Genomic DNA, 72,089 nt, shown 5'->3' with positions numbered 1-72,089 from the left:
GGGAATAGAAGTTCCCCTAACTACATCTTGCAAAGCAGAGCCCATAAAAAAGGGGATTGGGGGCCTACACAGACCCAGCAGTCCTGTGCCAGCTTATGATTTGTTCTATTCACCAGCCGATGGGTAGATTCTAGGAGACGAAAAAGATTTAAGTTTCGTGCGGGCAAGGGAATGGACGGCCCGTGTGGGACTGGGACGAGTGCTCCTGAGGTTATTGGCACCTCTGGGGGCTTCAGGGCATCAGAGACACTTGGGGACTCCGGGGCATCAGGGAACACCTGGGGGCCCCCTGGGGCATCAGGGACACCTGGGGGCTTAAGTACATCAGGGGCACCTGGGAGCCGTGGGTGTAGATCCTAGAGGACTGATTCCAGAGGCCTTACAGGTGATAATGGTATAAAAAGGAGATGGTTCCCAATTCCATAGCTCACAGTGAGAGTCATGCTGTCTCCCAGTTCAGATTTCCCACCCCTGCCCTTGTTCCAATTGAATTGGAAAAGGGCCAAGGTTTGGGAAACTCGCGTTCCCCAGATAGGGTCCAAGGGGTTTTGGATAATGATATTGAGGTCAATCCCAGTTGTCTGGATACAGAACAATGGATCTGGGCCCCCCTTACTCCGTGCCTGTTCACAGAGGGATCTCCTGGGATTTGTTGAGACACAGGAGCTAGTACACAGGGCTGGGCACCCTGAATCGGTGCAGAGTAAAAAACCTTCAACTGCTGGGGCACCTTTTGGTCTGGGAAATAGAGTTTTGAGGGGAAGCAGGATGCAGCTGGGATCCTTAAAAGTCCAGGATTGTCCTTTTTGTACAGTGACCACCCAGTCAGAGTTAAGTTTTGGGGTGTGGGGCTTTCGGGAGAAAACATAAGGGAAGAGCAGGGAAATCAGGATGTGGAGAGAGACAGTCTTATCTTTAATGGGTCTCCAAGGGGTTCCGCTTTCCATTTCTCAGGCGGGGCTGCTTTAACTAGGCTGTGATGAATCCAGGCAGAGACGTTATCGACCTTGACAGCGGTGGGTGTGGGTGTAGCGAGGATCACAGTATGCCACCTCGGGGTGAGATCTGTAGCGGTATGCTTCTTGATGAGAACAGTATCACCTGGTTGAAACTTATGCACAAAATCTGAGGTCGGGATAGGTAGTACGTCTTGTACCCGCTTGTGGAGCGAGTTCTGGGTTTCTTGGAAACCCTGAAGGAACTTAACAATAGAGGAGTTAGTTGCTTCCGCTATCAGGTCTTCTCTTACAACAGGTAAAATAGGGGGCGGCCTCCCGTAAAGGATTTCAAAGCGGGATAAACCCAGTTTATTTGGGGTGCATCTTACCCGGAGAAGAGCAAGAGGAAGCAATGTTACCCAATTTTCACCTGTTTCCAGACAAAGTTTTGTAAGGCATTCTTTCAAAGTACAATTTATTCTTTCTACCTGACCTGAAATCTGAGGTCTATATGCACAGTGTAACTTCCAGTCTATTCCCAATGCTTTAGATATACTTTGGGAAATTTTAGCGGTGAACGAGGGGCCGTTATCAGAACCAATCTTAAGGGGCAGTCCGAATCGAGGTAAAATTTCATTTAGGATCTTCTTCATTACAGTCTGGGCAGTCTCATTCCAAGTGGTGAAGGCTTCTGCCCAGCCTGTGAAGGTGTCCATAAAAACTAAGAGGTATTTATACCCTGCTGCAGACGGCTTGATTTCCGTGTAGTCTACTTCCCAGGCTTCCCCTGGTGCACAGCTCCTAATTCGTACCCCTAGTGGGGCTTTTTTGCCTTGTTTTGCATTTACTTGGACACATACTGTGCACCGATCTTCAGAAAAAAACAGTTCTAAAAGGTTAAAGAGGTTAATTCCCTAGAAACTCACCAGTCTACTCTGCAAGGTCTGACACTAACTGTCTTGGAACCCCTAGAGCAGTAAACTGAGTAAAGGCTTATCAGCCCTCTATGACAACAAATGGGTTGCCTAACGATAAAGAAGGTAAAGAATCAAACCTAAAAGAAACCGAAGACAAAGAGCCAATGCTTATCTCATATCTAAATCAGAAAGATGCCACATGAATCCTATTTAAAAAAAACACTCAGATAAACACCTTATGGAAGTTGGGAAGCATGAGGTAAAAATATTCAAATTAGCAAAGGTGAAGACAAAACCTTCAAAGGTTTTGCTTACCTTCAGTAAGATATCTTTAGCTATGTATTTTAAGGGGAAAATATGTGTTGTTTGTCTTTTATAAAATTTATTTAGGATTTGTTTTTTCTCCAATTATATGTAAAATCAATTTTTTACATTCATTTTTTAAAATTTTGAATTCCAAAATTCTCTCCCTTCCTCCTTGCCCACACTCCCTCCCACTGAGAAAGCAAGCAATTCAATATAGGTTGTAGTCATCCAAAAACTTTCCATAATAGCCATGTTGTAAAAGAAAACATACCAAAAAATAACCTCAAGAAAAAGAAAAGGAAGCTTTAAAAAGTATGCTTCAATCTGTATTCAGACACCATCAGTTCTTTATCTTGGGATGGAAAGCATTTTATCACCATAAATCCTTCATAGTTGTCTTGGATTGCGACACTTGAGAAAACCAGTTATTACTGACAGAAGACCCTTACCCCACAGCCCCTGATAAAACCCTCAGTTTAAGAAAGAATGAATTCAGACCTTTTGGCATTTAGCAAATGTCCCTGGGGCTCCGTGACTCCTCCAATGAATGTCAATAGATAAGATTATCCCACCATACAACAACCTGTCAGGGTCTTTGATCTATCAGGGTCTTTGATCCTGTTCCCCCGGACCACCTTGTGACCTGGCCCATAAATTTCAAGAGATAATTAACCACTGCACCTTGTTTTTTTCTGTATAAATATGTCTCCTTCAGCTCTATTCAGGGCCATTCTGATTTGGGCTGCTTATGCCCCGACGGATGCCAGCTAATAAATTCTCCATTTAAAACTTATACTCTGTGACGTGTCTTGCTCGCTGTCGGTACAACATAAGAGAAACATGAAAAGGTAAACAGGAAAGAGAAGCCATAAGGGAATTATTAAAGTTGAACTGTTTACATTCATACATGGAGAGATGATATTTATAACTCAAGAGACCTTCCTCAGTATCAGGGTAGTTAGAGGGAATATATATATGTATATATATATATATATATACATATAAAATATACACATACATACACACATATGTATACACATATGTATGTACAAATACACACAGATATATACATATATATGATACTTATAAATAATATGTGTGTGTGTACCTGTATGTATTTATATATATGTAGACATGTAGACAGAGGGCACAGGGTGAGCTGAATATGAAGGGATGATACCTACAAAATGAAATTAAGTGTTGAGAGGAATATACTGGCAGAAAGAGAAAGGGCAGGTACAATGTAGTAAATCATTTTACATAAAAGATGCAAGAAAGATCTTTTACAATGGAGGGGAGGAGGGGAAAGCAGAGAGGGAATAAATGAGCCTTATTCTCATTGGATTTATCTTAAGGAAGCAATAACATACACACAAAACTGGGTATGGAAATCTATCTTACCCAGCAGGAAAGCAGGGGAGAACAGGATAAGAAACGGGAGATAATAGAATGGAGGGCAGATTGGGGGAAGGAACAATCAGAAGCAAACTCTTCTGTGGATTGACAGGTCAAAGGTGAGAATAGAATAAATGGAGGGCAGAACAGAATAGATGGTAATATGGTTAGTATTTCACCACATGACTGTTAAGGAAGCATTTTGCATGACTACACATGTATAACCTGTATTGAATGCTTGCTTTCTCAATGAAGGTGGTGGGGAGAAGGAAGGGAGAGAATGTAGAACTGAAGGCTTTAAAAATGAATGTTAAAATTGTTTTTTACATGCAATTGGGAAATAAGATACACAGGCAATGCGGTATAGAAATCTATCTTGCCCTACAGGAAAGCAGAAGGGAAGGGGATAAGATAAGGGCATGGGTGACAATAGAAGGGAGGGCAGGTTGGAGGAAGGGGTAATCAAACTGCAATCTGTCCTGGGGTGAGGGGATGGGAGAGATGGGGAGAAAAGTTGTAATTCAGAATCTTGTGGAAGTGAATGTTGAAAACTGAAAATAAATAAATTTATTAAAAAGAAAGAAAAACATAGCCAACCTGTGCTGAATATTTGAAGAATATTAGCACCCACAACCCTTTAGAACTCATCTGAACTGACTTATCTTTGGAAGAAGGCACTAAGCACATAAATGACCTATCAGAGGTAATTCACCATTCTATAAACCCAACCCATGCATAGCCAACCAGCAACCTCAAACCTCCACAGTTACTAAAATATTGTGAAGGGAAACTTGGGAGGGTGAATAGAACTAATCTTAACCATACTCTGCCCCTTCCTGAGAAACTTGGAGAGACAGGAGTGGGGGGAAAAGAAAGAAAAAATTTCTTGACTTCTTCCTAGACTGGCTCTTGAACTTTTGTGCCTCAGTTTACCTTTATTTCTCAAGGAACATGATCAAGACAAGTGCTCCGAGTTTTCTCTAACAAGATTCACTTTTAGAGAGACCAAGCTTGAGGCAACTTGAATGTTATCAAATACTGTGTACAAGTGTCTTTCCTTCTCAGTGTCCTGAGACTAGATGAGTTTCCACAGAGAGCAAGGATGTAGTAACAGGAATGTTCTGAGAGAGACTGACTCCTGTCAAAAATATCTTGTCCTCTTACCTTTTGAGAGTTCATGGGCCAGAGATCCCATTCCCCAGTCTGGAGAGGGTATGGTAGGCAGTTCAAGGTCTGCCTGTCCCTTACCCACTTCTCCACCCCACCTTGCCCTTTCCTCCTTTCCTTTATCACATCCCCTCTCCTGATCAATCTTGAGGATCCAATTAGGGGTGTGTGAGGGAGGGGAAAAGAAGTAAGACCAACTGATAATGCATTCAGAAAATGTGTGCAATGTGGAACACTGAGGTACCTCATCTTCAGTAAGAAGATAGGAATAAAATGTCAGCACAACCATATAATGCTCAGAGAATAAGATATTTGTTGTTGGAGATGCAAGTTCTGTGAACATTCTGATTAATACAGGCTTGCTCTCTGTGGAAGCATGTCTTGTCTCAGAACACTCCAAGGACAAGATATTTGTGGCTGGAGACACCATCTCTAATAACATTGTTGTTACTATAGGCTTGCTGTCTGTGGAAATGCATCAACATAAGGGAGGCCCCAGCAAGATGGAGGCGGTATTCCGTGTTATCGCCCCGGAGACACACACAGAATTTCGGACCTCAACAGGGAGCACCTGCCCTCGATTCACCTTCTCTCACTTCGGAGGGCAAGCGCCTGGGATTTCCTTTCCTAGGACTCTGATGTTGGGGTGAGGGTCTCGGAGGACGGACTCCCTGCTGAATTGTCCCTTTTCGGCCTACGGAGAATCCTGGTTTCAGACCTCTAGAGGTAAGATTTATGTTCTGGGCTAGTCATCTGGTCTCTGTTAACATGCTAGCCTGGATGGAGGCTCGTGTTCAAAGGGGTGAGTGAGGACAGGATGCTGTCTTCTCACCGTGGGTCATGTGAGAAAGATTGAAGGCCTCTGTTTATCCCTCAGGAGGAAACCTGTTTCTTCTTTCCTCTGAGGGGACTTGGTTTTAGCTTTCAATTCGACTCACACATTTGATTCTGTTCTGTGTTCTGTATGTTCTGAACTTGTCTGTGTCCGTGTGTCTGTGTCTGAAAAAAATGTGAAATGTCTATATTTTGGTAAAATCTGAAACGCAGGCAGCCAGAGATTTCAGGGCTGCAACTAGGGAAACAAAGACTCTTTTTCATTGTGGTGCCTTGTCTGGTTAACTTGGAATTACAATGGAAATAGGGCTAAAACTTTTAGCAGATTCTGGGATTTAATCATCAAAATGTTTGGAAACTGGTTAGTTGGACTTTGGGAGAGAGAACTCCTGAAACTGTAAAATCACTCCAGGAGCTCACTCTTGCTGAAACACCTCCTCCCAATGAATGTCTTCTGGCTGAAAACCTCTGTTTATCCATGAACACAGAATCTAGTTAAAGTTTTTAGTCAGACTCTCGCATTTGTCTTTGTCCCTGATCACTTATCATTCACCACTCCCTCCCCAAAGTTAAGAGGGAATCTTTTCCCTTAGATTTAAGTGCAAAAAGTTTTTTTAAGGAGTGAGCAAAAGGTGAAGTTTACTTGAATTACAATCATTGAGATCTTTCACCATTGTTGTCCTGTCTCTGACCGAGCCAGGGTTGCAGTAAAAGTTAGAGAAGCTAAAACAAACTCCTCTCATCTCAGATCAGATTAGAAGAGAATGCAGGAGAACTGTAGGGAAAACTTAAATCACCCTTCCCCATCTGGCAAAAGGAGGAGAAGGACAGAAATTCACAGACTGACAGTCAGTCCTGTGCCCCTGGGTACCTTTGTAGCCCATCCTTTTTGGCAAAGCTTGGAAATGTCACCCAGGTCCTATGCTTTCTGCCCACCCTGTGCCCAGCAGCTGCAAACTGCCCTAGGCTCAGTAACTTCTGCAGTTGTGGGGGAAGGAAAAGATGAATGGATTGGGCCTGTGATTAGCATTTCCTAAGCTCTGCCTCCAAAAATATTGTCTTCACTGCGAAACCAGCCCCTGCTCTCTGCTATAGGTAAACTTCACACTTCTTTGTTCCAATTGCAAAACTGTATTTTAATCTCTGTTTGACCTGTTTCCTGATTTGTAAAGGGAAAATAATAATGATGGTTGTTTATATTTTAGACACAACATTATTATTATCTCTCTCTGATTTAATGCAATTGTTAACTTTTGAAGTGATTTTTGAATACCAAAAGTAATAAGTTGAAAATTTTCTCTATGTGATAATCTGGAAATGCAATTGATGTCATCTGAAATTTATTGTTTCTGTAATTTCTAAAATTGCATTGTATTTCTAAAATTCTTTTAGACTGTGAAATTTGAGAAGACCATCGTGTGGTAAGAAATGATATTATAACAATTTTAATGAGATTTTGATATATGTGAATTGGGTTTTTAAATGGATGTGATAAAATTTGACAATTTGGAGCTATTATATTTGGTTATAACAAGAAATAATTAATAATACTGATATTTAACTATGAGAACAGACTTTCTATGTGAAAAAGTTTTTATTATGAGAATATATCTGGTGGTTTAAAGTTACAGTTTCAAATGATGAGATGAAAGATTCTCTGTGCATGGAGGTTTAGAAATGCATTCATCTAACTTAATAAATGGGCTGTTTCAAGTTTTTAAATGCATAATTATGTTTAGGGCATTGTTACATTTCTAAATTTTGTAATTTGGCAAACAGATGTATCAGCAGTATTGAAAAATGTGGTTTTATAGAAAATAATAATCTTTTACGATGCTAAGAGCATTGGGTCTTAGAAATTAAAATGTTACCACTAGTGATTATGAATTCAGATTTGATTTGCTCATTGAACTAAGTTATAGCTTGTTTCAAGTTTTAAATACGTGATAATTGCTTGTGGTGTACTTATATTTCTAAATTTGTTATATTATGCAACTTGGTTAACATTGCATTACCTATGCTGTTAGAAAAACCATTCCTCTTATAATCTAGATGTTATTAGATTAAGAACTGTGCCTAATTAAGAAATTGAGGTTGTTAACTGAAACAAGGACTTTTGGAACCATCTAGCCATGAATTCTTAACCATCTTGTGTAAAGTTTTCTGTGTAGAGGAATTCCTATGAAGTAAGTTTTTTAAAGTCCTGGTAAACTTTGTTATTGTAATAAGGTTAATTTAATTGGTTATGTAATTTATAGAAACTAAGTGTCCTCTACATTACAACACTTTTTTGACTAAGGAACTTTGTGATATTCAGGAATTCTGTGCAATATTTGAGAATGAGGACATTTGGCACCAATTTAGTTAATGAATTCCAGTATTTAAGGGTTAATTTGCTTTAAGGAGAAAGAAGGAGATGTCTATCATTTTAAAACCTTCTAAATAATTTTTCTTCATGAAAGTTTAGTAACAATCCCTGTTTATATCAGGATCAATTTTAAACTGTTTTAAAGAAGGGAAAATACTTTTGAAAATGCTCTGTAAAATCTTTTTCTGTAATTTTCAGAAGGCCTGCTGAATTTCCACCTGTAAGCTAATTGGTTGCAGTTCAAACCTACTGTGAGTTTTCTGAGTTTCTGGGTGAGAACCTTATATGTGGGAAATTAATTAATTAAATAATTGATTTATTATTATATTAATTAATCAATTAATTTATTAATTAATAGGAGCCTTGGGAGGATGGTTGAAGCATGTGTTTTATGTACTCCAAGAAAGGCCCATTCAATGTCTTATTCTAGGTTTCTGAGTAAGGAGGTCTGAAACGGCAGTCTGCATTCCTTACTCCTCCCTACCCTTAGTTTAGTTAAGAAGAAGGAGTTTTACCTTTGCCCATCTGTCAGAAGGGAAGGAAGGGGGAGGAGCAGCAGTTACTGGGATTTGAGTTTTTACTGAAAGAAAGAGAACAGTGGGGGTCAGAAGCCTCCGTACCTGGCTTCTTAAAGTCAGCAAAAAGTGATGGGTTTTTAGGATAAAATTAGGTTTTGAGGATGTGGGTCTTAAGGATACAGTTTTCATTAGTGAAGCCTGCCATCTGATGGAAAAGAACCCACCCTCAGGGAGATGATATAGCAGATCTCTGTAATCAGAAATAAGCAGGTAGTGACAAAAGGGAAGTTATCTGCCAGAATCTGTTACCGTTGTGAAAGAAGTTGCTTTTATGGGGGAAATGGAAAATTGGATAAATGCAAATATGTGAAATCTTATTGGTTTTAATTAAATGACTAGTTACATTGGTACTCTCATATAGCCAAATGAAAGATAATATGGCTTCTAAAGTATTAATGGGAATAATTTGGGGAAAAGGGAAAAGAAGTTTTGTGAGATAATATTGTTTACAAATGTAAGGTTGAATCATTGTCCCACAGACTAAGGCTGGGATTTAAAGTTATATTGTATCTATGTGAGATAGAGTTCTTAGATGTTTTAAAGTGATAAGAGTAATTAGGTATTAATACAAATAGTGTAATTAATTACCGCGACTAAATCAGAGACATCTTCAGTTTAGAGAAATAATTCTAGAAATGTTTTGAAAAATGTTTTTGTGATTTTAAGTAAGGGTTAGAGCTTATCAGTGTGTATAATACTTAATTCCTGAAGTGTCCCTTTCCTCCAGAATGAGTGAACAGGGGACATAAATCCATCAACCTGTGAGGTCAGTCATTAACCTCTTTTGTTTGTTTAAGAAGCTGGAATCGGATTCCAGTATAGACAGTTATATCAGTAAAAAGTACTAATTTATAAGCTATTTTGTCTTATGGTTGAAATGTAAAGGAAGACTGAATAATGGGGTCTGAAAGATTTGGAAAGGTAAATAAAGGTTTGAGGGGAAATACGAAAGGCAGATAAGAAATTTTGGGGACAAATGGGAGTTAGCTAAGCCTCTCCTGTCCCGAGAGAATACTAGTTTCAGATGGTTTAAGTAACTTGAGAAAGAGTGTGAGAAAGTATTTAGAAGATGGAAAAGTTATGTAGCTTGATTTGATAATTATTAGCTCAATGAAATTTGGACAGTCCTATCTGAAGGATATTTATTTGCTGTTTAAGATTTTATGGGACTACAATTTAATATTGTTTTAAGCTCTGATTACAGGGATAGGTCACATGAAGCCAGTAGTAGATGGCAAGTATTACAGGCTGAGAACTTTAAAGGTGGATGTCTGTGCCTGGGAGAAGGTTTTGAAGACGACCTTGGACATGGCCTAGGTAGGATCTTCCTGACTCTATTTCCCAATTCTGCTATTTCCTTTCTGAAAAGGAAAATCCCCACCTGATTACTCCTAAGCCCTGCCTTCAGCACCTAGTGACTATATGATTGGCTATCAGATATGACTCAAGCCTGGAATCAAACAGAGCTAAGGAAGTTCTTTCCTTCTGTTAAGATATATGACACTGTCCCTCTTTTCTTTCATAGCAAATTTATATTATCAAGAAGTTTTGTAAACACAATGCTAAACCTATTAGGTAATAGATGGATATTGGAATATTTCTGAGTTATTATAATAGGATGCAGGAATGAATAGCTTACAATTTTAACCTATGTTCATGGCCAAATAAAACATTGAAATAATATAGAGATAACATCCTCCAAAAGGAGGGAATGATTAGACAAAGAAATAAGGCAAAGATGTAATGGAATAAAATGTCTAATTAAATAGGATAGCAAATTTTTGAGGAAAAATAACAGGATCAGATTGATTCCTCTAAGAATTATATGCAAATGTGTATGATTGGCTCCAAAATTTATCAATCATGGAAGTGTGTTTTGGTAGTAAGATCTTAAATGTAGATTTTTGCACAAAAAATTGTATAAGATAGTGGTACATGTGAAATTATATCTCCTTTATAAAGCATCTGTCTGATAATTTTAAAAGGAAGATGAGTTCAATTTACGGTTGGACCTTCATATTTTAAAGGATTTTTATACCAGGTACAAAATTTAGGTAAGGTTAGAAACAGCAGATGATATATGAACTGAAATACTCTGAAGTTTAAAAAAGGAGAGTCAAATTTAAGTGATTGTACAAAGTTATATTAAGTAAGAATTATCTGAGAATTTCTAGATCTGAACCAGAGAAGCAGAACTCTCTTTTACTATCTAGGGACCAGATAACTACAATCAGGAATCTGGAATTCAAAAAGGGCTGCTTTAAATGGACATTGGGAATATGCAACTGTGATTTAAAGTTACTTTGTATACAAATTGTGCAATTAAGTGCTGGAATTAAATCAAAAACATTTTAAGCTTTGTTAAGAATAGTTTGTGGATTATTTTGTAAATGCCATCAAACAGACATGGCATGAATAAAAGTTTGTGATGTTATATGTACTGTGCTACTGGGATACGAGGAATTTAATGTTAGTCAACATTGTTAATAATGATTGCATTACTTTGTATGGTTCATGTTTAAGTTTTCTTGGTTATCTAATGTGTAAATGTAGAACATGTGACATGCAATTTTCCCCATCTCAATACCAGTCTATTGTGAACCATCTAAGTGGTTTGGTCTGTATCTGACTCAACGTAATTGTGTAGTTTTGTGAATTATGAGAAAAACTTTATTCTAATTGCTTAAACTCAGCCCTGTGTGGCTGGGATACTGAACCATTTATTGTATTTGTTTGAATTTAGCCCTGCGTGGCTGGGACCCATGTTGTGCTGTTTTTCTCTCACTTATCAAATCGTATGTGTTCTGGGAGCTCCTGTTAGGTCTGACTACTTCTACAGCTGCCAACATGTAGATATGGACTCCTTCATTCTTCTGTCACATCTGAGGACTGCCCCTGCTCCCGAGTGGACATCTGAGCCCATAGGAGACCTTGCCCTCTGGTTTCAAAAAGCCTGAAGGGGATAGCATCAGATGCAGACAGGTTTTTCTCAAGGTCCAGACCAGAACCTGAGCAAAGACCTGCTGTTTCCCTTTCTGAGTCCTTGCGTTCCCAAGACTGTTTGCCTAGGTCTTTGGTATTTTAGTCATTATGCTCCCTACCCTGATTCCCCTTGCAACTTGCTCCCTCTGCTTGTTTACAATTGGTTTACAATTATTGCCCATATCTGGGGATGTCCAACCACAGAAAAAAAGAAAAAACACCTGAATCCACCTAGACAAGAATTTTTAGAACTTCACCCCTGAGGAAGATAGAGGTTTTTCCATACCTTAATTGGTCTTCAGGGGAAACTTTTAGCTTGCCTTTGACCAAAAGGGAGAAATGTGGAACATTTTATACTATTTTATATCATTTTTAATTTCAACCAGACCCAGAGCCTGAATTAATTAGTAAGTGGAAGAAGATCCAGGACCTGGGCTTCTTTGTTTCTCTAAATTTTGCTCAGGAAATACCCCTACCTCTCTCAACAAGGCCAGATCAGACTGAGTTAAGGACATTCTTTCCCCTGTTAGCCATTAATGGATAAGACCCTAATCCTGAGAGGAGCACCTCGCTTAATATTCTACAGGTATATACTGTAACTGACCTTTGTCAACACTCTTGTCTTTATAATCCTTTCACTTGATATGTTGATGAAAGGAGAGGACAGGCTTTGGGAGTCCTAACCCAGTCCTTAGGAACTGACCCCAAGCCAGTTGCCTGTTTTTCAAAACAATTAGACTCCATGGCTGCTACAGCCCCTTTAGTTGAAGAAGCTTCTAAACCTCTAGCTGACCAGCTCTCAGAAGCTCTGACTCCCCATCGAGTTCAGAGCATCCTAGAAGCAGATGGCCACCAGTGGCTAGCTAACCACAGGCTCAACAAATATCAAGCCTTGCTCTTAGATACCCCTGACATAATTCTTTGAGTGTGCCACACACTCCTGAACTCTGAAGCAGTGTGGTACACAGAACAAATGATTAGGGGAGCTAGGTATGAAATTGTCTTTTACACCAGGGAAATTGTCCTTTCTCTAAACTACTATACTATTTGTTTGGTTGTTTGCTTAAAATGCCTTGCCAGGTTTGTCTCATCCAGGCTTCAAGCCATGTACCCCCTGAACTGAACCCATCAAGGCAAGGACAGCTCTATGCCCCTTGCCAGCAGAAAGCACTTTCAGAAGCTGAAACCTTTGTCCCTGACCCCAAAAGAATTTGGGTCCTATTTGTTTGAAGGGGGGGAGTGATGAGGGCACAGTCTCTGGGAACCCCCTTGAATCTGGAATACAGTCCCTAGGAGCCTCCTTGAATTCTTCTTGAATCTGCCAACTAGATCTGGCCTTCCCCTAAGGCCATAAGCCTTACATTATCATTAGGCCCAAATCTCTACCTGAGCCTTGCCCTCTATTGTTACTAGTGATATGCATGCCTCCAGTTACTTCCCAACCCCCTGTCTTTATGGGCTCTGCTTTACAAGATGCAGTTAGGGGAACTTCTACTGCAGACCTGTACACCTGGGACTAGCCTAAGCTTACATTGGGTGATTTGCAGGGGACAGCACCTGCTTGACCACTTCCTCCACATCTCCCTCAAATCCCCTCCATAGATTCTGCTCCAAAACCATAGAGGTGCAGGGAAGGTCTGCAGAAGAGGCAGAAGGAGGGGGAGAGTGGAGAGAACTGGTACCAGTCCCTTTTCAATGCCTCCCCCTGGCTCACCACCCTGCTTAGCGTTTTGGCTGGCCCCCTCATTTTATTGCTACGCCCCAGATCAGGTCGTTCTCCTTTCAAGGGTTTGAATAGCTCCATAAAAGAAGTGGGGAATGTGATACTTGAGAAAACCAGTTATTACTGACAGAAGACCCTTACCCCACAGCCCCTGATAAAACCCACAGTTTAAGAAAGAATGAACTCAGACCTTTTGGCATTTAGCAAATATCCCTGGGGCTCTGTGACTCCTCCAAGGAATGTCAATAGATAAGATTATCCCACCAAACGATAACCTGTCAGAGTCTTTGATCTGTCAGGGTCTTTGATCCTGTTCCCCGGACCACCTTGTGACCTGGCCCATAAATTTCAAAAGATAATTAACCACTGCACTTTGTTTTTTCTGTATAAATATGTCTCCTTCAGCTCTATTCGGGGCCATTCTGATTTGGGCTGCTTATGCCCCAGATGGACGCCGGTTAATAAATTCTCCATTTAAAACTTATACTCTGTGACGTGTCTTGCTTGCTGTCGGTACAACAGGGTAATGGTATTGAGAAGAATAGTTAAATCATTCACAGTTCATCATCTTACAATATTGCTGTTCCGTCATTTACAATACATGTCTCTTTACATACATGTCTTTCTAAGTTTTTCTGAGAGTATCCTGCACATCGTATTTTATAACACAATAATATGCCATCACAATCATATACTATAACTTGTTCAGCCATTCCCCAATTGATGGGCAGCCCCTCAATTTCTCATTCCTTGCCCCCAGAAAAGAGCTGCAATGAATATTTTTGTATGTATAGGTCCTTTTCATTTTGGTTTCTTATCTCTTTGGGGATACTGATGTAGTAGTGGTATTGCTAGGTCAAAGAGTATGCATGGTTTTGTAGCCCTTTGGACATAGTTACAAATTGTATTAAAGAATGGTTGAATAAGGTCACAACTCCACCAATGGTGCATTAAGGTCTACTTTTCCCCATATCCCCTCTAACATTTTTCGTTTTCCTTTTCTGTCCAATTAGCCAGTCCAATAGGCAAGAGGTAGTAGTTCAGAATTGTTTTAATTTGTGTTTCTCCAATCAACAGTGAATTTGAACATTTTTCAGGTGGATATAAGTAGCTTTGATTACTCCCTCTGAAAACTGTTCATATCTTTTGATCATTTATCAATTGGGGAAAAGCTCTTATTTTTTTTAAGTTTTACTAAGTTCTCTATATGTTTGAGAAATGAGGTTTTGGTCAGAGAAATTTTTCTTCAATTTATCTTTCACAATTACTATTACCAACTATATTTCCCTCCATTGTATTTCCCCTCCTGTTTATTTTGTTCTCTCTCTCCTTTTTATATCTCCTCAAAAGTGTTTTGCTTCTGACTACCACCTCCCCCATTCTGCCTCCTTCTATCACCCTTCTCCCTTCTCTTATCCCCTTCCCCTCCTACTTTCCTGTAGGGTAAGATAGATTTCTATAATCAATTGAGTTTGTATGTTATTTCCCCTTTGAGCCAATTCCAATGACAGTAAGGTTCCCTCTCTTCCTCTCACCTCCCACAACTTCCCCTCCACTGTAAAAGCTTTTTCTTGCCTCTTTTTTAATCTTCTTTTTACTTCTTAAATTTATGTTTTATTTAATATTTTTAGTTTTCAACAATGATTTCCACAACATTTTGAGTTACAGATTTTCTCCCCGGTTCTAACCTCCCTAAACCCCAAGATGGCATATCTTCTGATTGCCCTTTTCCCCAATCTTCCCTCCCTTCTCTCACCCCACTCCCTATCCCCCCCACCTTATCCCCTTGCCCCTGAATTTCTTATAGGGCAAGATAGATTTGTATACCCCATTATTTCAGATAACATGGCCCATTCAACTTCTCCCTTTTCCTATCTCTCAGTATATTCTTTTCTTACCTCCTAATTTTGTTTTTTAGATATAATCCTTTCATATTTAACTCACACCTGTGCTCTCTGTCTATATATAATCCTAACTACCCTAATAATAAGAAAGTCCTTGTGAGTTACAAATTTCATCTTTCCATGTAGGAATGAAAAGTTTAACTTTATTGAATTCCTTCTGATTTCTCTTTCCTGTTTACCTTTGTATGCTTCTCTTGAGTCTTGTATTTGAAAGTCAAATTTTCTGTTCAGCACTGGTCTTTTCATCAGAAATCCTTGAAAGTCCTCTATCTCATTAAGTGTTAATTTTTCCCCTGAAGGATTATATTCAGTTTTGCTAGGTAGAAGATTCTTGGGTGTAATCCTAGCTCCTTTGCCCTCTGGAATATTGTATTCCATGCTCTCCAACCCTTTAATGTAGAAATTAGTGCTATCCTAACTGTGGCTCTATGATATTTAAATTCTTTCTTTCTGGCTTCTTGCAATATTTTCTCCTTGACTAGGAGGTCTGGAATTTGACTATAATATTCCTGAGAGTATTCATTTGGGGATATTTTTTTCAATTGGTGGATTCTTTAAATTTCTTTTTTTACTCTATGGTTCTAGAAGATCAGGACAGTTTTCCTTGATAATTCCGTGAAAGATTAAGTCTAGCCTCTTTTTTGTCATGGTTTTCAGGTACTCCAATAATTTTTAAATTAGATCTCCTGGATGTATTTTGAGGTCAGTTGTTTTTCCAATAAGATATTTCAAATTGTCTTCCATTTTTTCATTCTTTTGGTTTTGTTTTATTGTTTCCTTATTTCTCATGAAGTCATTAGCTTCCATTTCCTCCATTTTAATTTGTAAGGAATTATTTTATTCAGTGAGGTTTTTGTGCTTCCTTTTTTATTTGGCCAGTTTTACTTTTAAAAGAGGTTTTTTTTTTCTTCAATGATTTTTTTGCGCCATTTTTTCCAATTGGCCTATTCTGCTCTTAAGGTAGTCTTCTTCTCATTGGCTTTTTGTACCACTTTTACCATTTGGCCTAGTCTGTTTTAAGGTGTTATTCTCTTCAGCACTTTTTTTGTGTCTCCTTAATCAAGCTATTGACTCTTTTTCATGATTTTATTGCATAACTCTCATTTCTCTTCCCAACTTTCCCTCTACCTCTCTTACTTGATTTTCAAAATTTTTTGAGAACTTCCATGGCCTAAGACCAATTCAATTCATACCTGTTTCTTCATCTATACCTTTTTGATGTTTTTGAATTCCTTTGCAATTTATAGATTGTAATATAATTACTGTCTTTGTGAAGCAGTATGCAATTAAACAATTTTTGTGTGTAAGCTTAATGCTCAAACAGTATTTGTATAAATCAATAAATGTCCCCAATTTCTCTTTCCAGTTCCTGTGTATCCACAGACAATTTTAATAAAACATACTTTTGTGGAACCAAAATTTTCCAGTAAAATTACTTTTACCAATGTGAGGGTCAGAGTCAAGACTGCAGAGTAAAAGCAGGGATTTCCTTGAGCTCTCCCTCAAATGCCTCCAAACACTTGTAAAAATGACTCTAAACAAATTGGAGAGCTATGAAACCCCCAAAATGACAGAGTGAAACAAGTCTCCAGCCCAAGACTGCCTGCATGGTCACTGGGAAGGGTCTATAGCACCATGCTGGGAGCAGAGCGCAGCCCAGTGTGGGCTATGTTGGCACAGATCAGGCTGGAGCAGACCAGGTGGAGCAAGCCTTAGGGCACTGAATCACTGAGCTCTGAGGATTTCAAGACTCCTCAACACACAAATGCCAAAGACAACTTAGCAGGCCAGTGGGAAGACTCTGTTGGATGTGGGTGAGAGAAGGGCACATTCTGGCCCCAGTCTTGGGGCAGCAAAGGTGGCTGCAGGGGCAGCAGTGGCAGAAGCACCAGCAGCTGCTTCTGGAGTTCCAGGTGGGAGGAATCAAGCCACTGATCAGAGCCAGACTACAAGGATCTCTTTGCTGGTGCTGAGACAGGATTCTCTTGCTTAGCCCTCTTTGGATCTGGGTTGTGGTCCTGGTTGGCGGTCTTGGGGTAAGAAGCAGCCCTGGTGTGGCAGAGCTTGTGGTGGATGTGGAGCAGGAGGCCTCCTAGCAGTTCCCAGGCAGAAAAGCATGTATAAGAGTGTAAATATAAAGTTAATTAATAAAATATATTTAAAGTACTCAAACATAAGATTTAGGAGAACACTAGCTATTAGGGAATCAGAAATGTTTTCATACAAAAATAGTACTTGAATTGTATCGTTATTTTATTTTCATTTTGGTTCTATTTTTTAGTATTTTTCCCAGTTGCATGTAAAACAATTTTGACATTCCTTTTAAAAACTATGAGTTCCAAATTCTGTCCCTTCCTCCCTCTCCACATCCCCTCATTGACAAGGCAAGTAATTCTATGTAGGTTATAATTTTGTAGTCATGCAAAACCTAATAGTCATGCTGTAAAAGAAAACATAGACAAGAAAAAAATCAAGAAAATAAAGAAAGTAAAATAAAGTATGCTTTCATCTATATTTAGACATCAACAGTTCTTCCTCTGGGGATGGATAGCATTTTTCATCTTAAGTCCTTCAGAGTTGTCTTGGATTGTTGAATACAACAATACAGCAATAGCTGAGAATAGCTAAGTCCTTCACAGCAGATCACCTTAAATATTGCTGTTTGTACACAGCACATTTCACTTTGCATCAGCCCATGCAAGTCTTTCCAGCTTTTTCTGAGAGCATCCTGCTCACCAGTTCTTATGATACAATACTATTCCGTCACAATACATCATAGATATTTAACATTGATTGTAATGGCCATTTCCACTGGTTGGCTGGTGGTCCTTCCACTAATGGTTCCCAGGGTTTCCATGTCAACATTTTTCCTGCCAGTGATAATTCATTTTCAGCCTGAAGAATCACTTCTTCTAGCTGACCAGCCTGAAGTTAATTCATAATCACATACCACAATTTGTTCAGCCATTCCTCAACTGATAGGCATCCCCTCAACTTTTAATTCATTACACCAAGAAAAGAGCTGTTATAAATAGTTTTGTACTTTCCCTGTTTGTTTTTTAACTCTTTTTGGATACAGACTTTGTGGTGCTATTGTTAGGTAAAAGGGTATGCATGGTTTTATGGACTTTTGAGCATAGTTCCAAATTGTACTATGGAATGGTTGAATCAATTCACAACCCCACCTATAGTGCATTAAAATCTCATTTTACCCACATTCTCTCCAAAATTTGTCATTTACCTTTTCTGTCCTGTTAGGCAATCTAATAGGTAAGAGGCAGTACCTCAGAATTGTTTTAATTCGCATTTCTCCAATTAGTTTTGAGTTAGAATATTTTTTTCGTATGGCTATAGATAGCTTTTATTACTTCATCTGAAAACTGATCATATATTTTAATCATTTATCAGATGGGGAATGGCTCTTATTTTACAAGTTGAATGACTGTATCTAGTTGTTTGTATGTGTATTCTTCCCTCCTTTAACCAGTTTAGATAGAACGAAGTTCAACTGTCATCTACTTCTTCCACTGCTCCTTCCATTGTTAGAAACTTTTCCTTGTGCTTCCCATTTATGTAAGATAATTTCCTGTTCTTCTCCTTTCTACCTTCTCCCAGTGTACTTTTTCCCTCTCCCTTTCTATTCATATTTTGAGACTACTCAAAATGGGATCACACCCAGGCCCTCTCTCTACTTAGACTCCTCTAAGATCCCTGGTGATAATAAAGCTTTGAGGAATTACAGGTATCATATCCCCATGTAATAATTCTAATGATTTAACCTTGAATAGTGCCTCAAGATTTCTCATACATGTTTACTTTTTATATACTTCTTTTGAGTAGTGTATTTGAAAGTCACATTTTCTAATCAAGTATAGTTTTTTCCTGAAGAATGCTTAAAAATCCTCTATTTCATTAAAGACATATGTTTTTTCCTGTATGATTATACTCAGTTTTGCTTTGCAGATTATCCATAGTTGTAATTCCAGATCCTTTGCCTTCAGGAATATAATATTCCAAACTCATCACTTCTTCAGAATTGTGACTGCTAAATCTTATTGCATCCTGACAATGGTTCTGTAGTACTTGAATTCTTTTCTTTCTGGATGCTTGACATATTTTTTTCCTTGACCTGGGAGCTCTGGATTTTGATTACAATGTTCCTGGAAGTTTTCATTTGGAAGTTTTTCTAGGAGGTGACTTGTTGATACTTTCAGTTTCTGTTTTGCTCTATGGTTATAAGAGATCTGGGTAATGTTATGATTTCTTTAAATAAGATGTCTAGTCTCTTTTTTGTTCAAATCTTTTTTTTTTTGAGGGGGGAAGGTAAGGCAATTGGAGTTAAGTGACTTGCCCGATGTCACAGAGCTAGTAAGTGTGTCAAGTGTCTGAGGCCAGAGTTGAACTCAAGTTCTCCTGGATCCAGGGCTGGTGCTCTATTCACTGTACCACCTAGCTGCCCCTGTTCAAATTTATATAGTACAATGATTCTTCCTCCTCAAACTGTTCTGCTATTCCCTATGAAATATTTCACCTTTCAAAATCTTTTGACTATATTTCATTATTTCTTTTTTTAACATTTAAATTTTTTTATTTTCAGTTTGCAACACTTAGTTTTGCATGCTCTTGAGATTCAAGTTTTCTTCCCTTCCTTCCCCTCCCCCCACAAGATGGCATGCACTCCTATATAGATTCTACATAGACCTTCACATTAAACTTATTTACACAATATTCAAGTTGCAAAGAACAATTATGACCATTGGAATGAATCATGAGAGAGAAGAAACAAAACCAAAAAAAAGAGCAAGTAGTTTGCCTCAATCTGCATTCAGACTCCACAGTTCTTTCTCTGGATATAGATAACTTTTTCCATCATGAGTCCTTTGGAGCTGTCTTTGAGCCTTGTATTGCTGAGGAAAGCTAAGTCTATCAAAGTTAGTCAACACAGAATCAATATGTCTGTGGTTGTGTATAATGTTCTTCTGGTTCTGCTCCTCTCACTCAGCTTCAGTTCATGTAGGTCTTTCCAGGTTATTATGAAGTCCGTGTCTTATAGCACAATAGTATTCCATTACGTTCATATAACACTTCTTCGGCCATTCCCCAATTGATGGGCATCCCCTTGATTTCCAATTTTTGTCACCACAAAAAGGTCAGATATAAATATTTTTGTACATACAGGTCCCTTTCCCACTTGTGCTACCTCTTTGGGATATAGCCCTAGGAGCGGTATTGCTGGTACAAAAGGTATGCACATTTTAAAGCCCTTTGGGCATAGTTCCAAATTGTTCTCCAAAATGGCTGGATCTGTTCACAACTCCACCAACATGTATTAACATTCCAATTTTCCCACATCCTCTCCAGCATTTATCATTTTCCTGTTTTGTCATGTTAGCCAATTTGACAGGACAGATATGGTACCTAAGGGTTGTTTTGATTTGCATTTCTCTAATCAATAGTGATTTAGAGTATTTTTTCATATACCTATAGATATCTTTAATTTCTTCCTCTGAAAACTGCCTGTTCACATCCTTTGACCATTTCTCAAATGGTGAATGCCTTTTATTTCTATAAATTTGGCTCAGATCCCTATATATTTTAGATATGAGGCCTTTATCAGAGACATTGATTTTAAAGATTTTCTCCCAAATTTCTGCTTCCCTCCTAATCTTTGTTGCATTGGCTTTGTTTATATAAAAAAATTTTTCAATTTAGCATAATCAAAATTATACATTTTGCATTTTAAAATGTTCTCTATATCTTGTTGGGTCATGAATTTTTTGCTTTTCCATAAATCTGATAAACTATTCCTTGCTCTCCCAAATTGCTTATATTATCAGCATTTATTCCTAAATCATATACCCATTTTGACTTTATTTTTGTATATGGTGTAAGATATGGTTCTATGCCCAATTTCTGCCATACGAATTTCCAATTTTCTCAGCAGCTTTTATGAAATACTGAATTCTTAGCCCAGAAGCTGGATTCTTTGGGTTTTTCAAAGAGTAGATTGCTGTAGTCAGTGACTTCTGCATCTTGTGTACCTAACCTATTCCACTGATCTGCCACTCTGTTTCTTAGACAGTACCTGTGACTGCTGCTTTATAGTACAGTATGGCTAGGACACCTTCTCTAGCATTTCTTTTCATTAGTTCCCTTGATATTCTGTTCTTTTTATTTCTTCCAGATGAATTTTGTTATTTTATGCAGCTCTGTAAAATAATTTTTGGTAATTTGATTGGTATGGCACTGAAAAAGTAAATTAATTTAGGTAAAATTGACATTTTTATTATATTAGCTCAGCCTAACCACGAACAACTGATGTTATTCCATTTAATTAGATCTGACTTTATTTGTGTGAGAAGGGTTTCATAATTGTGTTCATATAGGCCCTGTGTTTGTTTTGGCAGGTAGACTCCCAAATATTTTATGATGTCTACAGTAACTTTAAATGGAATTTCTCTTTCTATGTCTTGCTGTTGGTCTTTGTTAGTAATATGTAGGAATGCTGAGTATTTGTGTGGGTTTATTTTATATCCTGCAACTTTGCTGAAGTTGTTTATTTTTTCAAGTAGTTTTTTTTACTTGAATCTCTAGGATTCTCTAAGTAAATCATCATACCATCTGCAAAAGTGATAATTTAGTTTCTTCCTTGCCTATCCTAATTCCCTCAATTTCTTTTTCTTCTCTTATTGCTACAGCTAACATTTCTTGTACCAAATTGAGTAATAGGGGTGATAATGGACATCCTTGTTTCACCCCTGATCTTATTGGGAATGCATCTAGCTTATCCCCTTTACATATGCTGCTTGGTGATGGTTTTTGTTAGATGCCATTTATAATTTTAAGGAAGATTCCATTTATTCCTATGCTTTCTAGAGTTTTAAAAGGAATGGGTGTTATATTTGGTCAACAGCTTTTTCTGCATCTATTCAGATAATCATATTGTTTCTGCTAGTTTTGTTGTTGATATGATCAATTTTCCTGATAGTTTTCCTCATATTGAACCAGTCTTGCATTCTGGGAATAAATCCTACCTGGTTGTAGTGTATTATTCTAGTGATAAAATTGCTGCAATATTTTTGCTAATATTTTACTTAAAATTTTTGCATCAACATTCATTAGGAAAATTGGTCTATAATATTATTTCTCTGTTTTGACTCTTCCTGGTTTAGGTATTAGTACCATATTTGTGTCATAAAAAGAAATTGGCAAGACTTTTTCTAAGCCTATTTTTGCAAATAGTCTATAAAGTACAGGAATTAATTGTTCTTTAAATGTTTGATACAATTCACGTGTAAAACCATCTGGCCCTGGAGATTTTTTCCTAGGGAGTTCATTGATGGTTTCCTCAATTTCTTTTCCTGTGATGGGATTATTTAGGTAGTTTATTTCTTCTTCAGTTAACCTGGGCAATTTGAATTTTTCTAAATATTCATCCATTTCCCCGAGGTTATCAAATTTCTGGGCATAGAATTGGGCAAAATAATTCCTAATTATTGTTTTAATTTACTCTTCATTGGATGTGAATTCACCCTCCTCATTTTTGATACTGGTAATTTGCTTTTCTTCTTTCTTTTTTTGATCAAATTGACCAAGAGTTTATCAATTTTATTGTTTTTTTTTCTCATAAAACCCACTCTTAGTTTTATTTATTAGTTCAATAGTTTTTTGATTTCAATCTTTTTAATCTCTCCTTTGATTTTCAGTATTTCTAATTTGGTGTCTCATTGGGGATTTTCAATTAGTTCTTTTTCTAGTTTTTTTTTCAGTTGTATGTCCATTTCACTGATCTCCTTTTTATCTATTTTATTCATGTAAGCATTTAGACATATAAAAACTTCCCCCAATAATTACTTTTGCTTTATCCCATAAGTTTCAGCATGTTGTCTCATTATTGTCATTTTCTTGAATGAAGTTATTAATTGCTTCTATGATTTGTTCTTTGGCCCACTCATTCTTTAGGATCAAATTAGTATCCAATTAAATTTTAGTTTATCTTTCCGTGGTCCTTTACTACAAATAATTTTTATTGCATCATGATCTGAGAAGGATGCATTGACTATTTCAGCCTTTCTGTTCTGGATTGTGAGGTTTTTATGCCCTAGTACATGGCCAATTTTTGAGTATGTGCCATATACCACTGAGAAAAAAAGTATATTCCTTTTTATCCTCATTCACTTTTCTGCAGAGGTCTATCATATCTGCCTTTTCTAAAATTCTGTTCACCTCCTTAACTTCTTTCTTGTTTATTTTGAGATTAGATTTATTGAGTTCAGAGAGGGGGAGGATGAGGTCCCCCACTAGTATGGCTTTGTTGTCTATTTCTTCCCGTAACTCCCTTAACTCCTCCTCTAAGAATTTGCATGCTATACCACTTGGTGCACATATGTTAAATAATGATGTTGCTTCATTGTCTGCGGTACCTTTAAGCAAGATATAGTGTCTTTCCTTATCTCTTTTAATTAGATCTGTCTTTGCTTTTGCTTTGCAAATTCCCAGAAATTTCCTAGTAGATACAGAAAACACAAAATTTTAAGGGATATCTAGTTCAGGCTTTCATTTTTGAGATGAAGAGACCAAGTTTCTAAGAAGACAAGGATTTTCTCCAGACAGGCAAGTAGACTCAGAGCTATGACCTCCCATCTTGTTCCCAAGACAGCATTCTTTTAATTCATAGGCAGTTCCAGAATTCTTCATTAACCAATGTGAAAAAGTGGGTGATGCAATATTCTGACCTTACTCTTTGGATTCACATCACACTCATATCTCTTCTTCCTTCCCCTTCACTCAGGGCCAGCTTCTTGATGCATCACCCTTACAGTAACATTTAGCTAGACACTTAGATGGAGCTTGGAGAGAAGGGGTCCATTTAATGACTTCAATAATACATGCTGCTTCTCAACAGCAGCTCTAGTACTTGGTTTTTACACTAACCTCTCAGATTTTTCTCTAACTAGATAGAAAGTAGATGTCCAGCTCTTATCTTACTGGTTCTTCTAGTATCAGTCTTATTTCTCTTAAAAATTACTTTGATTTTGTGTAATTCTACTTTCTAAATGTATTCTTAGTTTCCACAGACCACTTTGGTCGTGTTCCTGAGAGTTTGTTACAAGCTTTCTCTGCATTTGGAGTGGAGAAGAATATCACTGGTTTGGCCTTTGTGAATAGCTGTGAACATCTCCCATTTTCATTACACAAAATCAACATTGGGCTACTTTTTCCATTAAAGGAATTGGAGGTAAGAATCACAAAGCTTAATTGTCTCATGCATTCTAATGTAGAAATGACCAAATCTCATAAACTATTTTAAACAAAAATGTGTAGGCTAGGATTTGAGCAGGCAAAGGGGATGATAGATGTTCATTCAAGGTGGGGAAAATGCTATGAAGAAATCACCCAACATTTGCAATATTTTTCCAAGTTCTGAGGAAATTTAATAATAGAGACATAGAATTGTAGGATGTCAGCACTAAAAGGGTTCTGCAAGGTGAGAGAAGCCAAGCTTCATTTTTACAGATAAAGAAATACATAAATGAAATAAAGACCACATGAGAAGTACACAGGCTAATGGGTAAAAATATCATAGATGAATATATTTTTTATAGATTCATTCAAAAATACCTGAAGTTCTGTGAATACATGAATGTTTTGTGGACACAAGTCCTTCTTCTACCTTGAAGGTATTTCACAATTTACATATTCATTAGCCAGAATTAAAGCATCATTTTTATGCCTATAGGATTATACTCTGAAGTAGCAAACCAGAAATTTTCTGTGAAATAAATAATTTAAGCATAAAAATTTCCTCACTTTGAAATTAAGGTTGTTTAGGGAATATTTTCTTATGTATTTTTTATTTTTATATACTTTTTTTCTTTTTTGGGAGGGGAAAAGGCAGGGCAAATGGGGTTAACTGACTTGCCCAAGGTCACACAGCTAGTAAGTGTGTCAAATGTCTAAGGTCAGATTTGAATTCAGGTCCTCCTGACTCCAGGGCTGGTGCTCCCATTTTTTTCTGTACAATTTATTCTATTTCAGAATTCTCAGATTTGATGAAAACAAGAAGGGATCTATGTTCACTTTTTTCCTGTGAGAACCTTTAAAGCTATAATGTCAATCAGTTTCAAGCAGCTCAGTATGAGACAAAAATGGCCAATTCAATTTGATCCAATCAAACTGTATTCAATTAAACCATATGTGTTGCAAGGCACTTCCTTAAGAGCTGATGCTTAGAAAGAGGAAATAGGTCCAAGAATCTTAAATTCAAATAGAGAATATAGGACAGAAATGACTATGATACAAAGCAAAATGTGACAAACACATCAGATCCAAAGAAGTAAGACTGCCCTGGAAAGAAAAAGATCCAGTTCAATTAGTGGGATCAGGGAAATATGAATAGAACATTTTAAACTGTAGCTAAAGTTCTGAGGACCCAAATGACTTTCATAGTAAGGAAGAGGTAGAGTGGGGATAAAAATAATGAATCAGAGAGTCCCAAGAATCTGTTTGAATTCTAGCTTTGCCTTATTGACTATATAACTGTAAGATCTCTTTGATCTTTTCATAATTTTAAGTTTCATAATTTCATAATTTTAAAAAAGTGGTTAAACTGGGTGACTTCAAAGGTCCCTTTTAAGACTAAATACTACACCCTGTAGAGAAGGGCATATTCCTGACACATGGTCTATCATGAACAAATGCACATTCATGGAAAAAGCTAAAAATGCTTGGAGGGTGAAGAAGAGTCCTGTGAATTGGCTTGAGGGAAACACAAATATCTAGATCCTAGGTGGTGTAGTAATAGAGTGCTTGACCTAGACTCAGAAAGACCTACGTTCAAATATAATATGACACAAATCAAAATATGATAAACACATCAGATCCAATGAAGTAACAGTACCCTGGGAAAAAAAAGATCCGCTTCAATTAGTGGGATCAGGGAAAGATGAATAGAATATTTTAAACTGTAGCTAGAGTTCAGAGGAACCAAATGATTTTTGTAGGCAGGAACTATGTTACAGTGGGAGAAAATAACAAGTCAGAGAGTCCAGAATATTTATTATTTCAATGATAGCTTTGCTTTACTGCCTATGTAACTGTATGGGCAAATTAATAACATTCTCTTGGATCATTTCATACTTTTAAAAATGAAGTGGTTAAACTGGGTGATTTTAAAGCTCTCTTCTGACAGTTAAAACTATGTCCTATAGGGAGGGGTACATTCCTGATACATGGTCTATCATGAACAAATACAGATTCATGGAAAAAGTGAAAAATGCTTAGAGAGTTAAGAAGAGTCCCAGGAACTGGACTGAGAGAAATAGACATATCTACATCCTAGCTGGTATAGTAATAAAATGCTTGACCTGGAGCCAGGAAGACCTATGTTCAAATGAAACCTCAAACACTTACCAGATGTATGTCCCTGAGCAAGTCTCTTAACTACTTTCTGCTTCTGCTTCCACTATAACATAAGAATAATAATGGAACCTACTTCCTAAGGTTGTTGTGTTGATCAAACAAAATATTTTTATCTCATATCAATTTATAAAGAGTGATGATTCCAGGACCACAATGAGGTTGTGAGACTGAGTCACTGAAATTATGATAATGTCCTTTATACTAATAGGGGAAAGCATATACTAAAAGGGAAGCATAACTAGCTCCATTTGGGGCATATTGAATTTGAGACGCTCATGTGACAAAAATAAAAGGAAAATGGGTGTTTCTATAATGTTTTCTATGATGTTTATTCAAGCTACAGAGCTCATCTTGAACACTTTTCTGTAAGAATAATCTGCCAGAAGCTGAGGGTTTGAAAAAAAATGACCAAAGATGATAATTGTGTATCCAAATAGATCTATCTTTAGGTTCAAGGTAGACCATCTGTATCCTATATTGATGAGAATCTCTCCTGTTAGCAAAAATACTTTTCTGTTCATATTAGAACAATCTATAGCACATCTTTCCTTCATTCATAGATGATCTATCATTTATATAAAAAGGACAGAATATAAAATCCTTTGTTATTTTGGTTGTTTTTAATCTTCCCTAGGTGAGATGACATGAAGCAAACAATGTGGTTGGAGAATCGAACTTTTGGGACTGATTTCATCCTGCTGGGGCTCTTTAGCCAAAGCAAATACCCTACTCTCTTCTACTCACTGATATTCATTATCTTCATAGTAGCTCTGACTGAGAATGCAACTTTGGTTCTTTTGATTCAAAGTGATCCCCACCTCCACACTCCCATGTACTTCTTCATCAGTCAGCTTTCCCTCATGGACATGATGTATATCTCTGTCACTGTGCCCAAGATGTTGTTGGATCAGGTGATTGGGATTCATCATATTTCAGCTCCAAGCTGTGGAATCCAGATGTTTCTCTATCTGACACTTGCAGGAGCAGAGTTCTTCCTTTTGTCAGCCATGTCCTATGACAGGTATATGGCCATTTGTCACCCTCTCCGCTACCCCATCCTCATGAACCATAGAGTTTGCATACTCCTTGCAATTGTCTGTTGGTTCTTGGGCTCCATTGATGGTTTCATGCTCACTCCTATCACCATGAGCTTCCCCTTTTGTAAATCCCGAGAGATCCAGCACTTCTTCTGTGAGGTCCCTGCCTTGTTGAAACTGTCCTGCTCAGACACATCACTCTATGAGACTGTCATGTACCTGTGCTGTGTCCTTATGCTCCTCATCCCTGTCATAGTTATTTTAAGCTCTTACTCCCTTATTCTCCTCACCGTCTGTAGGATGAATTCGGCTACTGGTCATAGGAAAGCATTTGCCACATGTTCCTCCCACATAACTGTTGTTTTTCTCTTTTATGGAGCTGCTGTCTATACCTATATGCTCCCTGCTTCTTATCATACTGCTGGAAAGGATATGATGGTGTCTGTCTTCTACACTATCCTAACACCTGTTATTAACCCTCTCATCTACAGTGTCCGGAATAAAGACATCACAGCAGCTTTGAAGAAAATGGTGTGGTCAAAGCAAGCTTTAGCTAATTTTCATAAGTAGAATATGGTCTCTAAATACTTAAAAATATTCCATATTCTTATTTATTACTGGTTCATTTTATTCAAGTTATCTTGTGGTAAATAGGCATCTCTCTACCTCCCCTCTCCTTCCAAATAAATTTCCTCTCCTTGTCAGTTTTTGAAACCTTTCGGGTTAATATTTTCCTGATTTAGTATAAAAATCCTTAACATTTAAGTCAGGGTATAAGGATTTGGCTTCTCTACCCACAATTTGTTAACTAGGTTCCTTTGAACCAATGACTGAAAGTCTCTGAGACTTGTCTTCCTTTTTTGTCCAATGTTGTGTTAATGAAATAGTCATTAAATACCTAAAAGGTGAATGGGATGATCATGGATTTCTCAAAAACTGGTTTTACTCAACTGCCCTCAGAGTGTGCAATCTTCAGGACCTTCTCTGATGTCTCAAGGTAGAGTATTGTTAGCACCGATGCCACTTGCCGCTTGTTGCATATTGCGAGGGCTTCTGAAATACTAACTATGGGTTTGGCTTGATTTTTAAGTTTTTTTTTTCCTTAGTAAATTAAGCAGTTGGTTTAAGTGTAGTGTATTGTAAGTCTTTCTACTCACATGTTGCAATAATCACTTTATTCTCTTATACTGATTATTAACTAATCACTTTTAACCTCTTAGTTGGTTTATTAAACCAATAAATAAATGAAATAATTTGTTACCATTTAGGCTTTATGCCCTCCTCCAATCTAAGATAACAGCAATTTATTTTGTAATCATTCTAAAGATAAGTCTAGCATTTGAAATGGGCAGTTTGTATAGTCTGACATATAGCAATAGTTTGAGGCTGCATAGTATAGGTTTCCTGTGGATATAACAGTCACCCACCCCATAAGTGCACTGTTGAATACATGTCAACGCTGAGCTTCTCAAAAGGCCAGTCATGAATTTATTCATGAGCTCAGTAATAGTGCATCCCAAATCTTCAGACCCAGAATGAAGGAGAGTTTTTGCTGTCAGAGACATGGCCTTCCTCTAAATAAGAGCATTTCACTTCAGAATGAACCATACTGATGATGTGTTGCTACAAAGAGAATTCTCACAGAACATCATGGCTGCCTGGCTTCTGCAGTTGGGTATCTTATGAGAAATCTATGCACATTAAAGACTAGAAGAGACATCAGAGGTAGCTGACTTCTCTGTTATCCTAAGATGTAGTCTGTTGCTTTATGCCCTTTTGATACATTTCATTTGAATAAAAGAGTTACCTGTTTGACTCTGCTTTTATTTTTAGCCTCTGAAAATTTTCTTTTGAACCTTTAGCAATTGACGATGATTATGAGAGTGAAAAACAGCTTGAGTTTGGCAATGGGTGTCCCTTCCTTGACTCTTGATTTGCCTTTAAATTACACAGATTATTTTAATAAGGTTTGCTGTTGTTCATTTTTTCAGCCGTGCTAGTAGATCTCGGGCCAATGTTATTAGACATCTATCATTCTTAAAGGGAAGAAAACCTATTAATTCTCTATTTAAACCATCAATTAGGAATGTTTGCAGAACTGGGACTTTGCTTATATCCTTTCAGATATCGCAGATCACAGGACTGGTTATATTTGAGCAGTCTTATCAAGGTGGATAACCTGGCTCCCTGAAGGTCCTGGTAGGACAGAGGACTGCTGATTGTCTTAAACTTAATTTAGGAAAATTCCATATGAGCACATGCAGATTCTCTTAGTGACCAGGTTAGGCAACCTTAGGGCATTAAAAATATTCTGTGCAAAGGCCCATATGGATACTTTGAATGCCTAGGTTGGGTGCTGCCAGACTCTGGCAGAAAACAATCTAATATTTACTTAAATAAAACAACCCTGAGGACAAGTAGCAATGATAAATACCAAATGCATAATATTAGATTGGTGAACTAAAAGTGAATTATATTTGCGAGTGGTATGATTTATTTAGTTTATAAGGGGATGTATGAAACACAACTAAGATAAAAAAAAATCAGGTTCCTCACTTTGGGGATAGAGAGGAAGTGGAAATATGGATGTAAGGGTAGGAGGTGAAGGGGAGTTTGGTTAGAGAAACCACAAGTTTAAGCAATAGTCTATCTTCCCATACACTAATTTGCAGAGAAAAATTGTAATATTTGCCATGGATCCAAAAAGGTTAGCTAATTATTTATTGTATTAAGGCAGCTTCATGGCATAGTGGATAAAGTGCTAGGATTAGATTCAGGAAGATCTAAGTTCAGATTTGAACTCAGACACTTACAAGCTGTGTGACCCTGGTAAAGTTACTTCATTCTATTCGCCTTAGTTTCCTTATCTGTAAAATGATCTGGAGAAGGAAACAGAAAACCACTCCAGTGTCTTTGCCAAGAAAACACCAAATGGGATTATGAAGGGTCAGTCACAACTGAAATGAGTGAACAACACCAAAAACTATTATATTAATACAACATTCCAAGCCAACTCTGAAGGAATTATGATGAAAAATGCTATCATTCCCCAGAGAAAGAACTGATGGTATCTGAATACAAATTGAAGCATACTTTTTTATTGTCTTTATTTTTCTTGAGTTTTTTTGTCTATGTTTTCTTTCACTGCATGACTTATGGATATGTTTTCCATGACTACACATGTATAACCTATATTGAATTTCTTGCCTTCTCGATGACTGGGGGTGGAGGTGTGTTGGGGGGGCAGCGTCAGGAGAGAGGAAGTGAGAGAATTTGGAACTAAAATTTTTATGTAAGTCTTTTTTTAATTTATTAGGCAGTTAATGCTTAGTTTTCAACATTCACTTCCACAAGATTTTGAGTTCAAATTTCTTTCGACTTCTCTCCCCTACACCACCCCAAGATGGTGTGCTTTGTGATTACCCCTTCCCCTAATCTGCCCTCCTTTCTATCACCCCATCCCCCTTCTCTTGTGCCCTTTCCCTTCTATTTTCCTGTGGGACAAGATAGATTTCCATACCCAATTGCCCATATATCTTCTTTCCAGGTGCATGTAAAAACGGTTTTTAATGTTCATTTTTAAAACTTTGAGTTTCAAATTCTCTCCCTTCCTCCTTCACTATCCACCCTCATTTAGAAGGCAAGCAATCTGATATATAGGCTATACATGTGGAGTCATGCAAAACACTTCCATAAGAGTCATGTTGTGAAAGACTTACTACATTTCCCTCCATCCTCTTCAGCCCCTCATTGATTCTATTCTCTTCTTTCACCCTGTCCCTCTTCAAAAGTGTTTGCTTCTGATTACCCAATCTGCTTCCCTTCTGTCATCCCCCCCATTCTTACCCTCTTCCCCGGACTTTCCTATAGGGTAAGATAGATTTCCATACCCCATTGAGTGGGTATGTCACTTCCTCCTTAACTCACTTCCAATAAGAGTAAGGTTCACTTCTTCCCTCTCACCTCCCCTCTCTTCCCCTCTATTGTAAAAGCTTTTTCTTGCCTCTTTTATGTGAGGTAATTTTCCCCATTCTACCTTTATCCTCCTTTCCGCTCTCACCCCTTAAGTGTATTTTTTAGATAGCATCCCTTCATTTTCAACTTACCCTGTGCCCTCTGTCTATATTATATATATTCCCAGCTGTTATGGTAATTAGGATGGGATTTTTTTGTTTTCTCTTTTAGAATGCTAAACTAATCAAGAACCTTTGATGGGTCTTGCCTTTCAAATGTAATGGCAGGCAAAGTGGACTTTTTATTGTGTTTTGTTTCTTTGATTGAATCAAGAGACCTTGACCTGCTTAAGAAATAAGAAAGCCTACTTCACATAGGTTTGAGTTGCATGGATGTGATGCCCTCTGACCCTGAGAAGAGTATATAAGTTCTGAGGTTGGCATTTTGTTTTGGGACTCTCACTCACTGGAAGAGTGGGGTGTGATTTGAATAAATTAGACACGGAGTAGCCATTGTTAAAAGCACCCCCCCAAGCTTTGAAAACCCAGATGTTGGTGCTTCTCTTTTTGGTGACTATGTATGTCATGTCTTGGTCAGACAAAGCCTACCTCTTGCTCTGTTTGCAGTTCCTGTTTGTATTTGCTCTGAAGTTCAGGGTGCTGACTTTTTCTCCTGGACTAAGTGAATAACATATGTATGTTTAATTGAAGTGAGATTGTTAACCATTTAAAGTTGCTTTCCTTAGAAAATCAGATCAAAGAACCTATGCTAGCAGCCCTCCTGTGTGCTGGTGTTATTGGCATTACACAGCCACAGTAGGGGCAAGCAGCATTGTTGTTACAAAATGGCATAGTTGGAAGAACTTGCAGATTAAAAGGAAAGTATGGAGTTTTTGGGGACTGGGATGGTGGTTAGATGTTTCCCAAGTATTGGGTTGCTCTTTATACTCGTGGTGGTTATGGTTCTGTGGAGCCCCAGGAGCAGCAGTGGCCTGAAGGTAAAGAGGCAAATAGCTGTGACCAGAGTGGTTTTCTGGATGCCCAGAGCAGGGACCCTGGGAGATAACCTCTCCTTCCCCCACCATACCCAACTAGCACTCTGGAGGACACAGATCAGAGCAGCACTTGTGGGAAGAAAACAAACAGAGGCTCAGGGGAGGTGGAGATGGCCAGAGCCAAGGCCTGAGTGGACTAGCTCATCTCCTGACTGTGCTGGAGGAGTGAATGTCCTGAGAGTATATTGTATGTGGTCTCTTGAGGTGCCTTCACTCAGACTTGGCAGGTGTAGTTGGTGAAGCAAGAGAGAGCTTCTAATCATTGGTAAACTTTCCCCTAGCAGGGAATCCAAATAACTGATGAAACAACTTTTCTCTTTCTCTTCCTTTTTTGTCTGAGATGATAAAGCTTTGTTCCTTAAATTTATTTTCTGTTTAAGCAATATTTTTAAAATCTAGCTCACTATAAAGAAGAAGTGACCAATTTTAGCAGTTTTTTATTTGTGTGTCCTTAACTATGATGTGGGGATACAAGAGGGAGGGATAATGTTTGGTTTTAGTATAGAGATTTAGAAAGGATCAGGCTTCAAGGTACCAAAGGTACCTTGGTACCTGTCCAAAGGTACCAGGCTTTCCATTGGCTTGAGATAGAAGCAAAATGAGAGATAATTTTAGGGTTTGGATGTATTCATGTTGGCTAAGTTCTATGATGGGAGGACCAGGCAGTGAGGGCTCAGTCTTTAGACACTTGCACAATAACTTCTTCCTGCTGACAGTCATTGTACAGATGGTGTGAGCTTGCTTCCAAAATTGGGTGGTGGAAGGGCCCTTTGACTCTATGCTTTAGAGCAGTCATGACTGTTTCATGTCAGCTTATTGTGAAGTGACAAAACTCTTTTAAATGGATCCTGAATGGGAACTTTGTATACAAAAGGCTCAAAGAGATTAATTCTTTGTGTTTTCCTGGAAGCTTTCAAGTAAGGAAGAAGAAATGATGTGAGCTTTCTGGTGGAAGGGCAGTGGCAGCACCACTAACACTCTGTTGTCTGTCACTAGCTCTTTTACACCCCACCTTCACCATAGCTGAAAATCCACACCATTGCCATTTCTTTTGTCTCTCTGTGTTAATTCTTTCCTAATTATAAAAGAATAAGTATCAGAAATATAACAGAATGGGTTATGCCATTGTGAGCTTTAAAAGGCCATCAAAGCCATCAGAGGTTCTGTTAGCACATCAAACTGGTAGTAGCAGAAGCCAAGTCCAGTGAGGAGCTACCCTTGAGGAGCAAACTGCTTGACCCTGTCTAGGCACAAATCAACTTGGCAGTGAGACACCCTGTCTACAAGGAAAGGAGGGACTTATCCATCAGCTGTGATATGCCAGGAAGTGAACTTGGTAGGAACTCACTGTTGGGAGAAATGGACTTGCTGGGCCAAGAAGCACCTCTTTTACCGTGATTTGTCGGGGGGGGGCACCATTTAAATTGGAGTTTATTCTCTTCAGTGACTAAGTAGGTTTCTAGAGGGGAGAACACAACTGGGTTCATATTGTGCTTCAGTCCTTGCTATATCTTCTCAATAAACATTCTTTTGTAGAAGCGAATTGATACTAATGAATTAATTTATATTGGTGAAATGTTAACTTTGATTGATGTTGAGGGAACACACCAGATGGCAGCTCATTAGTGATAGTAATAGACAACCTCATACCCTCAGGGTTATCTCTAGGACCCTGATCAGGAAGAGTAGTAGCAACCCTTTGGAGAAGCAACCTACTCATCCAAGCCATAGTTAGAAGAGTGAGCATAGAGAGAACTATACTTCCTGAAGGCAGAACTAAACTGGATCCAGGGTTTTCCTCATGCCCTTCAAAAAACAGTCAGGTAGTACAATTCATAGAATCTCGGCCTGGAATCAGGAGATGTGAATTCAAATCTAGACTCAGACAGGTACTAGCAATGTGATTCTGGACAAGTCACTTAACCTCTGGTGCTTGAATTTCCTCAGTTGTAAAATGGAGATAATAACACCGTACTTCTTGTGATGATAAAATGATGAAATATCTATAAAGCTAACTAACTGCCTGGTATACAGTAGGCATTTAATAATGGCTTTTTTTCTTCCTTTATTTCCTTCTTCCCCAGACAAAAGTGAGTCAGTGTGCAATTTTGCTGTCTTGGATAAGACTAGGCTGTTGAGTAACACGGCCTCATTCACTCAGAATTCCCTACTCTTCCCAGATATACACAGCAATATCAGTTTGTAAAAGAAATGCTGTGGTATATTCAGAATCACAGTCAAGAAATCGTAGAATTTTATAATTGGAGGGTACTTCAGAGCTCCACTTATTCTAATGTATGTGCCCCAAATAGTCTGTAGTATTCCATAAGGCTAACAGTTTCTATTTGAAGACCTCCAATGAATCATTCTGTGTACTAAGGCTTGAGACCTAATTCCAAATGCCATAATGGCAATTTGGTATAACCTTGTATCCCTAGGGCTCAAAAGGCCCTTAAACAATTAACCTTATATTCCTAAGCTTCAAAAGGCCCTTTCAGCCAACAAAAGTGATGGGTCTATGGACAGAGGAAGTATCTAAAGATGCTATCTTGGGACTCAACCATAGCGAGTGTGGAGCAGACCCCAGGTGACTGAATTGCTGGCAGTGGTGGCCATTCCCAGACCTATAGGTGAAGGAGAGGGGTCTGTCCAAACTGGATGAGAGAGAAGTGAAGTCCTGCACAGGGCCTGCAGCAGGGGCAGCAGCTACTCCGGGGGCTATCAGCCCACAGACTTACTATTTTAAAGACACTTACCTACAATTCCAGTAGTCAAGATAGAAGAGTAAACAGTGAGTTGCTCTCACCATCCCTTGTTGACCTTGAAAAACCCAGAGAATATTGCCCCAGGAAAAATCTTGGAACAGTGGAGCCAGTAGAAAGATGGCAGTCTATTGGCTCTAGCCTAGGAAGCAGGGGGATTAAAGAAAAGTTCCGTCTTGCTGTGGCTGAAGGGGACCAGTTCAGGATGGGAGCCATCCCAGAAAGCTAGCAGCAAGCTCCACCTAAGATAACCAGCAGGAGATTCTGAGCCCCAGGGTGGAGGAGCAGGTAAATGCCAACCCCAGGCACACACCACATCCAGCCTGGCACCATGTAAAATGCCAGACCACTACAACATTGAACTGCAAGCTACTGAGTCCCCAGCACAGAAAACCAGTAACCAGACTCCTAGCCCCCAGCATAAGAAGTCTGGGACAGTGTCCCCTGGGCCCCAGAAGCAGAGATTAAATTTAAAATTCAGAAAAAAAGGCAAACAACATGAGCAAGAATAATAAAATAACTCAATGACCATAGAGAAATATCTTGGTGACAGGGAAGATCAAAACACAAATTTAGGAGAGGACAACATGAGCAATATACCCACATCTGAAAATTCAAAGGGGACTATGAACTGATCTCAAGCCCAAAGAGCCTTCTTGGAAGAGCTCAAGAAGGATTTTTAAAGTGAAATAAGAGATGTAGAAGAAAAATTTTTAAATGCAATTGACAAAATTTAAAAAAGAACACAGAGGAAAACAACTCCTTAAGAAGTAAAATTGGCCAAATGGAAAAGGAAGTACAAAACTAAATGACTAAAACAATTTCCTAAATATTAGAATTGGGCAAGTGAAAGCTTATGACACTATGAGACATCAAAAATCAATCAAAAAAAATCAATAGAATAAAAAAAGAAGAAACAAAATTCCTCAAAAAAACATAAAATTCCTCATAGAAATAACAACTGATCTGTGAAATAGATACAGGAGAGGAAATTTAAAAATTATTGGTCTGACTGAGAACCATGATGAAAGAAAGAGCCTAGGCAGCATCTTTCAAGAAATCATCAAGGAAAACTGCCCTCAGGGTAAAATAGTCATTGAAAGAATCTGCTAGTCACCTCCTGAAAGAGATTCCAAATTGAAAATACCAAGGAATATTGTAGCCAAATTCCAGAATTATCAGATTAAGGAGAAAATACTGCAAGCAGCCAGAAAGAAACAATTCAAGTATCAAGGAAGCACAGTCAGGATTATGGAGGACCTTGCAGATTCTACATTAAAAGATCAGAGGGCTTGGAATATGATAAGGCAAAGGAGCTTGGATTACAACCAAGGATCAACTACCTAGCAAAACTGAGCATAATCTTGTAGGGGAAGAGATGGACATTCAATGACATACAGGACTTCCAGACTTTTCCTGATGCAAAGACCAGAGCTCAACTGAAAATTTGAACTTCAAATACAAGACTCAAGAGAAGCATAAAAAGGCAAACAAGAAAGGGGGGAAACATGTCATTCAATAAGGACAAACTGTTTCCATAACTACATGGAAGATGAGACTTACAATTCTTGAGAAGTGCAACTTTATTACATCATATAGAGGGGAAATATATAGACAGAGGGGGTGGGTTTAAGTTAATTTTATGTGTTGATAAAAAAGTTAAGTGCTGAAAAAAGATTTTAATGGGAGAATGAAAGAAGGTGGCAGAAAAGGGTAAATTATATCACATGAAGAGGCACAAAGTCATATTATAGTAGAGGGAAAGAAGGGAGGGTGATGAGCATTGTTTGAACTTTACTCTCATCTGATTTGGCTCAAGGAGGAAATAACATATTCAGTTAGGTATAGAAATCTAACTTGCCCTATTAGTAGTTGGAGGGGAAAGGGGAAAGAAAAGGGAAATAAGGGTAGAAGAGAAGGAAAAAGTTGAGGGAGCTGGTGGTCAAAAGCAAAATTCTGGTGAGAAAGGAAAGGGAGAAAGGAGAAAGGAAAGCATAAATGCACAGGGGGATAGCGTGGAGAGAACAACACACATACTAATCATAACTATGAATATGAATGGGATGAACTCTCACATAAAATGGAAGCAGATAGCAGAACAGTTTGAAAATCATAATCCTACAATATGTTGTTTACAAGAAAGACTTGTGAAACAGAGGGCTATGCACAGGGTAAAGGTGAAAAACTGGAGTGGAATATATTACGCTTCAGCTGGAATAAACATCAGGGGTAGCAATCTTGATCTCAGACAAAGCAAAAGCAAAAATAGACCTAATGAAAAGAGATAAGGAAGGAAACTATATCATGCTAAAAGACACCATAGATAATGAAGTAATATCATGGCTAAACACATATGCACCAAGTGGTATAGCATCCAAATTCTTAGAGAAGAAGTTAAGGGAATTCCAGGAAGAGATGGACATCAAAACGATACAAGTGGGTGACCTCAACCTCCTCCTCTCTGAACTAGATAAGTTTGACCACAAAATAAACAAAAAAGAAGTTAAACAGGTGAATAGAATTTTAGAAAAATTAGATATGGCATACATCTGGAGAAAATTGAATGAGGATAGAAAGGAATATACCTTTATATTGATGGTGCTTGGCACCTACACAAAATTAAGCCTGTACTAGGGCATACATACCTCACAATCCAATGAAGAAAGGCAGAAATATTAAATCCATCCTCTTCAGATCACGATGCAATAAAAATTATATGTAATAAAAGGCCATGGAAACATATACTAAAATCAATTGGCACCTAAAAAATCTAATCCTAAAGAATGAGTGGGTCAAACAACAAATCATAGAAACAATCAATAACTTCACACAAGAGAATGGCAATAATGAGACAACATACCAAATCTTATGTAATGCAGTGAAAGCAGTTCTGAGGGGGAAGTTTTATACCTCTAAATGCTTACATGTATAAAATAGAGAAAGAGGAGATCAATGAATTGGGCATGCAACTAAAAAAGCTAGAAAAAGAACAAATTAAAAATCCCTAATTAAATATCACATTATAAATTCAGAATACCAAAGGAGAGACTAATAAAATTGAAATTAAGAAAACTACTGCACTAATAAATAAAATTAAGAACTGGTTTTATGAAAAAACCCAATAAAATAGATAAACCTTTGGTCAATTTGATTAGAAAGAAGAAGAAAATCAAATTATCAGTATAAAAATGAAAAGAGTAAATTCAATACTAATTAAGAGGAAATTAAAACAATAATTAGGAACCCAATTGCACATCCATAAATTTGATAATCTTAGTGAAATTGATGAATATTTATAAAAATATAAATTCCCAGCTTAACAAAAGAGGAATTAAAATACTTAAATAACCCCAGGTCTGAAAAGGAAATTGAACAAGTGTTGCAACAATCTGCTAGCAGCTGCTGTGGGGGCGAAAAACCAACAAGAGCCCAACAACAAGAATACTGCAAGCCCAGGTTCTTTTGATCTACTTTACTAAGGAAAGCAATGCTAAGAGGTTAACAATCTTACTTCAATCCAGCATACGAATATCATTCACCTAGTTCAGGAGAAAAAGCCAATGCACTGAACTTCAGAGTAAATACAAATTACAAATATCAAAAGACAGATCTTTTCTGATTCAAATCTCAATGCATAGTTACCAGGATTTAACAAAATCCAACCATCCGGGTTTATAAGCTGGAGAGCTCTGAACTACAGCTGCCCAGAGTCTCCACATCAGTACACCTTCAAGAGTGAGAGACCTAAGCAAATAGCTCTGTTCTCTCTTTTTATGCACTCTTTAGCTGTCATCAAACGTCATCTGAGTGACAAGAACTTAGGCTCATACTATTGGCTCTGGTCTTAGCAACTCCCCTTAGGCCCCTGAGGGCTTCACACCCACATACACTTAACACTGAACAGGAGTTTCGTCCTGGGGCTTAGAACCTAATAAGACTCAACAAAACACACCCAACTAAATTTATATTACAACAAGCCATCAATGAACTCTCTAGGAAAAATCTCCAGGGCCAGATGGATTTACAAATGATTTCTATCAAACATTTAAAGAACACTTGATTCCTGTACTGTATAGATTATTTGGGAAAACAGGCAGAGCGTGAAAGGGAGGAACTACCGAGCTATCTTGGCTCCCCCGGAATGAAGCTTTTTCTGAAAATTCTCTTTCTATATCTTGCTGTTGGGCTTTGTTAGTAATATATAGGAGTGCGGAGGATATATGTGGGTTTATTTTGTATGCCGCAATATGCTAAAATGAATCTGAAGAGATTTGAGAGAGTTAGAAGCCACTAGTAGACTGAGAGGGGTAGGAGCGCCAGGCACAGGGATTGGCAGCAGACCAAACCAACTAGGAATGTCAGAGGAATCCAGCCAGCAAGCTGATCTGGGAGAGTGCTGGGTGAGCGAAACGCCAGGGCAGGAACAGGCCCAGAGCAGAAATACTGGCTATGGCTGCAATGGAGCCCCAGGCCTCCCAGGTCAGGACGAGAGTATGTTGGAGTGCAAAACCTGTGGCCATGGGAGCAACTAGCCCGGAGGCCTCCAACCCCGGGCAAATGCAAGGGCACCAAACCCCAGGTCTCACAGCCCAGGACTGGAGTCTGTCAAAGCACAGAGCCTGCAGCCACCAAAGCAGCTAGCCCAGGGACCTCCAACCCACAGTCTAAAGGTTTGAAACTTGCCTTCTTGGACTCCCAGTAGCCAGGATGTGCAGGTAAAATGGCCCTTGAATAAACCCAGAGAATAAAACCTCAGGAGAAACAGAGGAGCCAAAAAGGGGAGGCCAAGCTTCAGTAGTGAGAGAAGTGGGGGAGAGCGCCCTTCTTGTGGTGGTGGAAGGAGACTAGTGCAGGAAGAGAGGTGTCCCAGCAGCCCTCACCTTAGCAGAACAACAAGAGTAATTGAGCCCCAGGGGGTGGACTAACTAATAATGCTAGGACCCCAGACTTGGCTTTTCACAGCCAGGGGAAGTGGCAGACACCAAAACAGACATGAGTTGAGACCACCACTGCTGTAGAGCAGTCCTGGGGAAGAGGAGATTCCCAGCAGGCAGACCACCCCTCCCCCATGCCTCACGAAACCAGAGGCCATAGCACATAAAGCTAGATCTCAAAACAAAAAATTTGGGACAGAGCCCCCTGAGCCTCAGAAACAGAGATCCACTTCAGAAACCAGGAGGGGAAAAAAAACATCATGAAAAAGAATTGTAAGAAGCTTTCAAAGACCATTGACTCATATTATGGAGACAAGGAAGATCAATTCAGAAGAGGACAGCATGGACACTACGCCCACATCTGAAACCTCAAAAGGGAAAGTGACCTGGTCTCTAGACCAAAAAGCATTCATGGAAGAGCTCAAGGAGGACTTTAAAAACCAAATTAGAGAGGTCAAAGAAAAAATGGAAAAAAATTCATTGAGAAAAACAAATCTTTCAAAGGTAAAATTGGGGAATTGGTTAAGGAAAATCAGAATGTAAACGGAGAAAATGTCTCATTGAAAAGTAAAATCAACAAAATAGAAAAGGAGATAGAGAAGACAAAGGAAGAAAACAAAACATTAAAACTTAGAATTGGGCAAATAGAAGCTAATGACTCTATGAGACATCAAGAATCAGTCAAACAAAATCTAAAAAATGAAAAAAATAGAAGAAAATGTGAAATATCTGATTGGAAAAACAACCAACCTGGAAAATAGATCCAGGAGAGACAATCTAAGAATTATTGGCCTACTGGAAATCCACGATGAAAAAAAGAGCCTGCACAGCATCTTCCATGAAACCCTTAAAGAAAATTCCCCGGAGGTCCTAGAACGAGAGGGTAAAACTGTCATCAAGAGAATACAGTGATCACCCACAGAAAAAGTTCCCAAATTGAAAACTCCAAGAAACATTATAGCCAAATTCCAGAACTACGAGGTCAAGGAGAAAATACTGCAAGCAGCTAGAAAGAAACAATTCAAATATCACGGAAATACAGTCAGGATCATGCAGGATCTTTCAGCTTCTACATTAAATGACAGGAGAAATTGGGATACAACATTCAGAAAGGCAAAGGAGCTTGGACTACAACCAAGGATCAACTACCCAACAAAAATTAGCATAATTTTCCAGACAAGGAGATGGACATTCAATGACATAAGGGAATTCCAGACCATCCTGAAGAAAAGGCCAGAGCTCAATGGAAAATTTGATCTCCAAATACAAAACTCAAGAGAGACATAAAAAGGTAAATGGGGAAAAAACCTTAATTAATCAAGAAGGCTAATTAATTACATCCTTATATAGGATTATTTTGTTTTATATATGTTTGATATATATATATATACATATATATATATCAATATTGAGAATAGTATACTTATAACAATTGAAAGGCATATTCATAGACTGTGGATGTCAGCATAAAATAACAGATATAATGGTAAAAAATATAATTATAGAGATATAAAGGGATGGTTCTGGGAGAAGAGGTAAGGAGTTAGTAGAAAAGGGTAAATTACATCACATGAAGAGGCATGAAAACATATTGTAGTAGAAGGAAAGAAGGGAGGGAGAAGAACAGTATCTGAGCTTTACTGTCATCAGATTTGGCTCAAGAAGGGAATAACATATGCTGATAAGTATAGAAATCTAAGTTGTCCTACAGGCAGTAGGAGGGTAAAGGGAGAAAAAAGGGAGGGGGGTGGTGAGAAAGGAGGGAAGAAGCAGCAAGGGGAAAATGGTAAGATAAGGGAGAGGAATCAAGAGGGAGGGTAAACTGAGGAAGGTGGTGGTCAAAAGCAAAACTTCGTTGAGGAGTGGAAGGGGAAAGGGAGAAATAAAAGTATAAACGGGGGGGAGGTAGGATGGAGAAAAAGGCACAGATAGTAATCATAACTGGGAACGTGAATGGGATGAATTCTCCCATAAAAAGGAAACAGCCGAATGGATTAAAAAAAAATAATCCTATGATTTGCTGTTTACAAGAAACACATCTGAAACAGGGGGATACACATAGGATAAAGGTAAAAGGCTGGAGTAGAATTTATTGTGCTAAAGTAAAAAAAAGCAGGGGGAGCAATCCTAATCTCAGACAAAGCAAAAGCAAAGATAGATCTAATTAAAAGAGGTAAGGACAGTACATCCTGCTAATAGGCACCATAATAATGAAGCAATATCGTTGTTTAACATATATGCCCCAAGTGGTATGGCATGCAAATTCATAGAGGAGAGGTTAAGGGAGTTACAGGAAGAAATCGACAGAAAAACCATAATAATGGGAGACCTCAGCCTCCTCCTCTCTGAACTTCACAAATCTAACCTCAAAATAAACAAGAAAGAAGTTAAGGAGGTGAATAGAATTTTAGAAAAGGCAGCTATTATAGACCTCTGCAGAAAACTGAATGGGGATAAAAAGGAATATACTTTTTTTTCTCAGTGGTACATGGCACATACTCAAAAATTGACCATACACTATGGCATAAAAACCTCACAAGGCAACGCAGAAAGTCTGAAACACTCAAAGCATCCTTTTCAGATCATGATGCAATAAAAATTATTTGTAACAAAGAACCAGGGAAAAATAAGGTAAAAATTAATTGGAAACTAAATAATCTAATTCTAAAGAATGAGTGGGCAAAAGAACAAATCACAGAAACAATTACTAACTGCATTCAAGAGAATGACAATAATGAGACAACATACCAAAACTTGTGGGATGCAGCAAAAGCAGTTCTTAGGGGAGATTTTATATCTCTAAATGTTTACATGAATAAAATAGAGAAAAAGGAGATCTATGAATTGAGTGTGCAACTGAAAAAGCCAGAAAAAGAACAAACTGAAAATCCCCAATTAAATACCAAATCAGAAATACTGAAAATCAAAGGAGAGATTGATAAAACTGAAATCAAGAAAACTATTGAATTAATAAATAAATAAAAATTGGTTTTATGAAAAAACCAATAAAATTGATAAATCTGTGGTCAATTTGATTAAAAAAATGAAAGAAGAAAATCAAATTACCAGTATCAAAAATGAAAAGGGTGAATTCACCTACAATGAAGAGGAAATTAAAACAATAATTAGGAATTATTTTGCCCAATTGTATGCCCATAAATTAGACAATCTTAGGAATATGGATGAATATCTACAAAAATAAGTTGTCCAGGTTAACAGAAGAGGAAGTAAAATTCCTAAATAACCCCATCTCAGAAAAACAAATTGAGCAAGCCATCAATTAACTCCCTAGGAAAAAAATCTCCATGGACAGATGGTTTTACATGTAAATTTTTCAAATATTTAAAGAACAATTGATTCCTATATTTTATATACTATTTGGGAAAATAGGTGGAGTCCTACCAAATCCTTTTTATGACACAAATATGGTACTAATACCCAAACCAGAAAGAGTGAATGTAGAGAAAGAAAATTATACACAAATTTCCCTAATGAATATTGATGCAAAAATTAAAAAAAAAATAAGCGAAACAATTGCAGCAACTTATCATTAGAATAATACACTACGACCAGGTAAGATTTTTTCCAGGAATGGAAGGCTGGCTCGATATTAAGAAAACCATCAGCATAATTAGCCATATCAACAACAAAACCAGTAGAAACAATATGATTATCTCAATAGATGCAGGAAAAGCCTTTGACAAAATACAACACCCATTCCTATTAAAAACACTAGAAAGCACAGTTGTTCATGGTTAGGGTGAGCTAACATAATAAAAATGACAATTTAACCTAAATAAGTTTATTTATTCAGTGCCATACCAATAAAACTACCAAAAATTATTTTACAGTGGTGAATAAAATAATAACAAAATTCATCTGGAAGAACAAGAGGTATAGAATATCTAGAGTATTAATGAAAAGAAATTTTAGGGAAGGTGGCCTAGCCATACCAGATATTAAACTGTACTATAAAGCAGCAGGTACATAAGACACAGTATTCAATGACTATAGCAATCTACTCTTCAAAAAATCCAAAGAATCCAGCTTATGGGCTAAGAATTCACTATTCCACAAAAACTGCTGGGAAAACTGGAAAATGGTAGAGCACAAACTGGGCATAAACAAATATTTTATACCATATACCAAAATAAAGTCAAAATGGGTTCATAATTTAGGAATAAAGGCTGATACTATAAACAATTCGGGAAAGCAAGGAATAGTTTACCTATCAGATTTATGGGAAAGGAAAAAGTTCATGACCCAGAAAGAGATTGAGAGCATTACAAAATGCAAAATGGATAATTTTGATTATGTTAAATTGAAATTTTTTGTATAAAAAAAGCCAATGCAACAAAGATTAGGAGGGAAGAAGAAAACTGGAAGAAAATCTTTACAACCAGTGTCTCTGATAAAGGCCTCATCTCTAAAATATACAGGGAACTGAGTAAAATTTATAGGAATACAAGTCATTCCCCAATTGATAAATGGTCAAAGGATATGAACAGACAGTTTTCAGAGGAAGAAATTAAAGATATCTATAGGCATATGAAAAAATGCTCAAAATCACTACTGATTAGAGAAATGCAAATCCAAACAACTCTTAGGTAAAACTCTAAGGTAAACTCTAGGTAAAATCTCTCCTGTCAGATTGGCTAAAATAACAAAACAGGAAAATGATAAATGCTGGAGAGGATGTGGATAAATTGGAAAACTGTTACATTGCTGGAGGATTTGGGAACTGATCAAGTCATTCTGGACAGCAATTTGGAACTGTACCCAAAGGGCTATAAAAATGTTCATACCCTTTGACCCAGCAATACCACTTCTAACGGTTGTATCCCAAAGAGATCACACAAGTGGGAAAAGGACCCATATGTACAAAAATATTTATAGAGGTTCTTTTTGTAGTAGAAAAGAATTGGAAATCAAGGGGATGCCCATCAATCGGGGAATGGCTAAACAAGTTGTGGTATATGAAGGTAATGGAATACTACTGTGCAATAAGAAATGGGGATGATACAGACTTCATATTAACATGGAAAAACCTACATGATATAATGCTGAGTGAGTGGAGCAGAATCAGGAGAACATTATACACAACAACAGATTTATGGATTTTGTGATGACTAACCCTGATAGACTTTGCTCTTCTCAGCAATACATGGTGCAAAGACAACTCCAAAGGACTCATGATGGAGAGAGCTATCTACATCCAGAGAAAAACTATGAAGTATGAATGCAGATTCTGGCATAGTGTTTGCTCTCCTTTGTTCCCTTTGTTTTTTTTCTCTTTTGTTTGTTTTTGTTTTACTTTGGTTTTGTTTCTTCTTTCTCCTGATATATTCCATTGGTCATAATTCTTCTTTACAACTTGACTATTGTGTAAATTAGTTCAATGCAAAGTTATATGTAGAAGATATATTGGATTCCATGCCATCTTGGGGAGGGAGGGGAGAGGGGGGGAACAAAATCTGGAACTCAAAATTATGTGGAAATGAGAGTTGTAAACAAAAAATAAAAAATCTTAATTATAAAATAAAATAAAATTCAACATTTGACTTTAAAAAGCCTCATTCCAACTGTATTAACACAATAAATTTTGCATTTTTTCCTTTTCCTAAAAAAAGGAAAGAGAATTTCCATTTAAAGTTACTGTAGATATTACAAAATACTTGTGAGTCTCCCTGCCAAAACAAACCCAGGAACTATATAAACACAATTGCAAAACACTTTTCACACAAATAAAATCAGACCTAAATAATTGAAAAAACAAAAGTCACTCATGGGTAGGCCAAGCTAATGAAATAAAAATGATAATTTTACCAAAATTAATTTACTTATTTAGTGCCATACCAAACGAAGTACCAAAAATTATTTTATAAAGCTAGAAAAAAATAACAAAATTCATCTGGTAGAATAAAAGGTACAGAATATCAATGGAATCAATTAAAAAAATGCTAGGGAAGGTGGTCTAGACATACTAGATCTTAAACTATATTACAAACCAGCAATCATCAAAACTATTTGGTACTGGCTAAGAAATAGAGTGGTAGATCAGCGGAATAGGTTAGGTACACAAGAAACAGTGGTCAATGACTATAGTAGTCTACTATTTAGTAAACCCAAAGACTCCAGATTCTGGGATAAGAACTTGCTATTTGACAAAAACTGCTGGAAAAACTAGAAAATAGCATGGCAGAAACTAGGCATAGACCAACATTTTACACCATATACCAAAATAAAGTCAAAATGGGTACACGATTTAGATATAAAGGCTGATACTAAGAGCAATCTGGAAGAGCTAGTAATAGTTTATCTGTCAGATTTATGGATAACAGAAGAATTTAGGACCAAATAAGAGATAGAGAATATTATGAAATGCAAAATTTTAATTACATTAAATTGAAATTTTTTTGCGCAAACAAAGCCAATGTAACTAAGATTAGGAGGGAAGCAGAAAACTGGGAAAGAATTTTTACAACCAGTGTCTCTGATAAAGGCTTCATTTCTAAAATATATAGAGAACTTAGTCAAATTTATATTTCCCAATTGATAAATGGTCAAAGGATATGAACAGTTTTCAGAGGAAGAAATTCAAGACAACTATAGACATATGAAAAAATGTTCTAAATCACTATTGATTAGAGAAATACAAATGAAAACAACTCTTAGGTACCGCATCACACCTATCAGATAGGCTAACATGACAAAACAGGAAAATGATACATAGACGTGGGAAAATTGAAACACTATTGTATTGCTGGTAAAATTGTGAACTGTTCCAACCATTCTGGAGAGCAATTTGTCAGTATGCCCAAAGAGCTATAAAAATGTGCATACTCTTTGACCTAGCAATGCCACTTTTAGGGCTGTATCCCAAAGAGATCCTACAAATGGGAAAAGGAGCCACATGTACAAAAATATTTATAACAGCTCTTCTTGTGGTGACAAAGAATTGCAAATTGAGGTGATGCCCATTAATTGGGGAATGGCTAAACAAGTTGTGATTTATGAAGGGAATGGAATAGTATTGTGCTATAAGAAAATGATGAGGAGACAGACTTCAGAAAAACCTGGAAGCCCATGAAGTTACGGTGAGTGAGGGGAGCTGAACCAGGAGAACATTGTGCATGGTTACAGATACATTGTACGATGACTAACTTTGGTAGACTTGGCTCTTCTCAGCAAGGCAAGGTTCTAAGAAAACTCCAAAAGACTCATGATGGACAATGCTATCCATATCCAGAGAAAGAATTATGGAGTCTGAATGCAGAGTGAAACAAACTATTTGATCTCTTTTTTGTTTGTTTCTTCTTTCTTGTGATTCATTCCATTTGTTATAATTCTTCTTTGTAACATGATTAATGTGAAAATAAGTTCAATGTAAATGTATATGTAGAGCCTACATCAGATTGCATGCTGGGAATTAGGGTGTGTGGAAGAGAAGGAGGGAAAGAAAAATTGGAACTCAAAAGTTTGTGGAACTGAATGTTGTAAACTAAAATAAATAAAAAATTTAAAAGAATTAAAACAGATTCCATCCTGCTTCCCTAAGATTTTCTCTTCTCACAGCCATATCCAAGGTTTTCTAATAATAATAATAATAATAATAAAATTTAGTGATTACCATAACGTAAGTGAAAACCTGGCTCATGGCCCCCACCTTCTCTGCATTATAACCCACTGAGCCACCCACTTCTGCTATCTCATCTTCTTCTCTAATTCTGTTTCTCCTATGTGGAATAGCACCTTCTGGGCAGGACCCCAGAAAGTATGCTCTCATTCACCAAGGGAGTTGCTTTATTCAGTTTTTGAACTTTCATCCTGGATCTAAGCTTCCTTGATTGATAACTGATTAGTTCCCTAGCCAAATACACATAACCATCTCCAGACCAGGACTTGTTTTGAATCCAATCTAGTTATCTCTTCAGGGCACCTTGCCATCTGCCGTGCCACCAGAGTCATCCTCTCCTCAAACTTGCCCTCTTCCTTATGCTTTCTTCTTTCTTTGGGCACAGTGGTCAGATAAATACTCCCATTGCTTCTTTAAAGTGTGGGTTAAGTGACTGTTCTATAGATCAATTTATTAGCTCTGACATTCTGAAGACCATAACTCCATTGCCCACCGGTCCCTTATAGGTGCTATCTTCCCCCATTAGAATTAAGCTCCCAAAGGGCAAAGACTTTCCCACTTTTTGTATTTGTATCCTCAGTACTTAGTACAATACCTAGAACTTAGTGGTTAATAAATGTATTTTTCAAAATTCATGCTTTTATTGTAATACAATACAATAAATATTTATTAAGTGCCTACTATGTGCTAAGTACTGTGCTAAGTGCTATAGGGTTACCCCCACAGCAGCTGCTAGCCAAATTGTTGTAATACATGCCAATGCTCTACAAGTCACAGAGTGTAGTATACCCTTTATGAAGGAGAACTTCAGGGGCAATGTAGTTTGGAGTTCCAATAAGTGAGTGTGCCGAACATCTCTGATGCTGCTTTTTAGCTCTTTGCTCTAGGGTCTTTAGCCTGTCTCCACATTGACAATTTGACACTTCATCCCAGAGGTCACTAGATTCCATGCTATCCTGTCTGATGTAAGTCCCTTTCTAGTACTATTTGGAATACTGAGTCCATCTGAATCCAGTGCAGAGCCCCAAATCAGTCAGTTTAACGTGACCATCATAATCTATCAAAATGTTATCTGCCTTGATGTCTCTGTGAATAATGCCCATCTCATGGATACTCTCTATGGCCAAAGTCAATTCTGCAGTGTAAAATCTGGCCAGGTGCTCAGGAAAGACCTCCATCCTTATGAGCAGGATCACCATGTTCCCAACAAGGATGTAGTCCATCACAAAATGCAGGTTGTCTTCTTTGTCTTGGAAGGAGTAGTAGAGTTTAACTCCCCCACTCATTATTGTCTGTCTCCACCAATATACAGACACACACACACACACACACACATATATATACATATGTATATATATGTGTGTGTGTGTGTGTGTCTGTGTGTCTGTGTGTACCTTGCTGCTTTGACATGAGCCACCTGGTCATGATTTAGAACCTCCTTCTCACTCAGGGTTTTAATGGTGTACATGGCATGAGTACCTACTTTGAAAGCAAAGCAAACTTCTCCAAAACCACCAGTACCCAGGGTTTTAATTTTCACAAACATAAAGTTGTCCATTTTGGCCCTCTTGAGCCTGTTGTAGTTAGACTCCATCTGGTAGAGGATCTTCCTCATCTGTTCCTGTTCAGCTTCACAGAGACCAGCTTTAGCCATTTCTTGCTCCAATTGCAAACTTCTGTTGATTTTCTACTGGTAGATTTTAAGACATTGTCCACATGGTGCTCCATATAGAACTTAAAAGCAAAAGAGGAGTAACTATTATTAATTCAAGATTCTCTCTTTTCTTCCTCTTTGCTGTTCTCACAAAGAGGGACAAGAGAGGTTTGTATTTGCGTTATATCCTTCTCTGGCTTTTCCACCTTGGAATTCTTGCTGCTTTTTTCATTTCTCTCAACACTGTCCTCAGCCTGACTGCTTACTGAGTTAGGGAACCCTTGAAGACTCTCTTTCACCCCCACACAAAGGCTATTTATGTCAAACTGTTCTGAACTATTTGTAAGGAGCAAATGCTTGGGATATGGAGATGGTGGGCACCCTGGCTCCTGAGTGCTGTAATCAACATCCAGTGGGTAAGCATTTGGGCTTCCTTTTTGGAGACAATACAGCTCCATCAATGCTACATCTTCCATGGCTGGTGTCTTTGGAGGAAGCCAGGCAGGGCAAGATGGACCTACAGCTATCTGAGGCTCTGGCCTCATGATTCTTATGCTCTTCACTGGATGCAGGATGTGGGCAGTTATGACAGTTGCACTGGGGCAAGCGATATAGGCATTCATTTTGCTGGCAGGTCCTGTCCCAATGGACACAGACACTGGTAGCTGTTGGTGTTGTTGAATGAATTAGTTCATTTTGGCACATGGCTATCTGGCCAGAATCAGACATGTGGTCGAGGGGAAGCATCCAGGCTTGGGTTTTGTAAAGATTGCCGCCTTGACAGAGTAGACAACTGCCAACACTGGACTGTAGGGTTATTCATGTCATACAAGTCCATGTTCAGGCTGTTTCTAGATGGAGTGTTGGGACTCTGTTGTGGATTGTCTGAAAAGTCAATCAGAAAAGTGAAAAAAGTGCCAGACTCTGGGCAACCATCATATACATCTGGTGAGAGGAGGGGCTGCTCGGATTATGATGAGAATGTGTCATGTACAGACTTGTCGCTGCTGGCTGAAATGTGTGACCAGTTACTCACACTTGCCCTTTACCTGGAAAATTCACATACTCTCTGTCTTGCTGTATCTTGTTTAGAAAAGATGGCCTTCACTGGATGCCGTACCCCATTGGCTCTCCCTGTACTATCACGTGTGGCCTGCCATAGTGTGGGCCATTTGAACCATGAGAGGGCTGGAACTGCAGGACCTGGCTGCTGTGATTAGGAACTGCATAATTAATGCCCTGGAGCCTCTAAATTTGCAGAATAGGCTTTGGACTGGTGCTGATGGCTACCAGGGGTGTTATGAGGGTTGACCCCAAGAGGCCTCCATCATGTAGGCATCAGAGCTGAAGGCTGAGGAGAAGAAAGCAGATAATCCATGTACTGCCTGGTACATCACTCAGCATTTTTGCCCCTTCTCCCAAGCCTGTCACTTCATAGGCTGCACTACTGACATGATAAGATGAAAAAAATTTACTTGATCTTTCAAAGCTTGGCCTTTGAGTTACATTATTTGGCACACTTCCTTTTCCTGAGCAGGGCTGATTAGGGAGCCACACAATTTGCTCATTTCTGGGGTCCACATAACTAATTTTACTAATATGCTCCAGAGCAACTTCAACGTTTTTACCGCCTGTTTGTTTGAGTGCTCTTATTGCCATCTCCTTATCACATCCTACTTGGACCAACTCCTGTAACATCTACGTTATGATCTGAAAAGAATGCATTTATGTTTTTCCTTTTCTGCATTTGGTTGAGATTTTTTATGATCAATTTTTGTAGGTGCCATGACTTGCATAGAAAAAAGGTATATTCTTTCTTATTCCCATTCAGTCTTCTACAGAGATCTTTCTTTATTATTTTTTTTTTGATTAGATTTACCTGGTTCTGAGAGGGAAAAGTATCTGAGAATTTTCTGCAAAGAAATCATAAATGAATCCATCAAATCTACTGTGATCTTCAATAGCTTTGATGGATTCATTTATGACTTCTTAGAGGGAAAAGAAGAAGGCCCACAATAGAGCCTCGGAGAACACCCATATTTAGTAACCTCATCCTGGATAAATATCCAGCAAAGGATACTGATAAATGAATGTCAGACAAACAGGAGAAGAAGATGAGAACAATGACATTAAAATCTTCATAGAGAAGAATATCAAGGGAAAGAGGTGATTAGCTCAGGTGGCATGGAGAAATAAATCATGAGAAATTAGTAAGTACAATGAAATGAAGACTAAGTAATTAGATATGGTGATTAAGATATCATTATAACTTTGGAGAGAAAAATTTCAGTCGAATAATTAGGTAAATGGCCAGATTACTGGTTGGTCTGGGTGCTGTCCTTCATTCTTAAAGGGGACCAAAATGACATCACTATTTTTGAGTCAAGTTAGAGTGTATTCAGCTGGCTGATCAGACCAATATGAGCTCAGAATGCTCCCCTCAGTCAGGCATAAATAGACTATGTGAACATTTGGGGTGGATTCTCTAAATTTTCACATCTTGCATTTCTTTTAAGCTACTGCGATTCTACTTTGCTCATAAAGCACAATACTTTTTTCATGTGGGCATGCCATGCTGGACAGTCCTTGGCAAGCATCTCCCAGGCCACAAAATCAATTCCAAAATTCTTCAGAGTGACCTTCATAGTGTGCTTATATTTTTTCTTCTTTCCACCATGTGAGGGCCTTCCTTGCACAAATTATCGGTAAAATAGTCTTTTAGGCAAGAGTGTGTTTGGCAATCAAACAATGTGTCCAGCCCACTGGAGTTGCACTCCCTGCAGTAGAGTTTGAGGGCTTGGCAGTTTAACTTGAGAAACAATTTCAGTGTTCATTATCTTATCCTGCCAGGTGATCTTCAGAATCTTCCTAAGACAATTCAAATGGAAGTGATTCAGATCCCTGGCATGGCACTGGTAGACTGTCCAGTTTTTATAGGCATACAACAATGAGATCAGCAGAAGGTCTACAGAGCTCTTTTGCTGACCTCATTGTTGTATAAGTCAGATCATAGGGACTTAAGAAGAAAATGAGGAGAAAGTAAGTGGAGGAAGCACTTACAGACAACCTTCTGAAAGTTTAGCCAAGAAAGGGAAGAGAGATAAAAGACAATAGATACTGGAGATGGATCAAGTGAAGGTTTTTTCTTTTCTTTTCTTGTCTTTTGAAAATGGCGGAGACATGGAAACGTTTGTAGGTAGTAGATAAGCATCCAGTAGACAAAGAGAGATTGAAGATAAGTGAGAGAGTATGAATGATAGAGTGGACAATCTGTTGGAGAAGACAGGAAGGAATAGGATTACATGCATGTAGAAAGGTTTGCCATGGCAAGGAGAAGGACCATGTCTTCATGTGAGACAGGGTTGAAGAAGGAGATTCAAGCTATGTGAGTTGTGTGAGATGAGGAGGGTAGAAAAGTGAATGACCTCATGTTTTTCAGCAAAATATGAGGCCAACAATTTGGCTGAGAGGATATGCATATGAGAGACATGAGAGGTTTGGAAAAGGATCAAAAGATGGGAAGAATTGCCGTGATGGGTGGGATAAAGAATTTTTTTATGGAGATGAAAAAAGATTGCCTTGTAGTAATCAGGGCATAATTGATATTATGCAACATACTTTTGTAGTGGTCCCACATCACAGTTTAATTATTTTCTCCAGGTTTGTTCAGTAATTACATGAATAGGAGTGTAAACAATGGTTGTTTGAGGTGGGTGTATTTCAATCATTAGACTTGGCAAGCCAAGATTGTTGGTAGGATAACAGGCAAAGAGATATTAGAGGACAGTATAAAATTGAACTGGTTCACCAACGAGTCAAGATCACATAGGGAGGAGAGTAAAACCAGCCCATGGGTGATGGACTGGGAAAGAATTGGTGGTTGGATGGAGGGATTGGCATGTCACATTGAGAATGTAGGATAAGATTGGGTGTTATAAGCGGAGGGATAGGTGGAGTGAAAACAAAGTATGATTAACTAAAGGAATTTCTGAGTTTACGAACATGGAAGTGTAACACTTTTTGGTGATGGTAAGGTCAAGGGTATAATCATTCTAAGCATAGTTGAGGTGTCATGGAGGAGTAAATCATGGTCAATTAGTAAATTCAAAGAAATGATGGTGTTTGAGGGTGCACGAACATGAACACTTTATCCCTTAATATGAAATCAGACCTTGTGGAGGAGAGAGAGACTATAAGCCAAGCACTGAACACACTGAAGAAGGAAGGAGAGTATCTCAGATGTTGGTAGATAACAGCTACCAAAAACTCAGTCTCAGAAAGAAAAGCTGAGAAACTCTCAAAGCAAGCACATGCACACAGTCAAACAGACACACAGACACACACACACAGACACACACACACACTCACATGCACAGAAATCTCAGGAGTTGATGGATTAGACTGATTGACAAATTAATTCTATAAAGCTTTCAGAGAACAGTTAGTTCTCATGCTATATAAACCATTTACAAAAATGTAAAAATACAGTAATAACAAACTTTTTCTTGACATCTTTTATCCTAATATATAAACCTGAGAGATAAAGTAGAAAAAGAAAACTATTGATTATCTTAAGTAATATTTATTTTTGTTACAACATTGAGTAAAATATTTGCAAAATGTATAATAATACATTAAAAATATTCACTATTACCATTGTGGTCTTGTACTAGGAATATTAATATTAAAAATATAACAGTCATATATTAAATAACTTCTATTTTGAAAGTCTAGCAAACTCTTCCACCAAAGCTGCTTGCAACCCTTCTGTAACTTAGAAGACAAATGCTAGGGTGTTGCCTAAAATGATTCCTAGGTGAAGTAACTCAACTAGAGTTACAGATTTAGTTAGTGACCACCAGAAACTGTGTGACTAGGAAGATTTTGTTAAAGCCTTAGATAGTCTAGTCAATTATAAAAGCAACAGACCTTTTTATTTTTCATGTTAATGAAATACCTTTAACGGGGGAAAGACAACAGATATTTAATATGTGCTAGGCATGGAGCTAAACACTTCACAAATATTTTCTTCCTTAATCCATAAGACAAGACTATAAAAACACAAAGTTAAGAGAAGCATGAAAAGGTAAGTATGAGCAAGCAATCAAAAGGGACTAAAAGAGGTTAAATTGTTCTTATTGTTCTGTAAAAGGGGGATTTGTATAATCTCCCAGAACTCCATCATCATCAGGGGTCATAGAGGAAGTTTAATTAGATAGAGAAAATCTCTGTTTTGGTAATCTCAGAAGAAGAATGAAAAGGATGGGGAAGAAGAACACACTACTAAACCATGTGGGCAGGAGAGGAATAATAGGGAAAATTATCTCCCATAAATGTACAAGTAGAAGACTACACAACAAGAAGGGGAAAGTGTGAGGTTGTGGGTGACACTTGAGTGACAGTCTCATCTGAACTGGTCAAAGGAGGATAGAATACACATCTGTGTTAATACACATTTGGGTTCAGAAATATTTCTTTTCCAACAGGGAAATAAGAACAAAAGGGGTTAAAGGAAAAGGGCAAAATATCATAAATGAATATTGATTAACATTTTTAAAAATAGTCCTAGCAAAAGACTGCAGCAAAAACAAAACAAAAAATCCTAAATACTGTGATCAAGCTGAATTTATTGAAGGCACACAAGAATGATCCGATATTAAGAATTATACTTAAATTTGTATATGTGTATATATAAAACACATATAATTGATTTTATCAGTAGATACAGATGTTACCTCTGATGTTACAACTGAGACACAATGTTCCAAGCATGATCAATTTATTATCAAAGCTTCCTAGGCAAAGACCTGAAATGAGGGAGATAGCTCTCTTTTGTAGTTTTGGGGAGTATAGAACAAGGAATAGGACTTTGTATGTAGGGAGCAAATGATGGTTGATAAAAAGAGCTTGGCAACATGAATGGTGAAATCAATATGATTGGTTACAGGGCTGAGGCACTGGGGACAATATGATTGCTCAGAAATTGGGAAAGAGGGGATAGCAGGAACTCCCTCCTTCTCTCAGGTGACTAAGAAATATTCCATTGTCTGATTCCACCAGATTCAATCAAAGAGTCTTGACTGAACCAAAGACAAAGTTAAAGATAGTGGACCAGATTCTTTGGATAATAAACCAGACATCCTTGAAAGATAATTCCATACTGGAATTCCATACTGGTCCATACTAGACCAGACTTTCTGTTATCTACTAATATCCCTCAAGGATGACTGATTTCCTTGAGGCAAAAAGAGAACAGAGATTAGCAGGAGAACTGGATTTCTAAATTTAACTCAATATGAGCCAGCTGAATTTCTGAACTAAGCTGAGAGACAAAGAATCATGACTTGGGCAATTACAGGACAAAATCAATTAACTGTAAATAGGATCAATTTAAAGATGTTATAAAATCAATCTGATTATTTCATAGAAAAGAACTTTCATATAGGACAATAAACATTTACATGAGTAATCAATATAAAGCATAGAATTATAATAAGACATGATTATAAAATAATATGATTAAAAAGTAATAGAACCAAAGAATTTTTAGTAGAGTTGTAAGGGACCTTAACAATCATTTGGTCCAAAGCCTACTGTAACATCAGTGCTGCTAGCAACTGCTGTGGAGGTGTAAGACCAACAACACCAGCACACAGGAGGGCTGCTAGCACAGGTTCTTTGATCTAATTTTCTGAAGTAAAGCAACTTTAAAGGGTTTAAATTCTCACTTTTATTAAACATACATATATCATTCACTTAGTTCAGGATAAAAAGTTAGCACCCTGAACTTCAGAGAACACAAACAGAAATCACAAGCAGAAATTATATAACAGAGAAAATAGCACAAATCATCAGACAGGGCTTCTAGCTGGCTTCTAGCTAGTAATACATTTGTAATTACCAGAGAAAGAAGCAACAACATCTGGGTTTTCAAAGCCGGTGGGGGGCTCCTTAATAGCTAACCAGGGTCTTGTCTGACCAAATCACACAAACACTCTTCCAATGAGTGAGCTCCAAAGCAAAATATTAACCTCAGAGTATATATAAACTTCTTCAGGGTCAGCCTACAAGAGGTCATCACAACTATGTGACTCAAACTCATGTGACTTAGGTTTTCTTATGACTTAAGCAGGTCATCAAGGACACTTGATTCAATCAAAGAGTCTCTACTGAACCAAAGGCAAGGCTCAATCAAAGGCACTTCATTGCCTTAGTGCTGACAGGTACTCCAAAAGAAAAAAAAAGTAAAAAGTCACATTTGCTTACCATTACACCTACACAAAAAGAATTCCCTTTTAACATACTGGGGAGAAGATCAGGAATGAAACACTCAAATTATTTGCAATGAAAAAATACTGGAAGCCTTCCAATTGGAGCTTCCAAGATTTTCATTTGTCTGGAAAATATGAAGAGAAATTAGACTAATTGTAGTACAATTGGATGGATTCTTAACTGATTGAATGGCTGGATCTAAAGAGTAATCATCAGCGAAATTCAATTTCATCTTGTTAATAACTTTCCAGTGTGAAGTGGTAGGGATCTGTGCTGTAAATATTTTTAGCTCAATGATTTGGATAAAGGAATAGAAGATAGGCTTATTAAATTTGCATATAGAAATCTGGGAAGGAAATCTAGTAAAATGAATGACAGTCAAAATTCAAAAATATCCTGACAAAAATATCCTGGGCCAAACAAAAAGAAAATTGAAATTCAGTAAGGATGAATGTAAATGTGTTCAAAAATTAATTTTGAGAGTACAAAATAGGCAATACATAATTAGCCAGTGGTTTGTAAAATATTTGAGTGTTTTGCATGTGTTACATGAGTAAAAAAAAGGATGTGACAGGCCCAAACTTAATGCTATTTAGGCTATGTAAGATATAAATAATTTTTGTGAACAAGGGAGTGATATTTCTCTTTATTCTGTTTTGGAAAGAACTCCTCTGCTGCAATGTCTTTGATTTTGAGTGCCACTTTTAAATAAGCTGGAGAATATCCAGAGAAGATAACCAGAATTGTAAATAGCTTTACGTTTATGGTATTTCAAGACTGGTTGGAGAACAGGGAATATTTTGTCTTGAGAAGAGAAGGGAGATGGGGTTGGAAGAAACACATTATAACTGTCTTCAAGCATTTGAAGGGCTGTCATATTGAAAAGGGATGAGAATTCCTTACTTTGGACCTAGGTGGAAATTTCAAAGAAGTAAATTTAAACTTGATATAAATAAGAAGTTTCTTAAAAATTAGAGTTATCCACAGATGAAATTGGATGCCTTAGGATTGTCCCCTTATTAAGAATTTTCGAAGATGGCGGCTGGAAAGCAGGGACTAGCGTGAGCTCCCTGCCGAATCCCTCCAAAAACCTACAAAAAATGGCTCTGAACCAATTCTGCCGTCACAAGCATGACGCACAAAAGAACAGAGGAAGCAGGGCTCCAGCCCAGGACAGCCTGGATGGTCTCTGGGTGAGGTCTATCCCACATGGAGCTGGGAGCTGGGAGCTGGGTGCAGGGAGCTGGGAGCAGAGCAGAGCCCAGTGTGAGCAGCATGAACCAACCAGACCAGGAACTGGGCGCAGCGGGCCGTAGCGCCCCGAATCAGCAAGCTGCAGCAGTTACCAGACTTCTCAACCCACAAACACCAAAGACAGTGGAGAAGGTTAGTGGGAAAAGCTGCAGGAGTGGAAGGAGTTCACAGTTCGGCTACCAGCCCCGGGGGCAGCGGAGGTGGGGCAGCTACAGCTGCTGTTGCTTCTGACCCCAGGCCCACCTGGTGGGAGGAATTAAGTGGCAGATCAGAGCAGGAGTGAAGATCTAAGCCCAGTCCGGGTTGGGGGTTCTTGGGGAAGGAGTGGTGTTACCGGCCAAGTTGGAGCCAAGCCAGAGCTGAGCCCTGCCCTCCTCAGACCTCCACACCCAGGGCCTGCTGAGATAAACTCAGGGCTCTGAGAATGGGTGGAGCCAGGAGGAGGGGTCTCACCTTTGTTGCCTCCCTAGCAATTCCAGGTCTTTGCCTGGACCTGCTTGAGCACATGGAGCTTCTGGCTCTCTGTCTGGGCTTGCCAGAGCACATGGAACTTCCGGTTCTTTGCCTGGACTGCCTGACTGCAGGGTGCTTCGGGTTAGCGGGGGAAGAGAAGGGGAGGAGAGTAGGTGCATTTGGGGCAGTCTTAGTACTCAGGTGCCTTGATTTTACCTGTTCTTTCACCCACATAACCAAAGAATGTACCTACGTCACCAAAGATATAAAAATGCTGCTTGCTGAAATAATAAACGGAGTCATTCACCATCTTTTGGCTACCGCCCATACGTTGTCCACGAGATCAGGCCCTTTGCTAGGCAAAAGCCTGGGTGTGGGGGGCTAACAACAGACCCCCACGATTTGGTTGTGAGGCCAGGGACTCACAACAGAGTAGTGCTGGTGTGGCAGAGCTGGCACCTCCCCCCTAAACGTGGAACATAGAACTTTCTAGACTACAAGCAGTCATACCCCACTGAAAAACTCAAGGGTCAAGTTAGTTGGTTGGGAATACGGCCAGGCAGTGAAAACGCACCCAGATTCAGTCCCAGACTTTGCATTCTTTCTTTGGTGACAAAGAAGACCAAAACATACAAACAGAAGAAGTTAACAAAATCAAAGAGCCTACAACAGAAACCTCCAAGAAAAACATGAACTGGTCCCAGGCCATGGAAGAGCTCAAAAAGGATTTGGAAAAGCAAGTTAGAGAAATAGAGGAAAAATTGGGAAGAGAAATGAGAAGGATGTGAGAAAACCATGAAAAACAAGTCAATGACTTGCTAAAGGAGACCCAAAAAAATACTGAAAAATACACTGAAGAAAACACCTTAAAAATAGACTAACTCAAATGGCAAAAGAGCTCCAAAAAGCTAATGAGGAGAAGAATGCCTTGAAAGGCAGAATTAGCCAAATGGAAAAGGGGGTCCAAAAGACCACTGAAGAAAATACTACTTTAAAAATTAGATTGGATCAAGTGGAAGCTAGTGACTTTATGAGAAATCAAGATATTATAAAACAGAACCAAAGGAATGAAAAAATGGAAGACAATATGAAATATCTCATTGGAAAAACCACTGACCTGGAAAATAGATCCAGAAGAGATCATTTAAAAATTATTGGACTACCTGAAAGCCATGATCAAAAAAAGAGCCTAGATACCATCTTTCAAGAAGTTATCGAGGAGAACTGCCCTGATACTCTAGAGCCACAGGGCAAAATAGAAATTGAAAGAATCCATCGATCACCTCCTCAAATAGATCCCAAAAAGAAATCTCCTAGGAATATTGTCGCCACATTCCAGAGCTCTCAGATCAAGGAGAAAATACTGCAAGCAGCCAGAAAGAAACAATTTGAGTATTGTGGAAACATAATCAGAATAGCCCAAGATCTGGCAGGTTCTACATCAAGAGACCGAAGGGCTTGGAATATGATATTCCGGAGGTCAATGGAGCTAGGATTAAAACCTAGAATCACCTACCCAGCAAAACTGAGTATCATGCTCCAAGGCAAAATATGGATTTTCAATAAAATAGAGCACTTTCAAGCTTTCTCAGTGAAAAGACCAGAACTGAATAGAAAATTTGACTTTCAAACACAAGAATCAAGAGAAGCATGAAAAGGTAATCAAGAAACAGAAATTGCAAGGGACTTACTAAAGTTGAACTGTTTTGTTTACATTCCTACATGGAAAGATGACATGTATGATTCATGAGACCTCAGTATTAGGGTAGCTGAAGAGAATATGCATATATGTATATATATGTTTATGTATATATATAAGAGAATGTGTATCTATGTATATATCTGTGTGTGCATATATATGTATATATATGTATATATGTGTGTGTGTGTGTGTGTATATACATATATATATATACATATAAAAGAGAGAGAGAGAGCAGACACAGGGTGAGTTGAAGATGAAGGGAATATATCTAAAAGAAATAAAATCAAATTAAGGGATGAGAGAAGAATATATTGAGAGAGGGAGATAGGGAGAGATAGAATGGGGTGGATTATCTCGCATAAAGGTGGCAAGAGGAAGCAGTTCTGTGGGAGGAGGGGAGAGGGCAGGTGAGGGGGGAATGAGTGAATCTTGCTGTCATCAGATTTGGCCTGAGGAGGGAATACCATACATACCCAATTGGGTATCTTACCCCACAGGAAAGAAGAGGGAGGAAGATAAAAAAAAATAAAAGGGGGGGATGATGGAGGGGAGGGCAGATGGGGGTGGAAGTAATCAAAAACAAACACTTTGGAAAGGGGACAGGGTCAAGGCAGAAAGTTCAATAAAGGGGAATGGGTTGGGAAGGAGCAAAATATAGTTAGTCTTTCCCAACATGAGTATTGTGGAAGGGTTATACATAATGATACACATGTGGCCTATGTTGAATTGCTTGACTTCTTAGGGATGGTGGGTGGGAAGGGAAGAGGGGAGAGAATTTGGAACTCAAAGTTTTGAAAACAGATGCTCAAAAACCAAAAAAAAAGTTTTTGCATGCAACTAGAAAATAAGATACACAGGCAATGGGGCATAGAAATTTATCTTGCCCTACAAGAAAGGAAGGGAAAAGGGGATGGGAGGGGAGTGGAGTGATAGAGGGGAGGGTTGACTGGGGAACAGGGCAACCAGAATATATGCCATCTTGGAGTGGGGGGGAGGGTAGAAATGGGGAGAAAATTTGTAATTCAAACTCTTGTGAAAATCAATGCTGAAAACTAAATATGTTAAATAAATAAATTTAAATAAAAAAAACACTGGAGAACATAGAAATAAATGGAGTTTTCCTCAAAAAAAAAAAAGAATTTTCAAGCAAAGTAGAGATGGAATTTTTTTGTTGTTTTCAGGTGATATACTTTGTCAAGCATTTTGTTAATTTGGTTTTTGTTGAAAAGTTTGTTTTTTTAAAGGAAAAATGAACCAGTAAAAACATTTTTAAAAAGTAACTTAATTACTGGCATTGCCTCAAATGCATGATTTTTCAAATTCTCAGAAATGTCCTACTAGATACAGAAAACAAAATTTTAGAGTGGGAAAGGACATCTTGTTCAATCTTTCATTTTTGAGATAACCAGACACCAAGTTTCCAAGAAGACAAGGGCCTTTCTCCAGACAGGCAGGTAGACTCAGAGCTATGACCTCCTATCAAAAACTCTTGTTCCCAAGACAGCATTCTTTTAATTCAAAGTGGGTTCCAGAATTTTCCCTTAATTAATGTGGAAAAAGTAGGTGATGCAATGTTCTGACCTTACTCTTCGGATTCACTTCACACTCACATCTCTTCTTCCCTCCCCTTCACTCAGGGCCAGCTTCTTGATGCATCACCCTTACAGTAACGTTTAGCTAGACACTTAGATGGAGCTGGGACAGGAGAGGTCCATCTAATGACTTCAATGAAACATGCTGCTTCTCAACAGCAGCTCTGGTGTTGGTTTTTACACTAACCTTTCAGATTTATCTCCAACTAGATAAAAATAGATATGCAGCTGTTATCTTATTGATTCTTCTAGTATCAGTCTTATTTCTCTTAAAAATTACTTTGATTCTGTTTAATCCTAGTTTTCACATTGATAAAGAACATAGCACACGTTCCAAATGTATCCTTAATTTCTACAGACCACTTTGGTCATTTTCCTGAGAGTTTGTTTCAAGTGTTCTCTGCATTTGGAGTGGAGGAGAATATCAAAAGTTTGGCCTTTGGGAATAGCTGTGAATATCTCCTGTTTTCATTACAGAATATCAATATTGGGCTATTGTTTTTTCATTGAAGGAATTGGAGGTAAGTAGCACAAAGCTTAATTGTCTCATGCATCTGAATGTAGAAAAGATCAAATACCATGACCTATTTTAAACAAAAATGTCTAGGCTAGGATTCGAGTGGGCAAAGAGGAAGATAGATGCTCATTCAAGGAGGAAGAAATGCTATGAAGAAATCACCCAGCATTGGCAATATTTTTCCAAGTTCTGAGGAAATTTAATAGTAGAGACATAGAATTGTAGGATGTCAGCACCAAAAGAGTTCTGAAAGTTGATATAAGTCAAGCTTTATTTTTACAGATGAAGAAATTCATACATAAAATAAGACAACATGAGAAGTAAGTAGGCACATTGGTAAAAATATCATAGACAAATATACATATATTTTTAAAGTTACATGATTCCTTTTATCATATATTTAAAAGGAACAGCAAGTTGTATACCCTAGATTTGCATTTTCATGTACAGTTATCTTTTTTTCTTTTCCATGTTATTAAAATACTGTTTTACTTATTAAGTTCAGAATAAAATAAATTAAACTCTAAAAAATTCCAAACCATACAGTCTTGCTATGCTTTCAATGGAGCTCAGAATTTACCCTTAGAGTCTGTTGTTATTGTTGTCCAATCTAGACAAATACATTTTTACATATTCATTCAAAGATACATGAATTTCTGTGAATATATGAATGTTTTTGTGGGCACAAGTCCTTCTTCTACCTTGAACCTATTTCATAATTTATATATTCATTAGCCTGAATTAAAGCATAATTTTATGCCTATAGAATTATATTCTGAAGTAGCAAACTAGAAATCTTCTGTGAAATAAATGATTTCAACATACAAATTACCTCACTTTGAAACTAAGGGAATTTAGAGACTTTTTTATTATTTATTTTTGAGAGGCAATCAGGATTAAGTGACATGCCTGGAGTCACATAGCTAGTAAGTGAGCCTAGATTTGAATTCAGGTCCTCCTGACTCCAGGCCAGCGCTCCCCAATTTTCTGTACTATTTATTTTATTTCGTAATTCTCACAGGGTTGATCAAAACAAGCAGAGAGTTATGTTCACTTTTTCTTGTGAGAACCTTTACAGTTGTAACATCAATCAATTTAAACAGTTCAATATGAGACAAAAATGGTCTCAATTCAATTTGATCCATTACAATTCTATTCAATTAAAACTTATCTGCTTTAATTCCCTAAGTGCTGGTGCTCAGCAAAGAGGAAATGGGTCTAAGAATCTTAAAACCAAATAGAGAAGATAGGACAGAAATAACTATGACAGAAAGCAAAATATGATAAACACATCAGACGCAAAGAAGTAACAGTACCCTGGAAAGAAAAAGATCCCCTTCAATTAGCGAGATCAGGAAAAGATGAATAGAATATTTTAAACTGTAGCTAGAGTTCAGAGGAACCAAATAATTTTTATAGGAAGGAACTATGGTACAGTGGGGGAAAATAATAAACCATAGAGTCCAGAGAATCTGTTATTTGAATTATAGCTTTGTCTTACTGGCTAAGTAACTGTATCGGCAAATTAGCAACATTCTCTTGTATTATTTCATACTTTTAAAAATAAAGTGGTTAAACTGGGTGATTTTAAAGATCCCTTCTGACATGAAATACTATGTCCAATAGAGAAGAGTACATTCTTGGCACATGGTGTATTATGAAAAAATGTACCTTCCTCGAAAAAGCCAAAATTGCCTAGAGAGTGAAACAGAGTCCCATGAATTGGGCTAAGAGAAATAGAAGTATCTACATCCTGAGTGGTGTAGTAATAGAGTGCTTGACCTGGAGCCAGGAAGACCTATGTTCAAATGTAACCTCAGACACTTATTCGATGTATGTCTCTGGGCAAGTTCCTTAACAACCTTCTGCTTCAGTTTCCTCAACTACAAAATAGAGATAATAACGGTACCAGCTTCCTAAGGTTGTTGTGATGATCAAAAAAAATATTTGTATCTCATAATGTTTTATAAAGAGTGAAGAGTTCAGGACCACAGTGAGGTTGTGAGACTGAGTGACTGAAAGTATGATAATGTCCGTGACACTAATAGGGAAGTTTTGAAAAGGGAAGGATAACGAGATCCATTTTGGGCATATTGTATTTGAGATGTTCACGTGACAGAAATAAAAGGAAAATGGGTGTTTCTATAATGTTTTCTGTGATGTTTATCTCAAGGTACAGAGCTCATCTTGAACACTTTTCTATGAAAATAATCTGCCAGGACCTCAGGGTTTGAAAATGACTAAAGATGATAATTTTCTATCCAAATAGATTAATCTTTAAGCTCAGGTTAGAATATCTGTATCATAGATTGATGAGAATCTCTTCTTAGTAAAAATACATCTCCACTCCTGTTAGAATAATCTATAGCATATCTCTTTCCTTCATTAATACATGATTTATCATTTATATATAAAGGATAGAATATAAAATCCTTTTTTGTTTTGGTTGTTTTTAATCTTCCCTAGGTGAGATGACATGAAGCAAACAATGTGGTTGGAAAATCCAAACTTTTGGGACTGATTTAATCCTGTTGGGGCTCTTTAGCCAAAGCAAATACCCTACTCTCTTCTACTCACTGATATTCATTATTTTCGTAGTAACTCTGACCGGGAATGCCACTTTGGTTCTTTTGTTTCAAAGAAATCTTCACCTCCACACTCCCATGTACTTCTTCATCAGTCAGCTTTCCCTCATGGACATGATGTATATCTCTGTCACTGTGCCCAAGATGCTGTTGGATCAGGTGATTGGGATTCATAATATCTCAGCCCCAAGCTGTGGAATACAGATGTTCCTCTATCTAACACTTGTGGGAGCAGAGTTCTTCATTTTGGCCGTCATGTCTTATGACAGGTATATGGCCATTTGTCACCCTCTCCGCTATCCCATCGTCATGAACCATAGAGTTTGCATACTCTTTGCAATTGTCTGTTGGTTCTTAGGCTCCATTGATGGTTTTGTGCTCACTCCTATCACCATGAACTTCCCCTTTTGCAAATCCTGAGAGATCCAGCACTTCTTCTGTGAGGTCCTTGCCTTGTTGAAACTCTCCTGCTCAGACACATCGCTCTATAAGACTGCCATGTACCTGTGCTGTGTCCTTATGCTCCTCAACCCTGTCATAGTTATTTTAAACTCTTACTCCCTTATTCTCCTCACAGTCAGTAAGATGAATTCAGCTACTGGTCATAGGAAAGCATTTGTCACATGTTCCTCTCACATAACTGTTGTTATTCTCTTTTATGGAGCTGCTGTCTACAACTACCTGCTTCCTGCTTATTATCATACTCCTGAAAAGGATATGATGGTATCTGTCTTCTACACTGTCCTAATACCTGTCATAAACCCTCTCATCTACAGTGTCAGGAATAAAGATGTCACAGTAGCTTTGAAGAAAATGTTATGGTCAAAGCGAGTTTTAGCTAATTTTCAGTAGTAGAATATGGTCTCCAAATTCTAAAAACACTCTATATTATTTTATTTATTATTGGTTCATTTTATTCAGGTTATCTTGTGGTAAACAGTCATCTCTCTCTCTCTCTCCTCTCCTTCCAAATTAATTTCCTCTCTTTGACAGTTTTTTAAACCTTTTGGGTTAATATTTTCCTGGTTTAGTGTAAAAATTCTTTGACATTTAAGTCAGAATATAAGGATTTGTCTTCTCTACCCACACCTTGTTAACTAGGTTCCCTCGAACAAAAAGATACTTTGAATGCCTAGGTTGGATGCTCCCAGACCCTGGCAGAAAACAATCTAATATTTATTTAAATAAAACAATCTTTAGGATAAGTAGCAATGATAAATAACAAATGTACAATATTAGATTAGGGAACTAAAAAGTAAATTATAGGGCAGCTAGGTGGTGCAGTGAGTAGAGCACCAGCCCTGAAGTCAGGAGGACCTGAGTTCAAATCCAGCCTCAGACACTTGACACACTTCCTAGCTGTGTGACCTTGGGCAAGTCACTTAACCCCAATTGCCCTGCCTTCCCCCCTCCAAAAAGGAAAAAAAAATAAATTAAAAAAAAGTAAATTATATCTGACAACGTTGTGATTCATTTGATTTATAAGAGGCTATGTGAAACACAACTTAAGTTAAAAAAAACAAGCTTCTCACTTCGGGGCTGTGAGAGGAGGGGGGGAAATTGATAATAAGGGTATGAGGTGAAGGTGAGGCTGGTCAGAGAAACCGCAAGCTAAAACAATAGACTGTCTTCCCATATCCTGATTTCTGGAGAAAAATTGTAACATTTGTCATGGATGCAAAAAGCTTAGCTAACTATTGTATTAAGGCAGTTTTGTGGCATAATGGATAGAGTGCTAGGCTTAAATTCAGTAAGACCTAAGTTAAACTTGGACCTCAGACACTTACAAGCTGTGTGACCCTGGGAAAGTCACTTCATTCTGTTTGCCAGTTTCCTTATCTGTAAAACGATCTGGAGAAAGAAATGGTAAACCGCTCCAGTATCTTTGCCAAGAAAACTGCAAATGGGGTTATGAAGAGTCAGTCACAACTGAAATGAGTGAACAACAACACAAAGTATTGTATTAATATGATGATCCAAGACTACTCTGAAGGACTAATGATGAAAAATGCTATCCATCCCCAGAGAAAGAACTGGTAGTGTCTGAAAACTTTTTTATTGTCTTTATTTTTCTTGAGTTTTTTTTCTCTATGTTTTCTTTCACAACATGACTTATGGATATGTTTTGCATGAGTACACATGTATAGCCTATATTGAATTGCTTGCCTCTTACATGACTGGGGGAGTGGTGGTGGGTGGGCAGTGTCAAAAGAGAAGAAGGGAAAGACTTTGGAACTCAAAGTTTTTTATGTACATCTTTTTATTAATTAATTAATGTTTAGTTTTCAACATTTACACTCAGAAGATTGTGAGTTCTAAATTTTTTCCCTGCACCTCTCCCCTCCCCCAGCCCCAAGATGGTATGCTTTCTGATTACCCTTTCCCCCAATCTACCCTCCCTTCTGTGATCCCCACCCCCTTCTCTTATTCCCTTCCCATCCTATTTTCCTGTAGGGCAAGATAAATTTCTTTATACCATTGCCTACATATCTTATTTACAGTTGTATGTAAAAACAGTTTTAATGTTCATTTTAAAAACTTTGAGTTCCAAATTCTCTACCTTCCTCCCCCCTCACCCACCCTCATTTAGATGGCAAGCAATTTGATATAGGTTATACATGCGTAGTCATGCAAAACACTTCCATAATAGCTGTGTGAAAGACTAACTATATTTCCCTCTATCCAATTTATTCTATTCTCTCCTTTCACCCTCTCCCTTCTCAAAAGTGTTTGCTTCTGATTGCCCCCTCCTCCAATCTGCCCTCCCTCTCTTATTCTCTTTCCACCTACTTTCCTGTAAGGAAAGATAGATTTACATACCCCATTGAGTGTGTATGTTATTCCCTCCTTAAACCAATTCCAATAAATTAAGGTTCACTCATTCCCTCTCACCTCCCCCCATTCCCCTCTATTTTAGAAGCTATTTTGTGACTCTTTTACATGAGATAATTTACTCCATTCTAATCCTCCCTTTCTCCAAGTCCCAGCACATTTCTCTCACAACTCTAAATTTTTATTTTTTAGATATCATCTTTTCATATTCAACTTACCTTGTGCCCTCTGTGGGTATACACACACACACACACACACACACACACACACACACACATACACACATATATATACACACACATGTATTTATATACCCACCAACTGCCCTAATACTAAGAAATGTATCATGAGTTACAAACATCATCTTTCCATATAGGAATGTGAACAGTTCAACTTTAATAAGTGCCTTGTGATTTTCTTTCCTGCTTACCTTTTCCTGCTTCTCTTGAGTCTTGTATTTGAAAGTCAAATTTTCTACTCAGTTCTGGTAGTTTCATCAAGAATTCTTGAAAGTCCTCTATTTCATTGAATATCTATTTTCCCCCCTGAAGGATTATACTCAGTTTTGTTGCATATTCTTGGTTTTAATCCTAGCTCCTTTGACCTCTGGAATATCATATTCCAAGCCCTCCAATCCCTTAATGTAGCATGTGCTAAATCTTGAGTTATCCTGATTGTGTTTCCACAGTACTTGAATTGTTTCTTTCTGTCTGCTTCCAACACTTTCTCCTTCACCTGGGAACTCTGAAATTTGGGTATGATATTCCTAGGAGGGTTCCTTTTGAGATCTCCTTCAGGAGGTGATAGATAGATTCTTTCAATTTCCATTTTACCTTATGATTCCAGAATATCAGGGCAGTTTTCCTTGATAATTTCTTCAGAGATCTCTAGGCTCTTCTTTTGATCATGGTTTTCAAGTATTCCAATAGTTTTTAAATTATCTCTCCTGGATCTATGTTCCAGATCAGTTGTTTTTCTAATGAGATATTTCATAATGTTTTCATTCTTCTATTTTTGTTTTATAATTTCTAGATTTCTCAGAGTCATTAGCTCCATTTGAATTTTTAAGGAATTATTTTCTTCAGTGAGCTTTTGGACCTCTTTTTCCATTTGGCCAATGTTGCTTTTTAAGTCATTCTTCTCCTCAGTGGCTTCTGGAACTGAAAGTCTTAAAAACAAATGTTAAAAATTGTTTTTACATGTAACTGGGTAAAAATACAATACCAAATAAATACCCAAAACAAATTTCCTATTTGTGTTCGAGTGAGCTTTGATACAAATTTTTGTTTTGTCAATTTATAAATGTCATTAGCGCTTAAGTCAGAAGGGAAAATGGCACCTAAAAAAACTAGAGTGACAAAAAAGGATAGCATTTCCATAATAAATTAAGCAAACAATTTGTTCAGGATTGTATTAAGGTATGAGAAAATAACTCAACCTTATTAATCAAGGAAATACATTCATGTAATTCTAAAATTTAATGCAACAAAAAATGACCAGCATTTAAAAAATAGATAAAGTTTTTTCCCCTTAAGAAGGTATTTTAAGGGCCCAGGAATGACTTTTGTAAACGTGAATCTGAGGAAATTCTTAAAAATTATGAGAAATAGATTTTGATGCGAACACTTCCTCCATGTAAAATTTTCTGAATGTAGAAACCATGGATTGCTAAATTTGGAATTAGATAATTTTGAATCCTTGCACCCAGGATTCAGCTCAAACACTACATTGTCGCCAAGAGGCCTTTTTCTGGGCATCACACCTTCCAGTTCCCATTCCTTTCTAAGATCACCTTGTGTAAAAATAATCAAATGAGGCTGGTTTGAGTGGGTTCCTATGAGGTATCATTTGAAGAAGGTAGAATTACCTTCTTTCTGCCAGGGATAAGACTCTGGACTTCTCCCAAGAGAGATGGATGATGGCTAAAGGACTATTTATCATGTACCAACTGCCCTCAATGTAGAGAGAGGAGCTGGTGGGGAGAGAAGAAAAAGAAGGGATGGTACCTTGATATAGCAGGACAGACAGATGGATAGCTGTACATGACCTGAGTTCAGTGAGCTTCCAATCATTGGTGAACTTTCCCCTAGTAGGGAATCCAGAGAACTCATGAAAGCACTTGTTTCTTTCTCCTCCCTTTTTGTCTGAGATGACAGAGTTTTTGTTCTTTAAACTTATTTTCTATTTAAGTGATATTTTTTTAAAATCTAGCTCACTATGAAGAGAATATGACCAATTTTAACAGTTTTTTACTTGTGTGAGTCCTTATTCATGAACCAGAGGTACAAGAAGGTAGAGTAGTGTTTGGTTTTAGTATATAGAGATTTAGAAAGAATCAGGCTTCAAGTTATTGTCCAAAGGTACCAGGCTTTCCATTGGCTTGAGATAGAAGCAAAATGAGAGATAATTTTAGGGTCTGGATCTATTCATTTTGGCTAAATTCTATGATGAAAGGACCAGCCAGTGAGGGCTCAGTCTTTAGACACATGCACAATATCATCTTCCTGCTGACAGTCATTGTACAGGCAGGGTGGGCCTGCTTCGAAAATTGAGTGTTGGAGGGGCGCTTTGACTCTATGCTTTAGAGCAGTTATTACTGTTTCCTGTCAGCTCATTGTGAAGTGACGAAAATCTTTTAATTGGCTCCTAAATTGGAACATTGTGTACAAAAGGCTCAAAGAGATTAATTCTTTGTGTTTTCTTGGAAGATTTCAAGTAAGGAAGAAGAAATGATGTGAGCCTTCTGGTGGAAGGGCAGCGGCAGCAACACTACCACTCTGTTGTCTGTCACTAGCTCTCTTATATCCCACCTATTTGCTCTCACTTTGTTCTGTTTCTTCTTTCTCATTTTTCATTTCATTGATTATAATTTTTCTTTACAACATAACTAATGTGAAAATATTTTTAATGTAAATGTATATGTAGAACCTATATTGGATTGCATGCTGTCTTGTGGAAGGGGGAAGGGAGAGGAAAGGGAGGGGGAGAAAATTTGGAACTCAAAAGCTTTTAGAACTGAATGTTGTAAACTAAAAATAAATTAATTAATTTAAAAGAAAAAAAGATTCTATCCTGATTCCCTAAACCAGTTGCCATATCCAAGATGTTCTAATAACAACAATAAAAATTTAAAGATTATCATAAAGTAAATGAAAACCTGGCTCCTGGCTCCCAGCTCCTGTATATTATAATCCACTGAGCCATCTATTCATGCTATCTTGCCATATTTTCTGATCCTATTTCTCTTGTGTGGAATAGCAGCATCTGGGCAGGGAGTTGATTTATTCAGTTTTAGAACTTTTCATCCCGGGTCTAAGCTTTCTTGATTGATAACTGATTGGTTCCCTAGTCAAATAGATATAACCATCTCCAGACCAGAACAAGTTTTGTATCCTATCTAGTTGCCTCCTCAGGGCACCTTGCCATCTGCTCTGCCACCAGTCATCCTCTCCTCAAACTGCTTTCTTCTTTCTTTGGCCACAGTGGTCAAATAAATATTCCCATTGCTCCTTTAAAGGTTGGGTTAATTGACTGCCCTATAGATCAATGAATTACCTCTGACATTCACAGGACTAAATCTCCATTGCCCACCACCCCTTATAAGTGCTATCTCCCCCCCATCAGAGTTAAGCTCCCAAAGGGCAAAGGCTTTCCCACTTTTTGTATTTATATCCTCAGTACTTAATACAATACCTAGAACCTAGTAAGTGGTTAATAAATGTATTTTTCAAAATTCATTCATTCATTTTAATACAATAATCACTTATTAAGTTCCTACTATGTGCTAATCACTGTGTTAAGTGCTATAGGATGTTGGGGTGGGGAAGTAGAGACCAAGGTGACAAGTTAGTCTGGGAAGGGAATCTTGTTCCACGGAGTTGAAACCAGGCAAAGTAGCAGATGCAGAGTGGAGTCAGTCACCAAGTGCACTTTCTGCTCTCAATAAGGCATCAGGAGGAGTTTGGAATTCCACCTTCCAGCCTTCCAATCAGAGTGGAGAGGAATCTGAGGAAGGTGGTGTCAGTCAAAGCTTGAGTTATCAGTATGGTGGTGAGATTAGAGATGATAAAGTTAACCTGGAAGGTTCATCTTGTTCTATGGAGTTGAAATTAGGCAGAACAACAAATGCAGAATCATAGAATTTTAGAGACAAAAAATTAGATACTATTTAGTCTAATACTTCAATTTTTAGCTGAAGGTACTGAGATTCAGAGATTACAAGTCTTTCACAAAGCCACACACCTATGGAGTGGCAGAATCAAGAGAAAAGATTAAAAGATAGGTGAACCAGGATGAGTAGAAAGATAATGGTAAC

At 37.8% G+C, this 72,089-nt stretch overlaps 1 protein-coding gene and 2 pseudogenes across 1 annotated transcript; 2 read left to right on the top strand and 1 right to left on the bottom strand.

Annotated features, from left to right (window-relative positions):
* The first annotated feature begins 27,177 nt into the window (after positions 1–27,177).
* On the top strand, positions 27,178–28,140 carry LOC118857914 (olfactory receptor 2T29-like). The gene has a single exon (XM_036768380.1). It carries the CDS (start codon positions 27,178–27,180, stop codon positions 28,138–28,140), a length of 963 nt encoding a protein of 320 aa, XP_036624275.1.
* An 11,805-nt stretch (positions 28,141–39,945) lies between these two features.
* Positions 39,946–51,262, bottom strand: LOC118857913 (annotated as a pseudogene).
* Positions 51,263–64,833: 13,571 nt separating this feature from the next.
* LOC118857912 lies at positions 64,834–65,794 on the top strand (annotated as a pseudogene).
* The last annotated feature ends 6,295 nt before the right edge of the window (positions 65,795–72,089 follow it).

Source organism: Trichosurus vulpecula, chromosome 7 (assembly GCF_011100635.1).
Source record: "Trichosurus vulpecula isolate mTriVul1 chromosome 7, mTriVul1.pri, whole genome shotgun sequence".
Classification (NCBI taxonomy): domain Eukaryota; kingdom Metazoa; phylum Chordata; class Mammalia; order Diprotodontia; family Phalangeridae; genus Trichosurus; species Trichosurus vulpecula.
The sequence above is the reverse complement of the archived record's forward strand: the minus strand, read 5'-3'. Positions and strand labels throughout refer to the sequence as shown.

Coding starts and splice junctions, on each gene's coding strand:
- LOC118857914 (XM_036768380.1), top strand. CDS start 27,178: ATGAAGCAAACAATGTGGTTGGAGAATCGAACTTTTGGGACTGATTTC.